This window comes from Perna viridis, chromosome 15, assembly GCF_037379345.1.
Source record: "Perna viridis isolate PV_CMFRI_1.1 ecotype Kerala chromosome 15, ASM3737934v1, whole genome shotgun sequence".
NCBI lineage: Eukaryota > Metazoa > Mollusca > Bivalvia > Mytilida > Mytilidae > Perna > Perna viridis.
The window spans coordinates 22,084,567-22,156,655 of record NC_142459.1 but is presented as its reverse complement, the minus strand read 5'-3'; the positions used below and the strand labels follow the sequence as shown (position 1 = coordinate 22,156,655).

Below are 72,089 nucleotides of genomic sequence, written 5' to 3'. Positions count from 1 at the left end.
ATCTTTTTTCTGTCCGCTACATTTATGAATGAAACAAATAAAAGTCAATTAAAGAAGAAGAAACAGAACTTTTCCGTCGTGGCAAAAGAAAAACAAAGGTGTGTAGATCCATTAGGATATTTATTTGTTAATGCTCAACAACAAAGCATTAATAAGGTCTCTGAGGTCTATCGGGAATTGCTTACTGTATTTTGACCTTGGAATATTGTCAAAGGTCACAACAAATATTTTACCTACAATTGTCTTGTAAATACGAAAATAAAATTGAGAAAATGGCGTTTAAAACAATAGGAATTACACCAATATCATTTTCTTTAACACAATACATGCACGTACACAGAAATGACATCTACCGTACCGTGCAGCGATCAGCTCGTACATGTACATGTATATTATTTAACGACGTGAGAACATTGACCTCTTGGGACCAATTATATTTAATTCCGAATCATAATTTTCTTCAACACTCCGCATACTTCATCGAGAAGAGTGAGTGCCGACTACATTTTCAAACTTTTATAGTAATGCCTTTTGTTTTTATGAAATTTTACTATACCCATTATACGATTTGCCCAAGAGTTGTCTTTATACGTTGATATACTTGAAAAGGTCATAATATGAAACAGTTATTTCTATGTACATGCAGATGTAAAGCGATAATCGTAGAATTTAGGATTTTAAAGACCCCTTACCCTCCCGGTACACCTGGTCCATGCTTCCGGTTTTTAGTGAAGTCCAAGATGCTCACTTCTGTTGATTTGTACGTATTATTTTGGTTATTTTATGTTCTTTGTTGTATACCATATATACTTCTCAATACATTTCCTCTTTTCTCCCACAATATATGAAAATTAAGTTTTTTTTGGGGTACATTCTTTTATGTGATGTGGGATTTAACAAAATAAAAGTGTATTAAAAGGCATAATTTAAGTAAATATTACCAGTGGCATTGTGTTGAGTTCCTCCCAATGGTGGATTGAATAAAAGATATTGCATTGATAAAACACGTTTTTTTTCTTTATGTTGAGTATGTACACTCCTCGTACAAAGAATAAGTTATTTCATAACGAATGAACCCTCCACAAGTTGTTGAAGAAATACATTTAAAAAAAAAAATAAAAAATTAATAAAAAATAAATAAAAATTCGCCGAGCGCAGTATGATACAACCGTAGTTGTCGAACTCTGAACCGTTTGGGCAAGTGTGCACACAATATTAGTTTTTTTGACACACTAAAGTATAGACTTTATAAAATTATGTATACATCAAATGGTTTTGATACTATATTGCTCAAAATTATTCTAAATTAAATTAAACATTTTCAAAATCAGACCACTAAAAAAAAAGTACATTTTTTTTCAGGTGTGGTCCCTTCGACCCCCTATATATAGAAAACCGTAAGAGATAACTGAACTCTGATTGAAAATCAATAGCAAGGATTTTACGAGGAATCCAAAGGAAAAAATTCGTAATAGGACCAAAAATGAAAAAAAGTTAAAGAATGCGGCAGTAGAAAATGTATTGAAATAGTATATGCAAAGTCTCGTGTGTCTACACGTGGGTCCGACATCTTGACTTGTAAAAACTCTAAAGATAATGTCATCAGACAAATGAACATTATAACTAGCCAAGGTTGTTGACAATACCTTGAAAAAACAGACAGACGACATAACGACCCCTTAATATAACAATGCTTTTTTAAAGACAGTATTCCAATATCTACAAAGATTTCATACAGAATCAGTTCAATAATTAATTTTATTTTCTTAAGTTTCAAAGATGTGAAATGTTTGTAGCATTGATTTAACTTCTGAAATTAGAGCATGTTGATTGAATATAATTATTTGTGTTAAAATGTTTCGGTTATATGATATACCTGTAATAGGTGGTTTTGTTTTATCTGGCCTTGGGGTTTGTTTTAGTACAGGCTGTATATTTGAGTATTGACACGAGACTGAAAGAAATGGCCATCAAATGTGAAATATGAATATTACACAACAATGAAATTGTGAAGGTCGCTTTTAAAATGACTTGCAAAAAAGAATAATTTCACAGCGGTACGAGTTCGAGTCCCGCGGAGGGAACGACAAAAATTTGGTTCGCAAATTTGACAGTTCTAACATCGTTGGGAATTTTTCAGACCCTTCTATAAGTTTACGTTATCTTCCCTGTATCGATTTGATCCGATGGAGCAGTGTAGAGAATAGAGTCGTCATATTCTGAGACGTTGTATAATATTGATTTGTTGTGACATGCATCATTAATTTGATCCTCTATCCTACATAATAACACCTAGATGAACTGTTCCGTACTACCATACATCGTGTACTAAGTTACAGACCTAGATTAATCCTACGAGGAGGAATCACCCGGCCAGCGAAAGCTATATTTTATAGCCTAGCTGGCCGAGTGGCCTAGGGCGCTGGACTTCGAGTCCCGCGGAGGGAACGACAAAAAATTGCTTCGCAAATTTGACAGTTCTAACATCGTTGGGAATTTTTCAGACCCTTATATATATATATTTTAGGTACGTTATGTAATGAATTGAATTTAAATATCAGTCCATATAACATTCACATACTGCCATAGTAGAGGTGATTCAAATTAAAAAAATATCCATCAACAAACGATGTTTTTGCATTACATAAGTTACACGTTTACGTAACTATATTCCTTTCTGCATATAGATCGGTATACTGAATCAATCGTACTGTCAGTCCCCTCTTGAATCTTAACTCAAAAACAAAGACGCTTACAAAGTGTCAAATTTTTTTTTTTTACTTTTATTCTAAAACTGAATTAATCTTATGACAAAAAAAGACTGGTTATGTGGCCTTCAACTGCTTCAAAAGAAGAAATAAATGTGTATTTGTTGGAGTTTTTAAACGTGCGATTAACTCCTGCCTGTAATTTATGGAGACTGCTTCTTAAATTACCCAGGTATCACATGTACCGATACTTCGCATATTATATAACGTATTTGGATGTTACAAACTTTTACTTTCATATTTATAATTAACAGAGCAAAACCAAAAACATCACAAAAAAACAAACAAACAAAAAACAAACAAACAAAAACAAAAACAAAAAACAAAAAAAAAATAATGATAATACATGTATAACATATCTCACTATGAAATAAAGAAAATACTTCAAACGAGCGACTAGAGAAAAATACTAATCTGGGAAACAGCTACCATGCCCAGGCCTCGATCACGCACCGACGACAAACGCTTTGTTACCTCCAGATATCACTATCCGGCAACCAACTAAGGAGCTCTCTACAACTAAGCCAAAGACTTGATCACCTACCGCAGTGACAGACGCCTTGTTATCTCCAGATATCACTAGCACTAACAATCAAGCAAGGAGCTGTCTACAACCAAGTGAAGGCATCGATCACGTACAGGAGACAAACGCATTGATTTCTCCAAATATTACAAGCTAACAACCAAGTAAGGAGCTCTCTACAACCATGTCAAGGCCTCGATCACCTACCGTAGACAAACGCCTTGTTTTCGTCAAATATCACTAGCTAGCAATCATGTAAAAAGCACTCAACAACCACGTCAAAGTATCGATTACGTACCGAAGACAAACGCCTTGTTTTCGTCAAATATCACTAGCTAGCAACCATGTAAAAAGCACTCTACAACCACGTCAAAGTATCGATTACGTACCGAAGACAAACGCCTTGTTTTCTCCAAATATCACTAGCTAACAACCAAGTAAGGAGCTCTCTACAACCAGGTCAAGGTATCGATCACGTACAGAGGACAAGCGCCTTGTTATACCCATATATCACTAGCTAACAACCAAGTAAGGAGCTCTCCACAACAATGTCAAGGCCTTGAACATGTACCGGACAAACACCTTGTTTTCTCCAGATATCACTAGATAACAACCAAGTAAGGAGATCTCTACAACCAAGTCAAGGCATCAATCACCTATCGTAGACAAACGCCTTGTTTTCCCCAAATATCACTAGCTAACAACCAATATGGAGCTGTCTACAACCATGTCAAGGCCTTGATCACCTACCGTAGACAAACACCTTGTTTTCCCCAAATATCACTAGCTAACAACCAATACGGAGCTGTCTACAACCATGTCAAGGCCTTGATCACCTACCGTAGACAAACACCTTGTTTTCTCCAAATATCACTAGCTAACAACCAAGTAATGAGTTCTCTACAACCAGGCACATCCATCGATCACGTACAGAAGACAAACGCATTGTTGTTACATCCAGATATCACTAGCTAACAACCAAGTAAGAAGCTCTCTACAACCATGCAAGGCCTCAATCATGTACCGGACAAACACTTTGTTTTTTTTCAAATATCACTAGCTAGGAAACAACAACCAATCAAGGATCTCAATACAACCGAGGCACATGCCTTGTTCAATTATTTTTGATAAATGTATGACTGATAATAAACCCAAGTACTCCCACAGCTTAGACACACGCCCTGTTAAATACTGACACCTACGATTGGGTCACAGTAACAAGAAGCATAAAGCTATCGTAACCACATCAGATGTGCTTTGTTTGATATAATTAGCCAGCTACATTTTTATATGACTGGGCTAAAAAAATTGCAGTATATTATCCTAAACGAGATCTGCTCATTATACAAAACAAACATTTAACGACATACTACCCGAAATTACAGGTTAGTGGTGTGGGAAATATTTAAAATCAATGAAAATGTAATGATATAATTTATGTATTTATAATATTATTCTCACCAACTGCGATGATCTCAAAGAAGGTGCACTGATGTGTTGACTCCCAAGTCGATAATAAATAAGAATTTTAAAGTGCAGTTATTAATTCATGTGAATATTGCTACATAGAAAAAACATTGGGTGTTGATGGTCGTTCCAGGTAGTGAATTTCACATAGTAAATAATTTGCCCTAAATACTTTTTAACAAACAGTGCCCTACAAACAGGAATTTGAAACTACCAACTGGAAAATCATACATATTGCACTTGCATGTTTATTGAAGTACATGTATAGGGTCATCCATTAATTTTTAAAGAGTTTATAGGAAACCCAAGTGTTAGTTTTATCATATGATTGGAAAGGAGATTTCTGAAGTTTTAATCATTGCCTTACCCACAACGAAGAAAGTGACTATATTAAATATGCGTTCAAGGCCAAAGTACAATTCAGACAGTTCCTCAAAATTTTCCATCAAAACAAAAGACAAATAATTTAACAGCTTGGTCGTGACAGTCGTCCCATACGGAAGCAACTATGGAAAACAACAGAGCAAGACAAGTGAGACAAGAAGAAGTTGGACACATTTTAGAACATATGCCCGACTCAGGTCGTACGAATCAGATGACCAGAAAGTTATTAAATTGAGACTTACACCACCGAATAAGAACATAAAAAAATAAATGATATAATATCACAGAGGAAATGGATTGGATAGAAAGAACAACACCAGGATGTGCACAACTGCATTGACATGCAAGAAAACGAAAAGTTGGTCAACTTTAAACAACATGAAGGAGGAAAACTGAGCATGAAAGATCACAACTGAATTGGAGTTGGGCGCCAGCAAGCATGGTAGCCAAGGATAGACACAAGTGAAGGTAGTGTATCAGGACCTTATGTGACAGCGGGTATACGAGGCGGATAGGTGAAGAGAAGTGTGACGTATTCATTCAGCCTTAAAATGAGATACACCAAACTAAAAACAGACTAAGAATTAAAAAAACACGTTCATTACTACTTTACACAATATAACGTCTAGTTGTTTTCGAAGATGCACAACTTATCAATTGTCCTTAAGAAATCGTAATAAAAGTTGAATTGAATTTGTGATATTTGTTACATTTGCAAACAAAGAAACTTTTTTTTTTAAAATCTTTCCAAATATCAAGGCTTTAACTAAGTGACAAAAAGACTAATCCATTTCTACAGGATGCAATTGTAGTTATATAACTGCCCGAAAGTATAAAAGTTTCGGATTTTGAACTACTGGTATACCGTGTAGTATTCGCAATCAATTAGTCTATACTGTAGATAAGTAGATATGTATTCGGAACTGTCTACGTAGAATTGATTGATCGTCAATCATGCGATCAGTCTGCATTGACCATTCTAAGAATGTATTGTTGAATTGATTGATTGATTGATTGATTGATTGATCATTGATTTGTTTTAACGCCCGCCCAAGCAGCAATATTTCTGCTATATCCAGGCGATGAACATGAAAAGGATGATAAAATGAGCATGAAATGATAATGAAATGAAAAATGGGATGGGACACAAGGGTTATAGGATCGAATAATTTTGATGCCCCTGGCAATAAGGAGAGGTAGGTAGGGTCGGGTAATTTAGCTTCTCCCAGCGAAGCGCCAAGGCTCATCCAAACGAATGTCACAGCAAGGTTCTTTAACGTGTAAGGAACGTATCATCCTTTCCAACACGTTGAGCCACTATGGTTTGCCGCCAGGTTTTTCGTATCATTGCCTGGCGACACCAGCATGTAGCATGCCAGGGTTACCCAATTCATCCAACTGGGCACACAACCCAGTTGCTCATTTGGCACAGCACCGTAGATCCCCAAAAAGGGTTCTAAGCACTATTAAGTTGTATTCTACGACCAGCTTAGTGTCGCTGTGGGCCTATTCATGTGACACCAGGACCCGCACGGGCGTATTGTTGAAAATACATTTCAATGTACAAAAGAGCAATCAAAACGATTTTACAAGTTTTATCAACATCAAACTGATATATGGGGTAATATAAAAAAATGTAATTCAATGACTTTTGATTCGGGGCAAAAAATCATCTTATTGATTAGCACAATTTGTACGCTTATTTTGGTCTAAAAATTGCATAAACGTACTTATTTCATATTCCATCTTGACTCCTTTCATCGGAAAATAAACTAAAAAGTGGACTAGATAGATATCGTTATAATGGGCTCTTCCTAGGAAAATGAAGGAATAAAGTCCCGCAATTTACTCACAATAAGGGATTATGATTTTTTTCATAAGATTAGGATATTTGTGTAACATGTGAAACAGCACCATCAATAACCGCTAGACTGTGAAACGCTCTACTTAAGGTTAGTATTTAAACAATAAATTTGCAAAGATTTTTAAATACTTGCGCATATTTCCTGCTCTTACTGTAAAAGTCGGTTTCGGCGATTTTACTGTCCTATTCAACAGACTGTAAATGTGAACGCTATATAATGTACATCCGATGGTTTTTTATGGTTTGAATCAATAATGATATGCGTTGCTTTATATGATTTGTAACCGATGGATTTGCAATTCTTGCATTGGTTTATAGTTCGTTACGTGCACTTTAAGCTTTCAATGTAATTCTACTATTTCGTCGTTACCTATTCCGATTAAACAGTGAAACTTATCCGGTTATCCGGAAACCTGATTAAACCGAACCCCGAATAATCCGGAAACTTGACTAAACCAGACAAATATTAAATCCAGTTTTATCAATTCAATATCGAACACATATTTAAACCGTACCAATTTTTAAGTGTAAAAGGGGTCCAGTTGAGAAAAGTTTTATTGTTGTAAATATATGGATTTCACTTTATCTTCATGTTTTAATTGATTTTGTTGCACTTTACAATTCATCGAATTAAATGCTCTCACACTGTAAACAATAGATACGAATTAAAACCAAATGCATCATATTTTTAAATTGAACTTATTTTGAAGTAGAGGAATCATGCATCAAGTAAAAATAATTGGAATATTGTTCAAAAACAACCAGCGTTCTTTAGTCTTAGCGACCGATGACGAAAGAACGACCCGGATGTGAGTTATATGAAAATCACTACATCACGACAAATGTCCCATACGGAGAATTAATACTTTATTAAACATATTTTACAATAATGGTTTAATGGATGATAAATCATAAAAAAACTATACCGAAGCTCTAAATACGGAAGAATATAAAACTTACACTTTTTGAAAGTTCGAAAGTTCGGTTTATCGATGAATTTACGTATCATTCCGTGTAAGAATCGTGCAATGGTTCTCAGGCATTTTTTCTCAATTTGGCTTTTTTTGCTTCAAATATGTTTGTGGCATGCAGGAATCAACCAAAATCTATTTGTTTAGATTTTTTTAGGGAAAGTGCAGGAAAATTATCCAGCCATTTTTCAATAGTGCATACAACTAAATTGACCTAACAATATTTTATAAAGGCAAAACATACACACATTTTAAAGGTTGTTTTTATGGGTTCAATATATAATACTTTGGATAATAAAATCTCTGCGTTTTTAACCTTCATGTGTCACAACTTATACACAGTTTGCCTGATTCTTTGACCGAGAAATACTTAAAGTGTACTTCATATCCTCTTTATTTCTTTTTAATCTATCGGCATGGTAATGAGATTTTGAATTTAAATTTCTAACATAAATTAGTACATATTTATGATACATGTTATACACAAAGAATATTATTGTCATTTGAGCATATACTGTTAGAGTACATTTTGTAATGTCTTTTTATCTACAAATCAAAGATATTTACCTTGACAGTTATGCCTGTATTTCATATTTTATTTTCAATAAGATGTTTGATATATGTTCATTTGAAAAGAAAATTATTTAATCTGTCTTCATTTTAAACAGATTTAGAACGATTTTCAACAATACACAATGTTACATAAGACGAAAGCAGCAAACAGTATATGGCTACGAAAAAAAACCTAGAACAGAGCTGACTGAACACCCTAATACTTGTGGCGAAGAAAGACCTAGCAAGGTGCACCAGAATTAAGGTGTCTTCTTTCATAAACAAAAACAGGCATTTACTGATGTACAAATTCCATATCATTTAGCGTATAGAAATTTCATGTAATTTGTTAACTAAGACTGTTTAGCTTTATAAAAAAGTATGGAGAGGAACACACACCAAACATAACAAAATACCATTCGAGTCGGATATAGAAGAGATAATCAAAACATCACTCTAATAGTAGTATTAATTAAAATTTATGTTTCCACGAAACCAGTAGAAGTCGCCTCTCGTTTCCTGATCTGTTTTTTGAGAAACATTTTGTCAATTGAACTGCTTATTATTAATCGAGGCAGCGTAAAGAACGTGGATATCAAATTTCAACGAAACCGAAAAAGTTTGAATTTTCGACTACGGTGGCGGCCATTTTGAAAATGGCAGCCAATACGTAGCTCAAATTGCCGATTGAGTCGCAGATTATTAACCGGCATGTCTTAAAGAACCTAGATATCAAAATCGGACAACTTTGAATTTTTGCGCGCAGTGGCGGCCATTTAAAAAATGGCGTCCGATACGTAGCTCCAACTGCCAATTGAGCCGCAGTTTATTAATCGGGACGACCCAAAGAACCTAGATATCAGTTTTCATCAAATTCTGATAAATTTGAATTTTCGACCGTGTTGACGGCCATTTTGAAAATTGCGAACGAGACACACGCGATTTTGTTTTCGTGATTTAGTTTTGACCATTGAGCTTATTGTATATACCAAGTTTCGTCAAATTCTGATCAGCGGTTTTCGAGATATATGATGTTCCAATTTCCGGTGTAAAAAATGGGTACCTTCAGTCCGACGGCCATTTTGAAAAAAATGGTGGCAGCTGGAAATATTTTTTGAGGTTCTGCATCCTTCGAAGAGTAGTTCTAACATCTTGAAAAGTTTCATCTCAATCGAACCGGCCACTTTTGAGAAAAAGGGCGGACACTTTCAACTATTTTTATGACAGGAGAATTAAAATAATAATAATAATAATAATAATAAGAAGAAGAAGAAGAAGAAGAAGAAAATAATAATAATGATAATAATAATAATAATAATAAGAAGAAGAAGAAGAAGAAGAACAGTAAAACAATAAGTCACCGCCACTTCGAGACGACTTAATATTCATTTACACTCGTTAGTCCGAATAACTGTAATCTGTTGATTTTAACCGGACCATTTTTCAAAATCATCTCACTGGTCCTGACTTGGAGTTTGTCAAGTATTTGTGTTTTAGTACCTACAATGTTTATGTTTGCCATTACACTTTTTATGATATTAGGTACATGTAGCATTCCATCTAAGAATCAAAATGTAATTTATGGTTGGAAAACCTACATATTTTTATTTTTGATATTTTGTTTTACTATAATATGTTATAGTAAATAGAAATTAACATGTTCTTTTTTTCAAATAACACTTGTTTTTAGGAAATAAAAATTACATAAAATGCAGTGTAGAACTCAAAACTAAGGGAGATAATTCTGTACATGACACTAAAATATAATAGAAACTGTTTGATTTTCAATATGGATTATCTTCTATGAGCAGACAGGTTGGAATAATTATACATTTCATCATATAGACCTACAATGTATAGAGCAACCTAATAACAAAAATAAGAATGTGTAGCCTTTTTGGGGTGCAATACATTTTACAAAATTTGTATTATTCTTACAAAGACTGCTACTTGAATATACATCTCTGGTATTTCAATGTGGCCGTTTAGGTACCTAATTACATATATGAAAGCGATGAAATGAAAATAACTACATCTATTGGTACGGCACTTGTGTTGGAGAAAACCTCACATTCTATGGTAAATGGGAGAATGTCCATTGGCACGGCACTAATGTTGGAGAAAACGTCACATTCTATGGTATATGGGAGAATGTCTACGGGGAACGACACTTGGTGGTGGAGAAAACATCATATTCCTTGGTATATGGAAGAATGGTGCGGCAATTGTGTTGGAGAAAACATCACGTTATATGATGTATGGGAAAATGTCTACCAGGTACGGCACTTACATTGGAGAAAACATCACGTTCTATGGTATATGGGAGGAATAGGGGTAGTGATTAGGAGGTGGGAGAATTAGTTTACATATAAAACAAGCACACAGTCCATATTCAGCTTAAAACTAAAGTGGTAGACCTAGGGTTAGGGATATAACTCTTGAAATCAGTGATATGGTTGTATTATATTCTATTTACCAGATCCTATCAAGCTTTCATATGAAACAGAATGAAATCAGTTCAAGTTACTTTACTGCTTATATGAGATTGATGTAAAATGCTGAATACAAACGTTCCAACGATTTGAAAGAGTTGTGTCCAATACCCAAGGTCTACCTCCGTACGCAAGTTGTAATACGTAAATATTCATGACGGTGACAAAAGAAAGAAAAATAGAAATGTATACCTAAAAAATTTCAAATACTGGCACTAGAAATGTAAGGGTTGTAGGAAATAAAACAAAATAAAACCTTTGGTTGGTCTCTGAGATCAGTATATTTTAGGTCTTGTATGTTGAGAGCATCGGATACTCGCGAATACCATACTCAATAAAATTATATAATGTATCAAAGAAGATACAATGCTGGTGGTTACATGACGCTTTCCATAAAATAGGCCTTTTACAATGAAATCGTAGGAGTAGACCTAATGAAGTGAAATTATTTTGTTAGATAGAAAAAAAACTGTAGTTAGGAAATAATCACGCGTGGGATGTTCTAATGCAAAATGAATAAGCCTTGTTGATGGCTTAATTAATTATTAAGCCTGAGTTACACCATTTATTGTAGCTAATCCGGCCAAAGGCTTAACATGCACTTTCGATAGACCTTGTGTTTTTGAATCGAAATACAGTTTTTGTTAGTTACCAGGCCGGATGCCAATTACAAAATTATTCATGAACATTACCTTAAAGTCACTTTAATGTTTCATTTCATTTATATGTGCATTTAAAGTAATGATTTTTTTTTCAAAAGTGGAAAGTAGGTAATTGACCTTTCACTAAATGTCATACAAATTGAACGGTTACTCAGTATATCGACAAACTGTAAACATTAAAGCGGTAATAGTCTTTAACATTCGAAAAAAGTACTTGTATTTTCGACAGTAGTACGTTTAACTGTAGTTACTTTGATATTTGGACAATATTACGGTTTCTCGATTATAAAATGTACACCAATGATGTCGTTCATCTACAAACATAATTATACTATCAATACTGTGAATGGAAGAAAATCGTATCATTTGGCAGTTTATTTCTACTATGGAGTTCTAGTAGCCGCTCATCTCCGTGCGTCCGTCAGGGCACCTGTCCTTCATGCTAAGGACATACTTTCTGTAATCCGTAACTCATATATATATATATATATATTTTCATATTATAGAATTCCATATATCAAACTTTGAAAATGCACAATATAACCATGTTGAAAATAACAACAAAATAAGGAGAAAATCCACATAAAATGAATGAAAATCAATTAGTGAATCATTAATAACCAAAACGTTATTACTTGTGCTGAGAATGCCATTAAAATTTAACTTGTGCTCAGAACAAATTCTGCACACTCGTTATATCTTGCTTTCTTCGGCATATTCCTTATGTATTTTGTATTGTATTGGCAGTCTTGATCATATTTAGGCCAATATTCGAACGTTAGTCGATAATAGTAAATATTAGTAAATAACTCTTGCCTAAACATCATGGATCATAGATGTACGTTATTGTATAAAGCAGTACACAAAGCTGTCTTAAAAATCACTTACTTACCCACCAATCATCTTTGTCAATGTAATATCTTTATATCAGTGACAATCTTGCCGGGAATGTAGATACAGCTGTAAGTAAATGTTACATTGACAATCCTATTAAGGTCGACAGTATGATGGATATGGTCAGATGTTTTATTTAGAGCAAAAGTGGGAATGGAGGTTTAAATGAGGGATCTAATCATTATTCCGCGGTTCTACAGATTAATGAAATGACCGTATAATATCCATTGAAATGTTTTGGTTCTATTAAGAAATGCATAAAAAGCAATGAGCCATATACTTGTAATGTAGTATGTTCCTGTAATGTTATTGTCATTAAATAATGTTTATAAATACATGCAAAATAAAGTGTTAAAATGAGAGAGTCAATGATAAGGTTAAATTTTTTTTTAAATTATGTTTTACATAATAGAATATTCTTTGATTTGGTTTGAGTCTGAATTTTAAAAAGTTTGCAAGAAATCTAAACTAAGTACATAAAAATACCTCGCTAGAGTACATGCACACAAGGTAATATAACATAAGGTTCTCAGTACCAAACTACGAGGAAATACATCACAGGGGTGCCGTATCTGTGTACACGGGCATAACTAACAAGGGTCACCATGCATGCGTAAAAGAAATACCTAACAAGGGGTGCCGTACATGTGTACAAGGGAATACATAACGAGGGTCTAAGTACAAGTGTACATAGTAATACATAAGAAGGGTCTCAGTACATTTGTACAATGGAATACTTAAAATTAGTCTAAAAAAATGTGAACAGAAAATACATCACGAGCTTAAGGGTCTACGTACATGTGTACCAGGGAATACATTACAAAGTTCTCATTACAAAGGTACAAGGGGATTTATAATAATGATCTCAGTGCCTGTGTGCACGGTAATACCTAACAATCGGTCTCAGTACATATGTACAAGAGAATGCATAACGAGGATCTCAGGACAAGTGTACATGGGAATAATAAAGAAGGGTCTCAGTACATGTGTACAAGGGAATACGTAACAAGGGTCTCAGTATATGTATACATGGGCATACTTAACACGAATCTCAGTACATGTGTACAAAGGAATACAAAACAAGGGTCATAGTACAAAAGTACAAAGAAATACAAAACAAGGGTCATAGTACAAAAGTACAAAGAAATACCTAACAAGGGTCTTAGAACATGTGTATAGAGGAATACCTGATAAGGGTTTTTTTACATGTGCACAGAGGAATACACAAGGAAGATTATAGCACTTGTGTTAAAAGGAATACGTGAAAAAGGTCATTGTACATGCGTACAAAGGAATTCTTTACAAGGGTAGCAGTACCTGTGTTCAAGGGAATACTTCAAAGGGATCTCTATACATGTGTAGTTAGGAATACCCTACAAGAGTAATGGTAAATAATTATCGAAGCCACTTTGTTATCCAGTAATTTTGCTTTTGTACATCTGTTCTCTGAAGCAAACTGACTACTTTTAACCATTAGCCATTTATCCAATCCCAACCCTATCGTCCCATTCTCTATACCTCATTCACTTTCAACATTACCCCATCTACATGTATAAACAAATAGTTTTTGTTCATTTGCAATTTTATTCTATATATTTATTTATAATTTTATTAACATTTTAATACAGAGGAAATTATTTTTATCAACAGTGTGTGCCTATTGTATTCCGGGTCCCGGTTTACCGTGCCATGCACAATTCATTTCCTAATTCCTGCCATTTCGCACCCCATTTTCCCATATCCCATCAAATTGGAAGTTTTAAGGAAATACACATAAATAATATTATTGAATGATTGCTTTTGTTTGCTATGTAACTTTGTATCTAATTATCGTCTGAATATAACAGAAATATTGCTTCTCTGGCGTTAAACCCCAACAAACAAACAAACTTTGCTAATGTTTGTATAAACGTTGACATCATCGTTGGTCAGAAGCCCTTTAAATTTTGTGTAAAATTATAAAATGAATTTAAATGAAACGTAACATACATTCGATTACAAACGCATCATTAAACATTTATAATGCTAAATTTATCAGTTGATAGTGTTTATATATAAAACGCGTGTGGTTTATTTTCTTTTAAATCATCTTTTGCCATATCGAGCCTTTGAAAACTACTCTCTTAACTGCGATGCGATTGTTATAATGACGAAATAGTGATCGAACAAACTAGCGGAGTTAAAATAAAATTCGAATTAAATAGACATTATTACGAAAGGTGCAATAAATACATTACACTCAATCATAAGTTCCATCTAGTATTAGTCTTTGTAAGAATCATGTAAAATGTGATGTACATTCAATGAATGCTTATTTTTTGTTATTGTGTTGCTTTACGTGTCTATACGATGAAATGTATAATCTCTCTAGTCTTGAAAAATAATTCATATAAAAAATCTGATAGTTTATATTGTATTTCAGTGTCATTTACATTATTTGTCGTTTATTTTGGATTCTACAATACATTCTATATCATTTACTTCTTCTAAGTCCAGTGGATTTTATGAAAAGCACATATTACTTTCTATTTACTATAATATTTTAAACAAATTATCCAAAATAAAAACATGTAGAATTATATTTTACATGACTCTAAGATCGAATGCGGTTTAAAAGTCCTACAAGTGACATTCCCATTTAAAACATTAACTGCTATTCGCTGTGTCATTGGGAAGATAACATTGATGGCTCAATTAGTTGTAGGTGGTGTTCTGAAAACCTGTTCCCACTTTGGTAAAACCGGCATTTAACATACAACACTTTTGAAAGATTTTGAGATAGGTTACTTCTACGTATAACTACCAGGCGTTGGATTCACAAAAAGCCGTAAGTGTGAAATTGATCGTAAATTATGTAATTATGTAATTATGTAAATTATGATGTCACAATGCCATTTTAGATTGTGACGTCACTACTTACAATTAACTTTACTCTTAAGACATTTTGTGAATTTGACGCCAGAATGCCAGTAATAGTATAAGGAGCATATTTAAATTATTTGCCAAGATGAATTTTAGAATAATCAACCCTTTCTTTAAAAATCAAGTCTTTCGGTAAATTGGAAGTAGAAACTCGACAAGAGAGAAACTTTACAAATTATAATGGAAAAGTAATATACCAAATATCGGAGCATTCCCTCCAATCGAAGCTGAGAAATCTGTTACAGAAAAATATTTTTTTTCAATTTAGATATAGATACATTTTGTACATAAGCAGTCTTAGTTTATCGTTTGGTTGTTTTTATTTTGTTCGTACAAAATTTTATACATGCTTAGATTGTATACAAAATTAGCAATTTTAAAGAGTTTCCATTCTTGAAGCATCATTAATAAGGTGAGTGTTTTCTTCATCTAGTATCCCCTCTACCATTGGTGTGCTAGTTTTTGAACTATTGCTCGGTACTTGAAGAGAGACGAGATCAGACAACTTAATTGAACAACAGGAACGATAGACATACAGAGGACAGATACAGCGATAGGAATAAAACCAAAAAAATCTATATTTTGTCGTTTAATTTGTAAAAGCTGTAATGAAACTGATGATAAAATGAACATGAAATGATGATGAAATGAAAAAGGGATGGGACACAAGGACAATGGGGTCGACAAATTTTGATTGCCACTGGAAATAGAGAGAGGTGGGTAGGGTCGGGCAATTTAGCCTCCTGTGGCGGAGCCCTTTGGTTCCTACTCCGAGAGAATACCACAGTAGGGTTCTTTAACGCGCGAGGAACGTGGCATCTTTCCCAACACTGTGCACCACTTTGGTTTGCGGTCAGGTTTTCCGTATTATAGCCTGACAACCCCAGCATGTAACACGTCATGGGTACCCCATTCCATCACCTGGGGCACACATTCCAGTTGCTCTGTGGGCAGAGCACCCAAGCCCCCGGCTAGGGTTCTGAGCTCTATTTAGTCGCTTTTTACGACAAGCTTAGCGCTGCCTATTCTTTTAACACCCGGAACTGCATGGAGCGTTTTTCCTTGTGTAACTTAATTGTTAGACACAAGAAAAGAAGATAAATGCAAAGTTTAGCCAACCAATACAACATGAACAAACAAAACCCGACAGTGAAAACCAATATTAACGTAGAATTGAAAGACGATGTAATAATTGAAGAATTCATTAGAAAGAGTCAATAACCAAAATATCATCACACAGATCACCAAGATTTAACCAGTGCGTGGAACCTGCTCCATGCATGAGTTAAAGAACGAAAAAGATATTCATGTTGTGACATTTTGGCGGCTGAGATTCAAAGATTTATATTACAGAATTTGTTTCACATGTGAATTATCAAACAATCTACACAGGGAGCATTTGATGAATCATTGTTATCTATACATTAAATATTACCATTGTTAATGCATAATGGGCATTAAATCGTACCTGCAGTAATAATAGATATGTATAAACTTGTCTTGAAACTATTTGTTTTATGAAATTAAAACACCTTTAACATTTGCATTCATTCCACGAACGGTAAAATCATATGAAGTGTATAGAAAACAATCATGCATTTGATTGTCAACCCCGCATATCAAAGTTTCTCAATTGCAACAGCAGGGCATTGGATTTCTAAAGGTAAATATATGTTTAAATCTTAAATATCATGGCATCCGTACATGTATTGTTGCATGTTGTAACAGCCTTCCTAAATCTGTTACTGAAAATTCACATGAAATTATTAATCTTGCAGGGAGTTTATGTTAATTGTTTTTTTTTATTATTTTGTTGTTGTTTATTTATTTATTTATTTTTTTTATTTTTTTTTTTTATGCTGGAGCACATCCTGAGTATGTTTCAGATTTACAACGGAGTTTTTGGGATTAAAATAGGTTTTTGTATTAATGTTGACGCTTTGGTCAAAACGTTTAGAAAAGAATTTTTATTTAACAGATATTGTATCCGTTGTATTTTAAAGAAGTTGCAATTGGTTACAGATGCCCTTCAAATGTAAAAATAAGAGCAATACACCTCCCTTTATCTGAAGCATCACATGTACCAGCCACAGACATAATAAAAAAACGGAAATGAATTTGGTTAGATAAAAAGTGTGAATCTGATTCCTATTAACCAACTTCACTTGAAGTATTTCTTTATTTACTGCTTGTAAAAACTCTTATTTCGTACATTATTTGCCTGAAAAAGAAATAGCTTTTTTTTTACATTTTATGATATTACATTACATTTTTGGAGGTCTAGAACAATTTCTCTTAAACTAGATTGAATTTCCTAGGCCGTTTTTTTCTCAAAGACTTTTTTAATCGTGGGCGACCTTTACGTAATGATATAGGAATGTAACATTAGCTTACAATTCCATACAGTGCTTAAGCTTTAGAAACCAATGACTTTTGACCTTCTTGTTGTAGGTGTTCTTTGCACTTCTCCACAAGTTCATTCTTTTGTTTGTATAAATCCCTTGTTAATTTCGTTGTTTGGAATATTACAAAGTACAAGAAAAATGTGTTAAGAGAATTGTTCAGTGTCAGTCCCTGTAAGAATCAAGCAGTGGATAAAACATGGCCTAAAAAACATCATTTTGATAATGTAATTTGACTATTTGCACCATCAGAATCAAGGAAAATAGACAAGATTTTTCAAATTATGCTGGACCTTTGAGATACAATTTCATTGAAACGGACTGAAAATGAACATTTCAAGAGCAGATAGGTGTGTCAAAAACTTTATTTTTCTAACATTCTATTAAAAAATTTTTAATCATACCATTGATGCAGAGATAAAAAAAAGGGTTATTTTCAAATAGAGAAAGTATCCTTGAGTGATATTACATTGTAGGATCGGTTGGTTTTTGACATGCATTTTTCTGATTTTTCCAATTTTGCCTGATTATTACAAACACGTACACTTGATTAATTATTGTAGATCCTGAAATATCCTTTTATTTCTACGTACGACATAAATGGTATGCAAAGTTGAGGCACGATCTTTTCTCAATTTATCAATTACCCACCCCTCAAAAAAAGAGTAATTTCCAATTCAGAATAACTTTTTGTGTTAACTTGAATGTCAATAATTAACATTTATTATTCATGCATGGCTTTCCTAGCTGTGTTCTATATATGGAAACTTTATTGGATATAGAATTGTCTTGCACTGTTAAAGGAAATATATACCCATATGGCATGATGGACTGAATTTCAAGGCATTGAGAATATCTTAATGCGAACGTTTGCGTAGTAAAAAAAATAATAAGACAGTGTTTAACTGTACCTTTAAACAGTATTATTCAGTACCATGCTGTTTCAGAATCAGGCAATTGGTGACAAATTATTTTCTCAATATGGACTTGTTTGCCTCATATTTAATCAATACCTTGAGAAAACATTAAGCTATTTAAATTCATCCTGAAGATCTGTGACGTAGACACTTTTTTTATTTGGGGAAAGTGTGGGAAATTTGAGCTATAAATATCATAAAAAGGCAATCTTTACAAAAAAACATTTAATGGTTATTTTCCTGAGGTTATGAGGTATAAATTCTCGGATAATTCAATAAAATCTCTGCGGTACCACATCTTATACATATTTTGCCTGATTCCTTGACATAGAGGTAATTAATTATATTGTTTTTGGTTGAAACTTTATCAAGATTTTTTTTTATTAAATATCCCACTCCGGACGACTAAAAATAGCTCTGCTTATTAACCAAAACAATAAAAGCGTATTACATTATTCTGGCTTACGTAAATACAATGTCTAAAAACTATTGCTTTGTCATCAGTTGATAAAAAATTCATGATATATAGATGTCATAGGTATAACTTATCACAACAATTAGCACTTAAAAAGACGTAAATAAAATATCATTAGAAATATATTTAAAACTTAAATGACAGAAAGAGTAATCAAGGGAATCAAGGTTATAGCGGTAATCAAAAGAATGTAATCCAGGGAACCAAGGTTATAGCGGTAATCAAAGGGTAATCAAGGTAACCAAGGTTATAGCGGTAATCTTAGAGTAATCAAGGGAACCAAGGTCATAGCGGTAATCAAAGAGTAATCAAGGGAACCAAGGTTATAGCGGTAATCAAAGAGTAATCAAGGGACAAAGACCAGACATTGAAAACAGACATACACATCAAAGAACATAAATTAACTAAAATCATACATACAAAGTAACAAAAGCAAATGAGCAACTCGGACTCCACTAAAAACTGGGAGCATGGACCATGTGCACCGGTTGGGTAAGCGTCTTCTGCTTTTCGAGTTGCTCATAAAAAACTGTTCGTGCTAATCGGTATACCTCAAAATAGCGAAAATAAGTATACCCTGCAAAAATTAATAATATTATTTTTTGCAGGATACTCTTATTTTCGGTATTTTTTAGGTGCACCGATTAGCACGAACAATTGTACATCGGATATTGAATTGTGTATTAGGCGCTGAAGTTTTTAAAGTCATGAAAATTGAAACTAATGAATATGATTATCCTGAGTCAACCAGGCGTCACTGTATTTTCCAAATGCCGCATGCTTTGCGAAGAAGCAGTGAAATCCATCAAAAAAGCATGTGGAAGTCATATGATATTCACTAACAAATTCATTTGAAATCATATGAAATTCATGTGAAATCATGTGAAATACATTTTTCCTGTGAAGTTCACATTTGTAACCTGAACAAAAAGGAACTACACGTTCGTCAGAGAAACGGTTTTCTTTAGATTGTGACGTATTCACCACAACGTAAATATGCATATTGTTGTCTCAATGGCGCCCTCGTGAGTACGTCTATGAGCGCCCTTGACAATTTTGGTACAAGTGTACAGTTTACAGTACATTTATGTATGTATGTATTATTTCCTTGCACTTGGTTTATGCACCTGAAAATGTAAATTAACACTTCGAACATTGGTGTAGCCCAACATGACAACCAGTTGGTATAGGTAATTGAATAGATACTGGTTTTCATGTTATAAAACGTCTGTAAAATAAGGAAGTGTGTCTTTATAATACTCCTACTATAAGTAAGCTTTATAGACTGATAGAATTACATAGGATTCATTGTCATGCATAGCACTTCGAATGGATAATTTATGGATAAAATCAACCTAATACATGTAAAAGCATGTAATGCGCATTTTTTTCCCTTTATTTCACATCGTTAAGTTACCTTGGATTGCATTACTTTGTTGTCCAGCATTACATTCCATCTCTTACTCAAAGGTGTGTTAACACTTATTTAAAGACGGTTTGGTGATCCTTTAAGAAAATATTTGCTATTTTGCATTTAGCTTATACACAGGTGCATTTAGCTTATTCACAGGTGCATTTAGCTTATGCACAGATGCATTTATTTTTACGTTTTACTTTATCTGTTCTTTTTCTATTTATTATTTTATTGCGTTTTGTTGTAAATATTTATTGCTTTAAAAAAAAAAAAAACATAACGTCTTTCAGTTATGTCTACAATTGTTATATATTTTATCAAAGGCATCATACAAGTGTAGCTTCATCAGTTGTTCATGTTTTAAGGCAAAATATCAATTGCTAATCCCAGGTTGACATTTATAAACATTTGTTTTGAGTATGAATCAACTAATTTCATGTTTCTAATGAAATACAAAATACTAACCATACATTTTTTTATAAAGATCTTGAGAATGATTCGTCAGTTTATATATTTTGATCCTAGAAGAACTTAACACCTGACAAAACAAAAAAGATTGTTTACGTCCACGATCGGTTTGACAGAACTTACTGTTGAATGCAACATGAATGTCACTTTCCGAAAGTACGAAGGGCTGTATGTTTCATCGTAAAAACAATTATCGTTTTACTTTTGTGATGTGTTTTTACAATATTAGCTGTCAAAAATTGCATATTACTAAAAACTAAGAATTTTGTATAAAATTCATCGTAGTCATTAAATCAATTTTAGTTTTTTGTATCTGTATCATGTATTTCCAACAATAAAAGATACATCATAATATCAAGCTTTACAAGATACAATATTACAGAAAATAAAGCGCATGTGAAAATTGCTCCCGATTCACAGCATTGTACATACAACGAAACTTATATCATGAATCGCTAATGGACGTCAAAAACCACTCTGATTTGTTTAGGTGCAAAATATATTTAAGCACTCATCCACATAAAATTCAGACACTGTTAATGGTACAGTGATTTATGGTGATTAAAAGACCACCAAACCAACGATGATGTTCAGTCTACATATGCTATATTTTCACATAACAACAACCATTTCTGTATTCAGATCTGCACTTTAGAAAATCATACATTCATCCCCCATTAAAACCAAACAAATCAAACTAAATCAAGAACGATAACTCTAACAAAATGCCAATTTCATGTACAATCTATATAATTTTTATCTCAAAAAACGTAACAACCTAATCAAAAACTAAGACAGGTTATATGATCAGTAACTGTTTCTGAACAAGAAATAAAACTGAATTCGATGGGTTTTTGACATGCATGAATCACCTTCTGTATGGTATATGGTAAGACTGCTACTTAATCTATATGTGTCGACTTTATATAGTTTCAGGTTTAACTATAAGTCACAGAGAATTATACTTATGTTTTCAGACACCATAAACACATGATGATTGAGCTGTCATTTTCGAAACTAAACAAACAGGATGCATCAGTTACGAAACTAAAAATGTCAACCTTTAAGTTACGAAACTAAAAATCCTACCGTGTCGTTGCATTTATAGGAAGTCATGACTATGCATTGTAATGTTTTGGAGATTGGTTTGGACAATGCCAACTTGAATGTAATCCAGGGACAAGGACCAGACGTGGAAAACAACAACAAAGAACATAAATGACCTAAAATCATACATACAAAGTAACAAAAGCAAATTAGCAAATCGGACTCCACTAAAATCTGGGTGCATGGACCAGGTGCCCCGGTAGGGTAAGCGTCCTCTGCTTTTCTAGAAACACCCGCAGAGTTTCTCATAAAAAGTCAAGGCCGGGGTAGACAAACGAGGAAAGGAAAACTATGACTCGTTGAATAAATTGGTTTTCATGGTTCAAAATCTGAATTGAAAACTATCCCGGAGTAAATAAAATACTTCTACGGTTCAATTGATCTGAATTTTAAAATGAATCTCATGCATGTGAAAGATTGGTTTCATAAGGAAGACACTCGAATAATAACAGCCCTGCCAATATTAACCAAACCGGAGTGTATAAATCGTATGACATCCTACAATGAACTGTAAATGGACACATTCCGTGCATTAGGTATTTCTGTATGGGAACTACAGCCGACATATTTTGAGAAAATAATATGCCCCAATAATGATTGATATTTAATAATTCTTAATTATTATTCTCAAGTCTTAATTATAGCTAGTTTTGAGTCAATAACTTTTTTAACAATAATTAAAACATCACAATAATTCTGCATAATCATGTATAAGCCTTGCAATCGCACAAGAACAGTTTTCTTCTTGCTTGAGCATTTAAGATACACTTAACATGATGTTATCAAAATGGTCACCAACATGATTGGAAAAGGCTAGAAATCATTTTTTTTGTGATTTCAAAAAGATAAATAACAATATTTCAAATGCATATTCAAAATTTGTTGCGTAACATCGTAATTATTTTATTGTCCATTTCTCGTAATAAATAATTTTGACGCTTAAAAGCATTCGTCACCGTCAATTCCACGGTTGACGCCTTCCATTTACAAATACGTTGTAGGTTTTCCTTACATATAAACAAGATGGTTTATCGCTTTTGTATAAATGGTTATTGAAAAATTTGGCCTTCGATGCTATATTTATTACAATCACTTTGACGCTTACCCTATCGGTGTACATGGTCCATGCTCCCAGTTTTTAGTGGAGTCCGAGTTGATTTTTTACTTCTGAAATACATTGAAATATTTTAATTGGAATATACATGTATACACAAGTCAAAAGATAAAGTCCGTTTACTTTTCGAGCTATGAATTCCAGAAAAATATTTAATATTTAATTGCACAAATTATATGATGTTGTTAAAATGGGTCTTTAAGGAGAAAACATTTCATTCTAATCTTAAACTCTCGACCAATTTGTCGTTCTGTTACACTCCTTGAGACGTTCACCTTTCCCATTTTAGCGTTCGCTCATCGTTTATCGTGCATTTACAAATCGTTTTTTCGTTCGTTTAAACGCACGATAAACGCACGATAGAAGTGCTCGTTTAAACGCACGCTAGAAGTGTTCGTTTAAATGCACGCTGGGAGCGTTCGTATAAACGCATGATACGAGCGTTCGTTTAAACGCATGATACGGGCGTTCGTTTAAACGCACAATACGAGCGTTCGTTTAAACGCACGATAGGAGCGTTTGTTTAAATGCACAACAGAAGCGTTTGTTTATCGTGCGTTTGTTGAGCGTGTAGTTTGCGTTTGGTTATCGTGCGTGCGGGAAACCATAACGTCTCAAGGAGTGTAGTACAAATATGAAAGTTTACGCATTTAACCTTTACAGATAACGGTTCAAATCTTCAACGATTTAAACTGCTCAGTGAGACTCAATTATGGAATGAATATGACATATATTTTGGGTTCACTTACAGCCTGACCTGTGATGTGAGGGATTCCTCGTGGGAGTCCCATGGGTGGCTCTGAGCGGACATTTTTCATCCCGGCGCCCTTGTTGTCGCTTTGACATATCTTGTTATATATGTGTTTGGATCTCAATCACCTACTGTATATGGTTCTGATACTGCTCATTGCAAAGCGTTAACAGCATACAAAAAAATATTTTTATAGAGGTGTGGTGGCTTTGTTTTAACTGAAAATTGTATTACAAAATTCAAGAACTTAAAAATATGCTGCTTCATTTTTGGGGACAAGAATATCTGTAATCAGGTTATTTTTCGGCCGCGATCTTCCTATTTATCTGCATCTTTTGTTTCTGATGAAAGGTTACTCTTTACAACATTTCATATATACTTTCGTATATACATCGATTCGAACTGTTAATTTCTTTCCGACTTGAAGATTGTATTACAAAACTGATTTCGGAATACTTCTGTCCTTACCTACAAAAAGTTTTCGTTGCTTCTATTGAGGACATTGTTTCAATATTAAACTAAATGTTGAACTACATTTTTTTCTGTGTTAATCTTTATACAGCTCTGTAATAGTAAAAACTTCCTACCAACAACATATTTTATCCTACCGGACCCCATTGTCCGCATTTCTATTCCACATAGAAAAATCTCCATCCCCCAATATAATATCCATTGGATTTTTATTGTATAATATTTACATTATAACATGATATTTTAAATTTAAATTATTTGATATTTCATCCTTCCCATTCCAATTCCCAATCCATCTGTACAACATCTCAATTCCAATCTTTCTTAAACCATGGAATTGGAAGGTTACACTATACATGTACTGTATAAAAAAACAAGAATTAAAAAATGAATATTTCAATGATAAAATGAGACTGAAACTTTTTTAAAAAGAGAAAATGGATGAATGCAGGAATTGACCAAGGTACAATAGTTGCACACGAAAATGGCGCTTTGTAATACAATTATTATAATTGAATAAACTTGCATTGTACTTTCATCTTCAAAAACCTAAAACGTGCTGGCATATTGTATCTTATTCTCATCTATTAACACTGTTGATTCTGTGATACATTTTACAGAACAATTTTGAAACAATGAGGTCCGATTCTCATGGTTTTTGAAATGATCAAATATTTCCACTTTAAAGAGGCCATTCACGAGAAGTGTCAAAAAGTTCAAGTCACATTTACAAGTACAAATGTCACCCTAGCTTGTAACATTATTGTACTTAACTTTATAGCCACAAACGTTTTCATATAAGGCACATTTACTGGATGGAATAATCTAGTAAACAGATACTTTTTTCGTACACGTGTACTTTAATTGAAGATTAGCCTGTACAAATTCCACAATACAGCATTCTAGAAAGGGTAACCAAGGACGCCAAGGTTGTAGAAAATATACATAATGTTAGTGTCCATCGAAAATGATTTATCTTTACGTTTATGTTCGAGAGTTATGTACAATATATAGATATGATTTTGAGTGCGATGTTACGCTATCATAGTAATAAAATCGTACTTAGAATCTTGTTAATTCTGAAGTATGTGATACACCTCAAAAATGTTACACATTTTTATTTTTTGTTATTAAGTTGCTTTAAAATATTAAAAATAAAAAACATATGGGCTTTCCCACCATGTATCATACTTTGCATGATTATTGTCTGGAGTGCTACTTAAACATATAAACCTTTCAATTGAAGGTTTTCTTGGTCTTGGGGAAGATATAACATATATATTACAAGGTTATTTATCTTTTTGCCGTGAAAGCTACATGCAAATTACTCTACTCCAACTCTCTTATTTGTAAATAAACTTTGATAAATAGCCATTGTATTTGCATTGTCTTTCTGAAACTAATAATTTCTAGCCAGAAAAGAAAAGCAAATGTTTATGAATTTCGTCCTGAAGGACGATGAATCAAAGGACTGTAAATGTAAAGTAATACATTGATGCACTATATGTACAGTGAATCCTAGTTGAACCGAACTTGAATAATCCACAACTCTGTCAAATCCACAGCCACAAAATGTTTACAGTTATATTTTTGCGTTGTCTAATGTAATTTGAACCTTTGAAAACTGAACATCTTCCTAAACAGAACCAAAAGATTATTCCGAAAGAGGTTGAGTTTAGAATGATTTGAATGTTTTGATGTCTACATTTTTCTATACCATGTCATGCTTATTTGAGTTCGTTGTACTTTTATCATACACTCCTGATTAACTCTTTCATTAACAGGTAAAAAGTCAAAACAATTTGTACTTCTAAAGTGTACAGCGTATCGGTATTGTATACTTTTACGGTCATAAGCCGCAAATATAACAAGCTGTACTGACTGTTAAATCAATAAAGTTACTATTTATAGATATCTATTTAGTTTCTACTACTGTGATGTAATGAATGAAATGCAAGAGTTAGTATTTGTTTATTGATCAAAGTCATTGATAAGTATGCAACTTAGCACCTCCTAGGGCGGAGCTTAGCGTACTACTGAGACCACGCCCCTTTCTATTTATTAACTGGAGTTTACATATAAGTCTACAAAAAGCAATTTACTGTTTAAAGATATTTTGACTTCGTTTGTTGTTAAAAGGTAAGAAGCTGTTTTATATTTTTCATTGTATTATTTATTATTTATTGTTGAAAACGTACTCAGTGTTTTTACACCTTGTGCATATATGAAAAAATTATTGTAGATATTTGTTTTAACTTTATTAAAAATTAGAGAGTAAGGACCATATTAGCAGATATTTGGCCATTCCTAAATTTTGTAGAATCTTTACATTTTCTTTAATGGGTTTTCTAGTCAATAATGGTGAATATAATATGAATAATCACTATTTGCTCGTCATTCCCTTTTAACCGTTCTGATTTCAATTATTTATTTTTTTATTCATCAAACTAATTAAAGAAGATATTGATGCCAATGATTGTTTGAAAAAAAATATACAAAAAAGCATTTATAATCAAAATATGTAACTAATCAATTATTATTATTACTATGGACAAAACATCTGATCTTTGTATGCTGCTTTTCAATTAACTGAAGCAACATTATAAAAACTAAATGACAATACATGTACCTCCGATGCTTCATTTAAAACTAAATGATAATACCTCTGAAGCTTCGCAAATTTTGCATATATCACTAGCTAATGTATCCTTAGGCTGTTTTCAAAGTTAAAGCAGAAGTAAATAATGTTTTACGCAACACTTTTATACAACTTATGTTAACCCAAAAGAGAAAGTAACAGATAATGTGAAACGCAACAAATGCACCATCGTAAAGCCTTTATAAAAATAGTAAATACTTACAGAAAGTCTTCAATGATTGTAAACACACTATTATGTAGGTCCAAGGACTTTTAATATAAAAACGAACTATAAAACCAACATCTACGATTATTCACATATGAAAATGGGGCCTTTCTATCTTCATGTTACATTTTAGTATCGTAGAAATTGATCACGGCTTATTATTTCTTTAATTAGGTCAACTTGTTCTGCAAGATATGGATATGAAATCGTAAATTCTTATAACGGCCTAATAATAAGAATTTTATAGATAAGGTAATTGTAACAGTTATCCTTAAACTGCCTGTATCATTGATCGCTCAATTCAAACATATGTTAAATATATAAAGTGAATCTATACAAAATAATGAATATGTTAATTCTTCGAAGTTTTAGGAAGAGTACGATTAAGGTATATATTCTTACTATGCAGTCAATTTCCTTGTATAGCATGTATATAGGAATGCAGAATTAGGATAACGCATAAGGGAAACGGGATTTTTAATTGGGAGATTAGGGACTTCTGCTAAAAATATTCAATAGTGATTTTTTTTCAAAATTATAACTTGAGTATAATAAAATTTATACTGAACATTGCAATGGCGGCACATTGGTGCTGCTTATTAGTGTTGAAATATAACGGAGATAATGAACCTTAATAGAAGCGAGAGGTTTAGCACTATAAAACCTGGTTTAACCCATCTTTTATTTTGAAATGCCTGTATCAAATCAGGACCATATACGGTGGTTTTCAATCTTTCCGGTTTTTGCCATGATATTGCTATTTTGTTATATTGACTTTTCTTTTAGACTATTCCTATTGACTACTCCCCTTGTTTTGTCAGTACGGTAATTATGTAATTACCTTCATGATGATGTTTTGTTGGATTGACTAATCTATGGGGATGTTACAAAGGGGAATATAATAGTGTGTAGATATGAAGTCTATACTATAAATGTCTGTGAGGATTTATCTATACAAACCTCTCATCGGAGACCAAATCCTGACCATAATGCTTAACTCTTTTGATTACTTTTACATTTATCGAATGACTTCGATCGGATTTTTCATGGATTTTTTTTTAACCGTTTTTCCATTTTTATCTTTTTTTATTGGTGTATTTGTATTTGTTATTAAAGGTTGATACTTATCTAACTTTAACGATACTAATGCTTTATTTCTCAAGCAATGGAACAGACAGATGTATTTGAGACATCATTTTGTTATCGTTTTTGTAGATGTCTAGTCCTTTTATTGTCACAAAAAAAAGGAAGGTGACACATTTTTTTAGTTAATTGTGTTAATTTTTTATTCAATTATTTTCAGTTTGCATATATTTTTTGTTTTTGGGTAGGGGGAGTCGATAAATTAAATGTCTTCTTTTTTCCTGTTTTCACCTTAGGTTATGTGCTTGGAATTTGAATCGTTCAATTGTTGATATAATTTATCGTTATTTCGTGGAAAAATCATTTAGAACATTATTGTCTTTTTAGATTTTACAATGCTTGGTGACAAAGGCATGTTCGTTATGATTGAGGGACACTTAGACTATTTCCTAAATAAAAACAAATGTTGGTAACTTTAACATTCGTTTTAAATTATTCAGTCTCTCTTAATGGGCCTAAAACAATGGGTCTCCTAACATAACATTTGCCGCGCTAGTACAATTCTTCAAAAAATTGTGTTTTTTTTTATAAGTCAGATAAGATGAAATAAAATCAGTCTCTTCATTTAAGTAAAATGTTGTATTTTCAATTTGCTCTTAATTTGAACAGTATCGTTAATATTAAATAGCAGTTGTTTTTTACATGAATTGTGTTTATCGTAGAGAACCATATACAGTGAAAATTATCTTATCCAAACCCGTTATTTACTTTAAAATTAGTTATGTTGAAACATATTTTCAGTTTATCAATGTTAATACATTTGATCCATATCACGGGATTTTAAGGAGGTAGACCTAGGGTAAGGGGCACAACTCTTACAAATCATAAGAATGATTTATTCAGCATTTACATCAATCTCATCTAAGCATTGAAGTAACTTGGACTGATTTCATTCTGAATCAAATGAAAGCTTGATAGGCTTTGATGAAATTAAATATGAAACAAACATATCACAGATTTCAAGAGTTATGTCAATTTCCCTAGGCCTACCATCTTAAAAAGTGTATGGTTTAGACAGATATATAGATTAGTATGACCATATTCATAAGATTGGCAAATATTGTTCATGTTAATCAAGTTTAATGTGAAAATATGGAAGTCGTATGACTGTTGTTTACAAATAATATGATTTTCCCCTAAAACTTACCACAATTTTCAAGTTGAACGCGCGACTGTTCTTTCCATGTTACACTTTAACCAGAGATTCGTGTTCCATCATTGGTTGGTACACCGTAGCTCGTCTCAGTCGACGACCCGAATTTACTAGAAGTAGAATAAGAGAAAATTGGTTTGTACTGGTTAGTCGAAAACAGTCGAGTAAATGCTAGATAAGCATTATTTTAGCATAAACCCTAGTTCGACATTGATTCTTTGTGTGTGTTCGTAAAACTACAACATGTTGATGTTCGTAATAACCTAAAAAGACAAGCCAATGAAACATGGTTGACGAATGCAATCAAATGTCAATATATATCGTAAGATTAAGTGTATCGACAGTGTCAACAAAGTCAGTTATCTAAGTTGAACAATATTGTGTGCATATGGGTAAAACAAGATAGGGTAGGTCAAGAGTTGTAAACATTCATTCAACATTCTAAATTTAGCATTTTTTATGCTACAAATAGTTCTGTAAACCTGTGTTCGGTTTATCAAGGTAAACATACAATTGAATCGATACAAAAATAATTTTACAGGTGTCTGGTTTATAGTGTTTGCTTTAAACAGATGTTTGATTTAGACAAGTGCTTGATTTAGACAGGTGTTTTGTTGAAACAGATGTTTGGTTTAACCAGGTATTTGGATTATACAGGTGTTTGGTTTAAACAGGTCTTTGGATTATACAGGTGTTTGGTTTTGACAATGTTTGGTTTAAACAGGTGTTTTGATTATACAGGTGAATGGCTTTGACAATGTTTGGTTATATTTATGTTTTGTTTATATATGTGTTTGGATTATACAGGTGTTTGGTTTATATGTGTTTGGTTTAATCAGGTGTATGTATTATACAGGTGTTTGGTTTATATATGTGTTTTGTTTAAACAGGTGTTTGGATTATACAGGTGTTGGGTTTTGACAGGTATTTGGTTAATATATGTGTTTGGTTTAGACGTGTGTTTGCTTTAAACAGGTGTTTGGTTTAGACATGCGTTTGCTTTAAACAGGTGTTTGGTTTAGACAGTTTTTACCATTTTTTCTTCATGTAATCACTAATCCTAATAATGGAAAATGCTACAGAAAATAAGTTTTAATACAAGTTAAAATCGGAGTCAATAATTCAATAAAAGGATTGCATTGCACTTATTTCTTCATACTGAAGGTAGTTTCAGTTTCTGTTTCCTTGTTTTCTGCGTCATCAATTTCCTTTGTTTTTTTTTTTTGCTTTTGTTTTCTTTTCGTTTTCTTTTTTTCGTAAAACCAAATACGATATATCTGTTGTCCATGATTTCTTCTTTGATTTCTTTGATGCTCTTTGCTAAGTTTTTTTTTCGTTGAATTCCTTTAAATTACTTATCAGTACTTCGGTATTTTTATCCATGCCATTTTAATAAAAAATGAGGAATGAAAAACGAGGTTCACCGAATTTTTCATAATTAGATTGATCGAGACTGTTACTGGCACAATGACCTACTAATGAGCGGCTCAATGTTAGATTTCACCAGGATATTGACTCCGATATCGATTTAAGAAGATGACACAAAAAGTTATTTACTATTTTAATTCCTTTAAGGTTCATAAATTTCATACTCGTAGGAAAAAAAAATCGCATTCAACTTGTTTGGAAAAAAGATCGAGATGATTGTCTTAAAGACTGCAGCCAACAGGCTTCTTATTATTGTTGCATTGAATGCTGAAACCATGAAACTTCAGAATTTTTCCAGCTGATTGACATGAAAATGAGTCACGTCATATTTTACCATCTTGTAATCATTCTCCAACTCACGACAGAGTCAGTTCTTTCTTAAGTAGGTAGACCTAGGGTAAGGGACATAACTCATGAAATCAGTGATATGTTTATATATATGTATATATGTTATGCGTTCCAATGATTTGTAAGAGTTGTGTCCTTTACCCTAGGTCTACCTCCTTAAATCTACAGTCATTCTCCAACATAATCCTTTCTCACTTATTTTTTATTAATTTTTATCCACTTTTATCCTCTTTAATGTACTGTGGAACCTGCTGTCTAAAGTGGGCCCTTCTTGACTATAGAATATGCTCGGTTAAGACAAGTGTCCGGTTTATTCAGGTTAAAAAATGACAAAAGGGGATAGAAAATGTCTGTGTAGACAAGTTAACGGATTATTAGGGATTCGGTTTATACAGGTTTCATTGTATTTGAACCTTCGTAAACCGAACATTTCAATGTAAGGGACATAACTCTTGAAATCAGTGATATGTTTGTATCATATTTAATTTCACCAAAGCCTATTAAGCATCCATTTGAAACAGAATGAAATCAGTCTAAGTTACTTTAATGCTTGCATTAGAACACAAACGTTCCAATGATTTATAAGAGTTGTTTCTCTTACCCTAAGTCTACCTCCTTCAACAGGTATAATCGACTTTTAAAATTGTCTGATTTTATCATATGTATAACTCTGTATATGTGAATGAGGTTTTTTTTTATTTCTACAAGAATTCCTTAGAATACTAGGCGATATTGACACAGTACTATATGTAAAACAATTTAAATATTGCTTAAGAAAGTGCCTGAATTATACAGTGTTTTGAATTGTACAAATCTCACCGTATTCAATTTTATGAATCATTTGTAAAGGTGGATTAAATGGGATGGGGCTGTCCCCTTATTAATTGGTAAAATGAAAATGTGTTATGAAGTAATTTCAAAGCCCCCATGACGTGCCTCTCATTTAGGTGATTCCCTGGATCCGCCACTGATTTTTCAACCCGTGTTTTACCATAACATAGCAAAACGAAGTTTATATTTAACAAGAAAAAAATCTTTTCAAATTTTCATTTGACCGCTTGTGGTATAGTCATTGATCAGTATATCAACGTAAATGCACTTGATAAAGCGAAAATGTTTTTATCAATGAACCTTTACACCAAATGAATGATTGATGCTTCTTTTCCTATGCATAAATCTGTAATAACGCTCCTGTTTTTGGCTCAGTGGTAAACCAATGAGGCTAAAGTCTTATATGAAATTATTTAAACACACTCAAATGTACTATAGCTGAAATAATTTATCTAAAAGGATTGTATCATCTACTTTATAAACATGTCATTTATATACAACCAGAACAAGAGTTCATCTGCACTAAGAAATTAAATGAACTACTGCATCGTTTTAGAGTCAGGCAAAAAACAAAATAAAAATACTGTTTAATGACATTTTTTCCAGAATGTATTTTATCGTGTAAATTGTACGGTTATTTCGTCCATTTAATGATCCTTGTTATGTCTTGTCCTCGGATTTCTCAAAATGAATCTGACTGATGAAAACCACTTCATACGCTGCAAAGATCCAAAACAGAAATGCAGACTGCCAAAACCAAATATCTTCTTCAGACAATGCAGACATGCAAAACAGAAATTTCTGATTCATATTCTGCAAATGGCAAAAACACACATTCTTACTTCATACGCTGCAAACACCTTAATTGTGAGCAATTCGTTTTACAATGATTCTAAGTTTGTTTATTTGTCGTAAGTTAATAAAACAACTCTGACATCTAAGAACTCCTGGATAAATTTATTGTTAGGTGCATTTTAATAACGACATTTCCAAACTGATAGGGCTTTAAAATTTCACCAAAAAAATCCAGTTCGACAACTTAAATATTGTAGGACAGTTACATTCCCATACTTATTATACAGCGAAATTTACTTAAGCATCTTGTGTAAAATATCATAGTGTTGATACCATCATCGTTCATGTAATGTAAACAAATTTCTTTTCAAGTGTAAGTGTTTCTTTCATTATTCTGGCTATTATTGAAGCTTAGGTAGGTATTTGCCGTTATTTTGTTATGGTTTGTTTGGTTTTTGTTTTTTGTTTTTTTTTTTATTTTTGTTATAGGCGCGACTTCCCTTAAAACTAATCATTTTCATTGTGAAACGCCATTTTTTAAAGTAAAATGTCTACTCACAGTACGTCTATTTAAGGTGGTAGACCTTGGCTAAGAGGCATGACTTTTAACAAACCATTGGAATGTTTGTGTAAAGTATTTTACAATAATCTCGTGTAAGTATCATAGTAACTTAGATAGATTTTATTCTGTTTCAAATGAAAGCTTGAAAGGCATTAGTGAAATTGAATATTATACAAACATATCACTGATTTGAAGAGTTATTTCCCTTACCCTCGACATGTTTTAACTAAGCCCTGCTGTGGTATTCGATAGGAGTAGGAACCTTTGCGCTCCGCCACAGGAGGCTAAATTGCCCGACCCTACCCATCCCTCCCGTTTATCTTGGCTATCAAAATTTGTCGACCCTATTATCCTTGTGTCCCATCCCTTTTTTTCATTTCATCATCATCAGTTGATGTTCGTTTGGATTATTCAGGTTTGAATTAGACAGATTTTAGGATTATTCAGGGTCTATTTAGACAGGTTTTTGGATTATTCAGGGTCTTTTTAGACAGGTTTTGGGTTATTCAGGGTTGATTTAAACACGTTTTGGATTATTCATGGGTTGATTTAGACAGGTTTATTCAGTGGATGAAGACAGGTTTTCGGATTATTCAGGAGTCGTTTTAGACAGTATACACTGTACTATTTTTTCATGTAATATTGAAAAATATCAGTTTCAGTTAATCATTTCTGTAGGTAACTCAAATAAAAAAAAAACAGAACTCGCAGGTAACGCTATGGACCTCAAAAATTAATTCAGTGAGAACATAACGTACATTTAGATATCAAACAGCAAATTATTTGATGTACAAAAATATTATTATACATATTTGTTGTACATGATTTTTGTGCAGTGATGCGTTTTGAACCTTTTAGACATACAACAAGATGATACATTTGTTATCTAAACACAGTTGTCAAAATTGAAGCATGTAGGAATTGGGTCATATGTGTCAATGAACTTATAAACTGACTGTGAACCTCTTTTCACGTACAGGAATACATAAAAGTTCACATAAGTGCACAAAGGGTAGAATCTTACAAACTCTGTCTATTTATAACTGTAACTTCAACTTATACAAAAGTACAATGAAATCGGTGACTAGACCATTCCACTATAGTTCAAAGCTAGAAAACTGGACTACAATAGAACAGAGAAGAGTCATTTGAACAAATGTGTATAAATTGTCCATTCCATCAATAAAATAGTTTCAACTAACATTCATAGAATATATAGTGAAAACTGTTTACTGGTAATCAAATCTGTTCTGAATTTCGAAATAGATTCGGTTTAAACATGTGTTTGGTATACATAGGTGTTCGGTTTAGACAGATGCTCGATTTGGTTCTGTTTAGACAGATGTTTTGTTTAGACAGGTTTCTGTTTAGACAGGTCTCCGTTTACGACAGGTGTTCAGTTTCTAAAAATTCACAATACATTTGAATTCATGAAATGAGACTTAAAAAAGAGTGTGGTTTAGACTGGTGTTTTTTAGGTACTAATGTTCGTGGGGTACGAATTTTCACGGTTCTCTTGGATTAGACCAAACAACCGAAATATGGAACGGAACGGAACGGAAATATCCATTGATTGATCCAAGACTGAATCCACGAACATGTGCTCCTTCCCTAATCCACGAAAATTGGCATTCACGAATTAAAGTACTTCCACAGTAGGTTATAATTATTTATTGTTCAGTCTTGACAGGTTTCACTGTATTGGAATCTTTTACTTCATTTATTATAAACAACTATATTCTACATCAACATTCAGGGTCTTCCATGCACAGGACATTTTAATACAGGGACGTTATAGAGGTTCAGATGAAAGCAACATGTATAGGAGTTAGTTAATCTAACAATTTCTATAGCTTTTCTCTCCGGTTTAGACAGGTGTTCAGTTTACACAGGTGTTCAGTTTCTAAAGGCTCACAATACATGTGTATAGGAAGTAGTTAATCTAATCATTTCTATAGCTTTGTTTTACATGTTTTAAACACTTACTAGCTTAAGTCCGAATGTACATGTACTTTTGCAAGTAGAGTGTAGACAAAATACAAACAGGTATAATTTTAATCTACTGTACCGTAAACCTTACATTTTTTTATCTTTTATTTGTGTTTATGAATGACCCACTATATGAAATACACTGACATTTTAAGTACCAGTCCATATAAAGTTCAGACGCTGTCCATAGTAGAGATGATTCATGATATCTGAACCATCAAAACATACACTACCATTAATTTAACTACAGATCTTTATACTTATACTAAATACTGATTGTGATAGGTAATTTCTTCCCGTATAAACCTTATAACTCGATCCTTTATTTACATGTATAGGGCAAGATTTATTTATTTTTCTTGTCTAATACGGGTGTTTCTTGCTATACTCATCCGATCCTTGCATCATAATCGAAAAAGATAGATTTGAAGACATCCTTATTTTCTGTAAACTATTGATTTTAGTGAAATAATTAAACACTGTTAATAAGCTAGTTTTCCAAGATTAAGAGTGCACTTAAAGGCCTTATAAGGAATTTAAATTCAAGTGATAAATGATTCCTTGTCTTATCCCATCAAAAGCCTTAACAAGAGAGCGAAATGTACATAATTGTTTTATGACGTACGTAAAATCTGTTTTAAGTGTCATACTCCGTAAAAAGAGTTGGCAGAAAATGAAACGTGCTTTAAAAATATCTCGCACTGTTGTCGGCGAAATGTTATTATTGATGCCTTAGAACTAATTCTAAGTTTCATAACAAGGCACTTTCAATTTGCGATGAAGTGGCAAATAAACCTGTCAAGCATTCATCAACATTTCATCATCTGGCGTTATAGGGTTAAAATATAGGGGATTTTTAGATAGAGAAGCCCGTTTAAATTATGCATTAAATCTCGAGTCGTTTAACCCGTTTTTTTTTACTACAAAGTTGGTTCGGTTATAGCAAGTGTTCGGTTCATACAGGTTCAAATTGATATGAAGGGACTTCAAAAAGTGATTAATTATTACATGTTTTTTTTATTTTTCAAGGTTCAGTTTAGACAGGTTTTAGAATTATTCTTGGTTCGGGTTAGATGGGTTTTGAGATCATTCAAGATTCGGTTTGTAAAGGTTTTGGAGTATTCATGTTCGATTTGAACAGGTTCTCGGAGAATTCATGTTTGGCTTAATCAAGTTTTTTGAGTATTCAGGTTCTATTTGTACAGGTTTTCAGAGTATTAATGTTCGGTATAGACGGATTTTTGGAGTATTCAAATTCGGTTTGTTCAGGTTTTCGGAGTATTCAGATTCGATTTCATCGGGTTTTCGGAGTATGCAGGTTCGATTTGTACAGGTTTTTGGAGTATTCATGTTTGGTTTGTAAAAGTTTTTGAAGTATTCATATTCTCTTTGTACAGGTTTTCGGAGTATTCAGATTCGGTTTACACAGGTTTTCGGACTATAAAGGTTCAGTTTGTATTGGTTTTTGGACTATTCAGATTCAGTTTGTACAGGTTTTTTTTGAAGTATTCAGATTCGGTTTAGATGGGTTTTCGGAGTATTTATGGTTTGGTTTAAACATTTTCAGTGTCAGCAGATCCTAGTATTCTTAACTTAACATTCTCAACCTAGTGTATGGAAAATAAAACGGAACTGACATTATCCAACGAAATGTTCACAGTTCACAACATTTGCCTGTTTTGTACAAAGAATAACACATGAATAGCAAAAGTATTTTACAACTTCAGCTAATCAATGATATCTTAGGGCATACTATGATAATTGTATTAAAATAAATCAATTGAAGAACTGTAATTCAACACAACTATGCACCACATAATTGTAGACCTAAAACTTTTCTTTCACCAAGTCAATACGTTGTTAGATTATTATTTGAAAAAAATACTTCGCACTGAATAAAACGACTAAAAGGATTATACTCCAACGCATGGAGCACCTTATATCTCGGTCAAATCTCGTTCGTAACAAGCAACGAGAGAACCTGCATTTATTGTTGTCTAAACTGGACCTTGGAAGAATTTATAACGTCCACAAAAACTTAACTTTATATTTATTGATCCTTGAGCACTTTATATTCAAACAGAGGTGTGATATTGTTTGTTATCAAACATTAATATCTTAAAAAAACAGCGATAAAGTTTAAATTTTTAATAAAACGATTACATCGTTGATACTTATAATAAAACATCGCGGTTTAATTATTTACTGTCATTTCTTTGTTGGGAATTGATCAATTGATATGATTTGCTAATTTTGTTAGATTATTTACGTAAGTTCAATAGATATCTTATGATCGGTAATATAACTTTTTTTCTACTGATCTGAGTACCACACCCTGGACTAGTTTCTTGGTATGCAACGTCATTGTCAAACAGTCTATTGAAAAATGGTATTGTCATCAGCATTTTTCATTTGATATGTCGTTTCTTAATAATGCTTCTAAACATTAAAGAAACATTTTAATGAGCTGCGATTTGATACCACTTTCAGTGTTGATATTTTAGTATAGAATTAGTCTACGTTTTCATTGCACATTCAGATTACTGGAATTAAAGATATCATAGGATGAGTCAACAAAAGCAGATGTCTGACAAGAAACGGGATCTGATAACCTTTCCGGTGCACTTGAGTTCACCCCAGTGTTTTTGTTTGTTTGTTTTTGTTTTGTTTTGTTTTGTTCAGGCGATCGTCTCGGTATTTTTCTTACTTGTATATCTTGCTGTTTGTCCTTAAAAGTAAATATGTTTTTATACACTTATATTTTGAAAAGTGTTAAAACATCTTACAAATTGTATGTCCACACAAACATTATTGTAGAAGAGCCGTCCGTTTTTATTGTAAATATAATTCGTGTTCTATTTCCGAGATTTCAATCTAATTAACCAAGTCAAACTTCCTATTTGTCAATTATCCAACGTTTCATCTAAAGTACATTTTCTTCATTATTTATACTCTACCTACTGTATTGTTATAAGTTCTACCACCTTCGTTTGAAAGCAGTTGTTCATTTCCCACACTAGATAAATTATACAGGTTGCATTGTTTCATAATTCACAACGTTGTTTTTGAAACAGATGTAATATTCCAATTAATACAAACTGACCCGCCTTGTTCTGAATGTGGAAATCGTATTTTAAAACTGCTTTTGATGATTGTTACTGTCGATTTAATGTGAAAAATATGTAAACTAAACATATTTTTTGCAAAATGCTTAATTAATTTGGCGAATATTTTATACTAACTATACGGTAGTATGTCCTGCATTTTTTGACGTTGCATGAATATATCAAATTTGCATTTTCTTCGAATATAGTTTTTATTACACGCTGTTATACAACCTTTTAAAAATACTTCATCAATAAAAAATGAATGTCGACGCCGACATCGTTCGCACTTACGAAGCATATTTGCATTTTTGTATCACAAAAGGCATGTTCAAGTATATTGCTATCGTCAGTTAATGTTTTAATTAGTCGATAAAACGGTAGAATAATTTTCATCACATTTCCGTTTTCTTTGACCGAAAATAGTTTTAATTATACGCTGATGTTGAGGCATTTTAAACATTTATGTTTTAATTTTTTCAATGAAAAGTAGCTTTTGACCCAAACACGTTTTCATAATCATTTTTGGATGTGCTCAAATTATTCTAATTTTTTAACAAGTTTTGCGGAATAACCTGATAGCAGAAGTTATAATCCGCTTTCCAAACTTTAAAACATCCTTTTTAGTTGAATATCTCATGGTATCAATTCAAAATAGTTAGAATAGCTTCATAATCAAACGTTTTTGTTTTTTTTTTTTTGTTTGTTGTTGTTGTTTTTTTTTTTTTTTTTTTTTGGTAATGGTATTTTTAACCACAGAGTGCGGACCGGTAGACGTTCACGACGTCACGGCACTAAAGTGGGTTAAACAATATAACTTGATTTGCTCGAACCAACCAATAAAAAAGCTTTCTACAAATCTTTTTTTCAATTGTCTGTTCTTTATAGATTGACGACACCATACGGTGGAACAAATCACAAAGTTAACACATCTGACGACAAAAAATGGCTGCATTTCCGGTATCCTTGACCCTTACTGTCAACCCTTTTGTGGTTTTGCTTCTTGCCATATTATTAATAGCATGGATGATGTAAGTATTCGTTAGATAACCGTATATGTTCATCAATAGAGAATTTATGACATGCGCAGTAGTATCTTCGAATATACAGTGTAGCTCGCACCAATACACTATAATACTTCGTATATTGTTATCAATAAGATAATAAACCTCGAAAGAACACCACCAATTACTCTTTGATATATACAATACATTACATTACATTATTTGAATCATTTTGCCTTGTTTTCTATTTTGAATGATAGTGTCCTGTTTTTATCGTAATGCTCATTATTGATCATTTGAACAAAGCGTTGCTATGTGGTTATATATACATGTAATATATCGTATCGAACGGAAAATGTATTAATTTTCAATTATACTGTAATTTGAAAGTTTGGACAAAGGTGATTGTATGGAATTAAGAACAAGGCGATGGAGAATTTGAAAAATCTGTCGTTTGAACAACAAAACTCCACTTTTCATCTTATTATGATATTTTAGTAAATAAGTTCCATTTCGGTGAATTTTGTACAAAAGCAGGGATGCTACCAAGCATTTTACAATTGAGACCATCTCTACAACATAACCGATACTTATAGCAGTTGATTTTTAAACGGTTTGACTAATGGCAAAACGTTAATTATGTATAGTTTCGAATTTAATATTCACTATTAATAATTCCTTGAAATACATGTATCTGGATTTTTCGTGACATACTAGCATGCACGTATGAATATATCTTTGGTAAGCATTACTCGGATAATAAAACTGATAAATAGATAATACCTTAAAACAAAGAGTGCATGTCTTACCCTTATAAAACAAAGTGTTAAAAACTGCTGAAATCATTGAAAGACAAAATATGTTATTTTCATTACTCTCCAACTAAACGAATGCTTCAAGGGCAGAGAACTATGTTAAACATCACAGCGAATATAGTAACATACGGTCTATACTTTTTTAAAATTTTATCAGTACATGTTAGTTTCGTTGTTTTTGAGATAAAGCATCTTGTTTTACAGTAAGATAAAGAACGAGTACAACCTCTTTGATAAACTTGGAATTCCAGGACCGAAACCCGTATTGGTGTTTGGTAGCATCGGAGAGTTCAAGGACAAGGTCAGCATACAAGAAAGAAAAATAATTTGCTGTGATTTGTGTTGGACAATTACATTGTGATATCCTTAAAATCATCTTTGACGTTGGTCATATTTTTATCACCGTTTTACCACGGCTGAGGTCTAAAGACAATGCTATAATACAAATGTAAGCCCTAAAATAAAATGAAAAAGACCTCAAACTTCCAATGTGTACCCGGAAAACAATGACGTATGTGATGACAGCCAAGAATTCCATGTCAAGTCTCTATACTTTGGATGTATTTGATGTTATTAGTTGTTTGTGTCTGTTGTCCATGTCAAGTCTCTATCCTGTTGATATATTTGATGTTTTAGTTGTCTGTTTTTCATGTCAAGTCTCTATCCTTCGGATATATTTGATGTTGTTAGTTATGTGTGTCTGTTTTCCATGTCAAGTCTCTATCCTTTCTATCTTTAGATGTTTTAGTTGTCTGTTTTCCATGTCAAGTCTCTATCCTTTGGATATATTTGATGTTGTTAGTTATGTGTGTCTGTTTTCCATGTCAAGTCTCTATCCTTTCTATCTTTAGATGTTTTAGTTGTCTGTTTTCCATGTCAAGTCTATATCCTTTGGATATATTTCATGCTCTTAGTTGTTTGTGTCTGTTTTCCATGTCAAGTCTCCATCCTGTGGATATATTTGATGTTCTTAGTTGTTTGTGTCTGTATTCCATGTAAAGTCTCCATCCTTTGTATATTTTTGATGTGTTTAGTTGTGTGTGTCTGTTTTCCATGTCAAATCTCTATCCTTTGGATCTTTTTATGTTTTAGGTGTCTGTTTTTCATGTCAAGTCTCCATCCTTTGGATATATTTGACGTTCTTAGTTGTTTGTGTCTGTTTTCCATGTCAAGTCTCTATCTTTTGGATATATTTGATGCTGTTAGTTGTGTGTCTGTTTTCCATGTCAAGTCTCTATCCTTTGGATATATTTGATGTTTTTAGTTGTCTGTTTTTCATGTCAAGTCTCTATCCTTTGGATATATTTGATGTTTTTAGTTGACTGTTTTCCATGTCAAGTCTGTTTCCTTTGTATATTTTTGATGTGTTTAGTTGTGTGTGTCTGTTTTCCATGTCAAGTCTCTATCCTTTGGATATATTTCATACTCTTAGTTGTTTGTGTCTGTTGTTCATGTCAAGTCTCCATCCTTTGGATATATTTGATGTTCTTAGTTGTTTCTGTCTGTTTTCCATGTCAAGTCTCTATCTTTTGGATATATTTGATGCTGTTAGTTGTGTGTCTGTTTTCCATGTCAAGTCTCTATCCTTTGGATATATTTGATGTTTTTAGTTGTCTGTTTTTCATGTCAAGTCTCTATCCTTTGGATATATTTGATGTTTTTAGTTGACTGTTTTCCATGTCAAGTCTGTATCCTTTGGATATATTTGATGTTGTTAGTTATGTGTGTCTGTTTTCCATGTCAAGTCTCTATCCTTTCTATCTTTAGATGTTTTAGTTGTCTGTTTTCCATGTCAAGTCTCTATCCTTTGGATATATTTGATGTTGTTAGTTATGTGTGTCTGTTTTCCATGTCAAGTCTCTATCCTTTCTATCTTTAGATGTTTTAGTTGTCTGTTTTCCATGTCAAGTCTATATCCTTTGGATATATTTCATGCTCTTAGTTGTTTGTGTCTGTTTTCCATGTCAAGTCTCCATCCTGTGGATATATTTGATGTTCTTAGTTGTTTGTGTCTGTATTCCATGTAAAGTCTCCATCCTTTGTATATTTTTGATGTGTTTAGTTGTGTGTGTCTGTTTTCCATGTCAAATCTCTATCCTTTGGATCTTTTTATGTTTTAGGTGTCTGTTTTTCATGTCAAGTCTCCATCCTTTGGATATATTTGACGTTCTTAGTTGTTTGTGTCTGTTTTCCATGTCAAGTCTCTATCTTTTGGATATATTTGATGCTGTTAGTTGTGTGTCTGTTTTCCATGTCAAGTCTCTATCCTTTGGATATATTTGATGTTTTTAGTTGTCTGTTTTTCATGTCAAGTCTCTATCCTTTGGATATATTTGATGTTTTTAGTTGACTGTTTTCCATGTCAAGTCTGTATCCTTTGTATATTTTTGATGTGTTTAGTTGTGTGTGTCTGTTTTCCATGTCAAGTCTCTATCCTTTGGATATATTTCATACTCTTAGTTGTTTGTGTCTGTTGTTCATGTCAAGTCTCCATCCTTTGGATATATTTGATGTTCTTAGTTGTTTCTGTCTGTTTTCCATGTCAAGTCTCTATCTTTTGGATATATTTGATGCTGTTAGTTGTGTGTCTGTTTTCCATGTCAAGTCTCTATCCTTTGGATATATTTGATGTTTTTAGTTGTCTGTTTTTCATGTCAAGTCTCTATCCTTTGGATATATTTGATGTTTTTAGTTGACTGTTTTCCATGTCAAGTCTGTATCCTTTGGATATATTTGATGTTGTTAGTTATGTGTGTCTGTTTTCCATGTCAAGTCTCTATCCTTTCTATCTTTAGATGTTTTAGTTGTCTGTTTTCCATGTCAAGTCTCTATCCTTTGGATATATTTCATGCTCTTAGTTGTTTGTGTCTGTTGTTCATGTCAAGTCTCCATCCTGTGGATATATTTGATGTTCTTAGTTGTTTGTGTCTGTTTTCCATGTCAAGTCTCTATCCTTTGTATAATTTTGATGTGTTTAGTTGTGTGCGTCTGTTTTCCATGTCAAGTCCTTTGGATATATTCTTTCTATTTTCTCTCGGATCTTAGTTCCCTTCCAAATAAGTTTGTTCAGATTTCTCGTGCAATATGCTATTCTAGGATACTTGCCTATATTTTTCGTCCAAATTTGATATCGCTTGTTTTTTAAATTTTCTAAGGGACGAAATATTGTCTTCCATGTATTTTTCGTATTACTACCTATATATAGAGTTGTCAAAAGTGGCTTAAAATTGCAAACTTAATCTCATTAAGGATTGGTGTTGAGTAACAATTCCAAATTACCTATGAAAATAATAATTGTAAGTTTTAGCTGGTAGATAGAAGGCTTAAATACGCATAAAAAATATCGGAAAAATTTCAATCCTTTCTGTGATTTGCTTTGTTTTGCAGCTTGAAAGTACTTGTTTCATTTTGTTTTTAGTCTACAATTGATATTACCCAAAACATATAACTATGCACTAGCCATCATTTTATCATTCAATATTTTAAATTTAATTTCAAACATTTATCATTTATAAATTTTATTATATCTTTTCAGTTTCCATTGGACGTATTTAAAGAATGGCGAAAAACATATGGTGATATATTTGGGTAAGTGTTGTATAAATATCACTTTACACACATTTCCTGACAGCAAACTCATTCAAGACCTAAAGATAAGTAGGTGATGCCCCATTCGTTGCATTCGTCATAATTATATAGTTACATGCAGTAAAACGCGCCTGATATATAGACTATTTATTTGATGTATGTAAATATGTAAAAATCATGTATTTAACATGAATTAAAGGTAAATAATATACAATAAGATTAACGCATGTATATTGACGATACTGGTCAGAATGGAAAGTGTAACTTGCAAGAGGACGAAGTTGCATAAGTTGATATTAAAAAAAAACAACCATGCCCGTTACATTTTAACGTCAACTAGGATTTTATATTTATGTGTAAACATTTGGTTTTGTCAAATATATGAAACAGGTAGAGATCCTTACTCGGCTTTATTGACTAAAAAGTATAAGCCTAATATGATTAAAATTGCCAATACAATGCAAAATACAAAAGTGCGCCAATACGGGATTCCGCCGGTCTTTTCCAATCTAATACGTCATACTTGCCTGGTTAAAATCCATATCGGCCTAGGGCAATATGACGTATTGGACTAGTAAGTGAAAAGGGTATATTTGCGTATGGCTTCCCATATTGGCTGATTTATTGGTCCGAGGCTGGAAATAATGGACGTCATATGTTAAATTCGTATTGATTACCATTATGAGGATATCGTCCTCTATAAAACTATAATTTTGTTTGCGAGGAATCAAAACATTCAAAACAAATTCATTGTGATCCATTTATTTTCTCTTGCGATACGTGTATTTTTTCAATACAAAAAATATGTATCTTTTTTATAGATTTTTCGAAGGGTTTACGCCATGTTTGGTTGTGAATTGTCCTGAAATGGCTAAACAGATTCTTGTAAAGCAGTTTGACAAATTCCACGTTCGCCCGGTAGGTACAAATGGCAACTTTTGGTCGATCAAATCTTACTTTACTCAACTTAAGGAGGTAGACCTAGGGTAAGGGACACAACTCTTACAAATCATTAGAACGTTTCTATTCAGCATTTTTCATCAGTCTCATATAAGCATCAAAGTAACTTGGACTGATTTCATTCTGTTTCAAATAAAGGTTTGAAAGACTTTAGTGAAATTGAATGTTATACAAACATATCACTGATTTCATAAGTTATGTCCCTTACCCTAGGTATACCTCCTTAAATACGATTGTTTTATTAACGTTAGGTTTGTAACTGAAATAATGTTGATCTTAGCATTCTAGATGGCTGAGATAAAAGTAGAACACATTTGAAACCATACGACTTTAGATATGTTAATCAAATGGGTATATCTGCACTACACTTGTGCTAAAGTGCGTAACGAGGACATCCATATCGTTATAAATAAGGCATAACAGTCTAGTTTTCAAAAGCAGTAAATGTGCATATTAAAACAGCTATATTCTTAAGGTAAACATTTTATTTTGAATTAATAGGAGTGAAAGTATGTACATATGTACTTTAACACATGTACGTCTCAAAATGCGATATTTCTATTAGCTACATTGCTCCATCGGATCATTTTTGAACATATTGACGTCATATCTGATATGAGTACTAGTATACTGTCTTATTACGGTCAAAGTCGACGAGGAATAAAACTGATAGTTCATGATATTGCACGATCATGTTTCACGTGGAGTACTCAGAACAAACATATACGAATGATTAAAGAGAATATGACATGTAACAACTGACGTTTTTCTCGAATTTCTATTCAGGTATATTTCAAGATTTTTCGGTTGGAAATTTAATGGCCTTGACATTCTCATTATCAAATTTTAACAAATAATTGAAAAAAAATCTTGTTCTGTAATTAAGTGTTATACTCTATGAGAATCTCGCAGTGGGTGGATCATGATGGAAAAGACACACAAGTATTTCAATGACTTCCTATTCAAATTGTATTTTGAAATGTAGTGCATCACAAAGTAACAATCACAATAAGAAACACAATATTCTAATATGTATTTTACCCTTAAAATTGTCAAATTTTACACCCGCTATACTGTTTTTGAAATGCATTGCAATTTCTCCATCATAGCAAGAAAATCAATTTTATTGTAGTTTTGAAGTCGATTCACTGCATCCTCTGACACTTCTAAGACAAACGAACTATCAATTCAGTAGCCCATTGACGACATACCCACATTGTCAAATTCGTGTTTTTTAATTAATTTTTTTCTGTTTGAGCATGATTTATTATTTTTTCAATTACGCCTGGTCCTTACAGATTCCAAAACTTAACAACTAACTATATTACTATATTTGCTCGTCAATATAATTGGTGATCATTTTCACATTTCAGTGTCCGTCAATATGTGACGTAATATTTCAGTGATTTCCGTTAACTTATAACAAAACTCGTTTTAGCATGCTTAATACTTTATATTAAAGCTTTGTAACCCGTTTGTGTATAGTCCTGACGAAAACAGTCTTCTGAACACATGTGGTGCTGAATGGAAGAGACAGCGATCGATTGTAGCGACAGCGTTAAACTCCGTGTCGATGAAACACGTAAGACTAAAAATCTACGTTTAATTGACGCCTGTGCTAAATTAAGGATACGTCAGATACAGTCATTATTACCATTTCTAAAATGTCTATAGCTAGAAAAGCAGAGGACACTTACGCTACCGGTTCAACAGGTTCATGTTCCCATTCTTAGTGGATTCCGATTTCCTCATTTACTTCTGTTACTTTGTATGTATCATGTTGGTTATTTTTTGTCCTTTATTGTGTTTATCTGTTTTCCATGTCTGGTCTTTGTCCCTGGATTACATTCTTATGATTTCTGCTAGAATCCCGGTTCCTTTTATTACTCTTTAAACAGACTGTGTATTCAAATACCCGACTTATCAAGTATCTAACAGGATCTATGACTAAAAAAGTTACTACTTCCTTAAAACAAGTTAAAGAATACAACAACAAAATAAATACGAGAACCCACCTGGACATTTCAAATCGACAAACATATCTTGTAAAAAAAGCATGGGCTTTTATTGTGACCTCAAAATGATCATTTTAACTGATCACATTTTGACCGCTTCATTTATCCTTTTAGATGTCTGAACGAGTAAACATTGTCGGAGACAAGTTTTGTTCTAAGATACAGGAAACCTGTAGGTGTCAACCTGAAGGCTTTGACGTCTCTAGGTGAGTCTGTAAAACGATCTCAAATTATAATCCATTCATCCATAGCAAAATCTTGTGGTGGTCATCATGAACTCGTGCACCGTGGCGGTGTATCAATCTGCACTATGAGAACCGATTTGTTCAACGTGTCATAGTTTTCCTTTTCTCTTTCGTCTACCCCGGACTTGACTTTTTAATGAGCAACTCTATTGATGTTTCTAGAAAAGTAGAGGACACCTATCCTACCGGTGCACCTTGTTCGTGCTGCCAGTTTTTAGTGGAGTCCTAATTGCTCATTTGCTTTTTGCTGCTTTGTACGTATTATTTTATTTATTTTATGGTCTTTTTGTGTGTTTATTTCCGTGGTAGGTCTATGTCCCTTAATTACATTCTTTTGATTTCCGCTAAAATTTGAATCGGTTCCCTTGATCACACTATCACACGGTTAAATTTCTCGGTGCTTGATTTTGCATCTCTCGAAAACAAAATTGATTTTAGTCCTTCTTGTACAAAACTTATTCTTCCCGTGTATCAGGTTATAATACTGAGAAAATTCTCCCTGAAACGTATGTAAAGTAAATGACATTTGAAATACTAATATTATTGTATTCAATTATTCATTCAGTACATTCCATTGTCGGAAAATCCGTCACTATTTTATCTAATACAGTAAAACCTATCTGAACCGAATCTTGAGGAGGTTGACCTAAGGTAAGGAACATAACTCTTGCAATCAGTGATATGTTTGTATCATATTCATTTTCACCAAAGCCTTTCAAGCTTTCCTTTGAAACAGAATGATATCAGTCCAAGTTACTTTGATGCTGCTTACATGAGATTGGTGTAAAATGCTGAATATAAACGTTCTAATGATTTGTAAGAGTTGTGTCCCTTAACCTAGGTCTACCTCCTTAAATAATCCGAAGTTTTGTCAGAACCATACCCAATTTAAGGTCCCTTTATTTCATTTGAAACGTATCTTGAACATTGGTAAACCAAAAACCTATCTGTACCTATGGTCTAACAGGGTTCGGTTCAGACAGTTTTAAGTGTATTTCATTAATGAAGATCAGATGAAAAACATATTCAAGTTTTGGTCCATTTACAGTGGCAATACATGCAAGAAGACCTTTAAGAAAAAAATTGAGAGGCAAAAGTAATAGCATTGCCCAAGCTAATATTGAATTTAATTTTCAAAAGTTGTTGAGATTACACAAATTCAAATTTTAACTTACATAGAAATTTATTGGCTTTATTATAGCCTTGTTGATCGATACTCTCTGGACGCCTTTGCTGAATCTGGTTTTGATTATCATCCGAACAGCCTGGACGACGACAACGCCCTCTTGTTCCGATTTATGAACCATTTCAATCAATCTGCTGCGGCTGATAATCCTATTGCTGGTCTAGCCAGTAAGTAGAATAATCGAATCTTATATTTGGTGTCACTGCTCTTTATTTTTGCCCTAATCTGTTTCTTATGGCACATTTTTCTATATAATATACAATTCTTACAGTTTTTCCTAATACATGTATAAAAGTTGAATATATTATTTTGTATCAGGAATTTTTGTTCGATTTACGCAGAATAATATACAAAATAATATATTCAGATATTAGATACAATCCTTTTAATTCAATATTGTGGCAAAAACTATGATAATTTCATAACAATTCATTCCAATACAACACGCCTTGTTTCAGACTTGATTACAATGCATTTCATTGGTAAAAGGAGTCCGGTTAAAAGAAACAAGGTTTAAAAGATCACGGCCTTGTTTTATTGATCAGGTGCTAGGAAAATTGTGTATCCAAGATAAAGTCAAAACAATGGCATCTTTTCTAATAGTACAAATGTTCATATCAAGGATGCAGATCTAGGGTGAAGGACATAACTCTTGAAATCAGTGATATGTTTGTATCATATTCAATTTCAGCAAAGCCTTTCAAGCTTTCATTCGAAACAGAATGATGAAATCAGTCCAATTTAGTTAGATGCTTACATGAGATTGATGTAAAATGCTGAATACAAACGTACCAATGATTTTTTAAGAGTTGGGTCCCTTACCCTAGGTTTACCTCCTTAAATTATATTGATTTAAATAACGTCATTTGTGTGAATATCAACATCATTTAATAAAATAAACTTGAATTTTTATTCTTTGTTGATTATCTGTTAACCTTAATAGTTATATACAATATTTTCGGGTTCTAATTTGCCATATAACGATATTTGAACTTAAACTATTTATAAAATATAAAATATATGCATCTAATTTGCTATGTAAGATTTTTATATGCAATATGGGTTAAGCATTAATGTTTACATTTGTTATATTATAAATAATTATTTGTAGGAGTGTATAATGGTCTGATACCCTTCCTACAATTGTTTGACTACAAACATAAACAAATACACGAGGAAAATATGAAACAGATTAAAGAACACGTGGAAACCAAACGTAAAGAGGTTTGTTTATAACCGTTTACTGGTGCACTTGGTCCATGTTCCTAGTTTTTAGTGGAGTCCGAGTTGCTCATTTACGTCTGTTACTTTGTATGTATTATTTTGTTTACTTTATGTATTTTGTTGTGTTTGTCTGTTTCCCATGCCTGGTCTTTGTCCCTGGATTACATAGTTTGATTTCCGACAGAATCTTGGTTCCCTTGATTACTCTTTGAATCCTAAAATCTGACACAAGCAGTAAAACGTCTTTAAGGTGTATACCTTTTCTTCAATTGTCGGTTTACAAACGTAATGTTAAAATTAATTCGTCGTTTATATAACCTTTAAATGAAGATAATATGGAATTGTCTTCTTCTTCAAAAATAGTAGTATAGACGGCATTTATTGTACATCCAGTCGTCAAAACCGTAACATACGTCATTCCAGTTTGACATCCAACAAAATGTTTTAGTTTTTACACCAATTATTATTTATTTCAGTACAAGAATTATTCAACATGCAAAAACTTCTTAGCACATATGATCAATGGAACATTTCTGGACCATGACGAACATGGCATTTACCGTAGACGCAGTCTTAAAGACGATGAAATTATTGGACACATAAGTTCATTGATTGGAGGAGGTATTGGTACACAGAACGCATGTCTGTCTTTTGTTATACATATGCTTGCCATGAATCCTGCTGTACAACAAAAAGCCTTTCAGGAGATTGTAAAAGTTTGTGGATATGATGTAAGTCAACTATATTATACCTGTTACCTTGGCAACAATAACCTGTATGATGCCCTTAATGTCATGGGGAAGTTTGTTTTACCCATCAATTGCATACACACCTATTGACTTTGTATAATGTTGAAAAAAATTATACTGAAAGCATCAATGTTCACTGAGTGATATACATTTTGTTCATGTTACAATGTATTTTTCCGACGCAGTCGATATAGTTTCGCTTTTTACCCTTTGACATGAAAAATTGTTTGGGTTTAAAGTCCGAGCAGCAATATTTCAGCTTTATTCAGACAATGAACATGAAATGGATGATAAAATGAACATGGAATGAAAAAAAAAAAGGATGGGTCACAAGGATAATAGGGTCGACAAATTTTGATTGCCACTGGAAAAAGGGGGGATGGGTAAGGTCGGTCAATTTAGCCTCCTGTGGCGGAGCGCAAAGGTTCCTACTCCTATCGAATACCACAGCAGGGTTCTTTAACGTGCGAGGAACGTGGCATCTTTCCCAACACGGTGCATCACTATGGTTTGCGGTCAGGTTTTCCGCATTATAGCCTGACAACCCCAGCATGTAACACGCCAGGGGTACCCCATTCCACCACCTGAGGCACACATCCCAGTTGCTCTGTGGGCAGAGCGCCTAGCCCCCGGCTAGGTTTCTGAGCACTATTTAGTCGCCTTATACGACAAGCTTAGCGCTGCCGCAGGCCTATTCTTTTAACACCCGGACCTGCACGGGGCTTGACATGAAAAGGGACACGCAAGTCACCTGATCGGAACTATGTTTCCCGATTGGTCAAATACTGATAACTTAGTGGCGTTCGAAAAAAAAACTGTATCGAAAATTGAATTTGCGTGCCTTGTGTTATTTTCTGAATGAAATGTACAAAAATAATAGGTAAAATGAACTTTCACTGGGACGGCTATCTATTTTTTTTTTAAATAATACTTGTTTTTTTATATTTTGGTTAGATCTTAGTGACGAATACTAGTAAATGATAATAAATATATAGTGAATCCTGAAATATTCTGTCATCAAACGATACTATAGATGGACCAATATTTAACGTTATACCTTAAGTTACAAATTTAACATGTAAAAATGACACGTATGTCTATCTATAATAAATTAGTATAATGATGTTGACTGTCTATTGAACAGAAATCTCCAAGCTACGAAGAAATACAGAAGTTGGAATATCTACAAATGGTCATTTTCGAAACTCTCAGACTTTTACCTTGTGCACCTGGGTAAGAATTAATATTAATATACCAATCAAGTTTATATAAATACAACAAACTATATTTAATCCTGTTTATTGAAATTTAAGAGAAGCATTTTCTACGGCTTTGAAATAATCGCACATTTATATGACATCATCTTATGTTTTGTTATTGTCCTCATGTGTGCTATTTTACGTCACAGTATCAAACCAGGTCACACAAATAACCTAGTTTGCAGACAGAAAACCAACCAATCAGAAGGCCTGTTACAAACAAATTGAAGTATTTTACATCAAATGTCATTAGCTGTTATAAAACAAGTTGTATTCTTACAGGGTGACACGAACATGTACTGATGACTGTACAGTGAATGGAATACATATCAGGAAAGGGGTTGTTGTTAGAATTATGACATGTACACTTTATACAGATGAAAATATATATCCACAACCAGAACAATTCATTCCAGAAAGGTAACTATTGTTTAAGGAGTCAGACCTAGGGCAAGGGACATAACTCATGAAATCAGTGAAATGTTTGTTTCATATTCAATTTTGCCAAAGCCTCTCAAGCTTTCGTTTGAAGCAGAATAAAATGAATCCAAGTTAATGAGATGCTTATATAAGATTGATGTAAAATGCTGAATACAAACGCTCCAATGATTTAAAGAGTTGTGTTCCTTACCCTAGGTCTACATCCTTAAAACCAAACTTTATTTTATTTCTACTGCGGATTGTAAACATATGACCATAAGCATGTTCATGTAATTAACAGGTCAACTTATAAAAATACTATGATAGATATTATTGAAACTTTTATTTTCCATATTTGCAAGTTGTAGGAAAATTAATTACCAGATACTTAGGATTTACCTTCAGACATAAATGGCTAAGCTTGGTTTCGTACATTGGTGATACTTGTGGTTTTTTCCTAGCTCTTCAATTTCGTACCCTTTTAGTACTGGGCTGCACAGTTACGCACAGAATACTATACGTCGTACTTGATTGGGATCGCTAACAAAAACATAGTCAAAGAGGGATCCAAGCCCATCCCTCCATATAGATTTGCAAATATTATTATAGTGTATTTGGTGTGTTAATGCATGCATTTAAATGTGCTTATTTAAGTTTTTTGGGGTCCCCCCTCTTTAGGTGAATCTCAGGACCACTGAAAGTACAATCCTATATAAACTGCAGACACTGCCAATGGTAGAGTTGATAACCCACCGTACAGAAATAAGATTTTACAGTCTGCGCATGCTCCCATTAATATATCTGGAGCGTCAGGGACGTCCGGTTAACATATTCACGTAGAATGTAAGACCAGAACTATGAATTGCTAAAAATATTCTGACTGAAGCAAACGATTGCGCAAGTGATGAGGCGCTCAATGACTGTCTAAAATACAACTTTGAGCTCCGTCCATCATAGACATAGCCTAAAATCATATTATCAACCAAATCAAACGAAATGCAGAGTAAGACTTCTTGCAAAGGGCCAAATTTTATACCAATCTATGATTGTTGGTGTAGTCTGTAACCCCTTTCCGAATACACAAAAAAGTTAATTCAGTGAGTTTTTGACATGAATAAATCAAGTACTGTCTGATTTTTGTTTATACAAAAATGTTTTTTAAAAAAGAATATCTGAATTTGTTTTGTTAGATTCTTATTTATCAAAGGTTAGTGGTTTACATGTACACTTGACACTGGTAATCAAATTATCAAAATCTCGAAGGCATGTGTCATATGAGAGATGTATAGGCAACAAATCTATGATCTATACTTATTTATTAGAGAATCGAATGGCAATCTCTAGTTTTGAATTTGTTTCATATTATTTTTTTATCAGGGATTATCAAGTTCAGGTTAAGTCTTCTCTTCTCGAATTATATTTATCAGCGTCAATCCTAATTTACAATAGTATTTATGTGTCAGTCTCTTTAAAAATTAGGCAGTGGATGAAACATGGTATGAAAAAACCCACCACTTTGAAAGTGTAATTTGACTATTTGCACTAACTGAATCAAGAAATTAGGATGAAATTTCCCTTATTATCATGTTGGTAAATTGAGATATAATCACATTGAAATGCACTGAAAATTAACATTTCAAATGCAGATAACTCAGTCAATAACCTCATTCTTATCAAACAATCTATGAAAAAGTTCTGAGCAAATTCATTGGTGTCATAATCACATGACTTGAATGTTTCAGATTGTTCCCGTTTTACCTGATTCTTACAAAAACTTAAAACTTGATAATAGTTAACTATTTAAGAAACGGAGGTGAAAGTCTTTAAAAGAACAGGCCACCCTTACTCAAAATAGACCATAGGAGTCAAATTGTAGAATTTTGCAAATAACTCAAGAGACAGTTTGGTTTTAATAAGCTTAAACCTAGCAGGAAAAAAAATAGTTTGATTAGATGGTCCTATGCCGAAATTTTCAGAAAGAGCCGAGTTATGGGTCCTGAAATTGATTTTGTTTCGAATTTTTCATTTCCAAATTCGAAAGCCTTCTCCTTTTAAACTACCCTTGTAAGCAAACATGCCATGAATGTTCCTATGGTGTACTAAACAAACTATATGTTGGAACTTTTGATCTGGCGAAAACGGCCACTGTTTCTAAAAATAGTCTAGAAGGGTAGAATAAATGTTTGGAAATTACACGAAAGCCAATTGCATGGTTTAGCTAAATTCTGTTAGCTTAAGTGATCAGTAAGTTGAGACGGACTCATGCCGAGATTTTCATAAAGATCTGTTGACCGATGTATGAATTCTTGCTCTTGAAGAGTCAAAAAATGATAAATTTTATAATATGCAGGTGGAAAAGTAGGGTGTTTTCTATTGATTAAATGATTCTTACAAGGTATGACAATTGTACAGTAGGGTCAAGGATCTGGTGGTTCAAATAGTCAAATATAACGTGTCAAGATGACCGGGATGGGTTTGGATTACAATGTTACATTTCATTTTATTACTTTTGTAAAACACTACGGACCACATCCTGAGTTTATTTTTACATACAAGGGCGTAGCGATACCTGTTTTAGTTGTACGCACAATTACGACGAGGGGTCTTTTTTTTTTGGGGGGGGGGGTCGCGGAAAAGTACAAAATTTCCGGAATTGATGGTTTTGATATCGCGAATTACTCTATGGTGTATATATTGGAGTATCATTATGTATTAAAAAGGATTTGTCTTTGCATAAAACCTTTATTTCATCTTTAAAATGTGTTTTTTTTTATTTTTGTTACTTTTTCCGAAAGTACGCAACTGCGTATTTGCGTATAGGCAGGTACGCCCCTGACATACATTGCTACAGAGCGTGCAGGTTGTTTTCTATCAAACCAAGAAGGTTGTATTTTTGACTTTCATTTTAATTACCACATTGTTTCTCCGTTTTAATACACGATGTTTACGTATATTGTGTGTGCACTTTTTTGATGTTGTTTGTCTTACCAGATTTTCACCGGAAGAAGTGCGAAAGAGACATGCGTACAACTATTTACCGTATGGAGGCGGACCTAGAATGTGCCCAGGATTGAAATTCGCTGAACTGCAATGTAAAGTGGCGCTAGTTAAGCTTCTACAACGATTTGTCATTAAACCAAGCTCTAAAACAATGGTTAGTATTTGAAACACTTCAGTGCATGTACATGTTCCTGCATTTCAATCATAGTTCTTCTTTTCGTTCAGCATATCTAAAAAGAGATAATCGTCAATGTATTAACTATAATAGTATACGTAAATAGGTAAGGTATAGTACTTAATATGTTGTGCCTTTAAAACAGCGAAAATAAAAGAAAGTGCACTGTAACTGTGCGAGCTGTCGCCAAAGTTGCAGAGAAACATGAGGTTACAAGAAAATATATGATAATTATCACTATTAGAAGAACTAAGCTTTTTCCATTTTTGTTTCATATAAAATGCTGAACGTACATCACTTCATTAAATAAAAAAAAACATGTCAAAGCTGTCGTTGATGTATGGATATGTATGATAATTATTTAAACTTTACATAAAAGTTCAGGAATAAAGGCAATCATCAAAATACTTTGCCTCACTATACACTTATATATACATGTATATTTGGTTACGTGAAAACAAGACGGCCATAGATTGATCTGCGGGAACATGCGAGACTTCATGGAATACACACTCTGCGTCTGCTTTTAAAGTTTATGTTTTTTGAGCCATTCATATTTTAGACTCCCTACGTCGCTTAATACATCATTATAAAATATATATTTTAGGACCCACTACCAACTGCCCTGAGACCAATGCTTTCACCAAAAGATGGTGTTTATGTCTGTTTTGAAGATCGAAATAAACAATTATCGAGGTCAAAAACCTGTTCAGCATAAAGCCGTAAACTTTTTGGAGTCTTCTTCTCCATGGCCTATGCGAAGCAGCTTCCGGTTCCGGTGTGAGAATATGTGATCATTGACCGAGAGGGTGTCTAGTCTAGCTGATGGGTACAACGACTTGGCTTCGAAGGTTAAGTCGAATGTAAACCTATGGCACAAAGAAATACATAAAACACGGAACAAAGGCGGAACTACAAGGATATTACTGTAATATTACCTAGACTTTATTTGAAGTCTTTGCACAACTTTTTCAACTATTATTCATTATAAAGCCAACACACGTGTTCAAATCACTTATAACAATGTGAAGGTCAAATCTACCTGCAATTTAGCTTTTGTTTGTTTTGTACTTGTGTTTTTGATTTTTTGTTTATCATTTTTTTCAGTGACAGTTGTTGTTATCAACAAAAAGCGAAAATGCTCATACAAGTTCTCTTAGTGCTTACCCAAGCTACATTGTATGGTATAAAGTCATTGAACAGACATATATGTTTATTGTACTTTATACATGTACATATACTTTCGAAGGATTGGTACGTGTACAATGAATGTCATGTGGCCAAGTCATGTGACCATGTGATTCAGGAAAATATGTCACTTACACCCATTCGAAAGTTAAGGATGTGTTGTGTATAGAGTACAGACTACAATAACCCCTTCAGCGTAAATATGATGACAAAACTTAATACACTTTACTATTTCGACAATATAATAAATTTTGAAATAAAAAAAATTCAAAAAAATCTGATAAGACTGATGTACCCTGTAATTGCATACAAAAAGTATATTGGTCTACGGTTTCAATTGCTTTCAAAAGCAGAAATTCCGGATACAAATTAAAATAAAAATATGTATCTAACAAGGCTGGCATGCTCCTATTGTAGGCATCGGAGCACCTGACCGGAATTTCCCATCAGTTGTTCCATAACTTATTCAGTTCATGGAAAGTACATGTATAGTACTTCTGGTAAATGAAAATCATTTTACATCAGTTTACATATTATACAGTTACATTGTCTAAATTGAACACTATTGTTGATGGCATATTTGCAAAGATAAAAATTCTACATGTTTATCAAGTTGTATGACGCTCAAAAGCCCCTCACAAAGTTCAGGATTTTATTTAATTTAGAACGTAACTGCAGTCATGAGTCTGAGTTACAAAATGTATCCATAGGTCTTACTGAAAATGAGAAATATATATAGATATCATATACCATATTTATACAAGTATTCACGAACTCAATGATGTTAATTAACTATCTGAAACCATATTCGTGATGGATATAATCATGCATCTGTATTCGGCATGTCATTTTAAGTGAAACTCTGGCAGTGCGTCACCTTGACAAGATGAACAATACTATGGGTACAAATGCATATACACAATTAAAATTGTCTAAGTGGCGGTTCCAGGGCGCTTCTCCTGAGTCCGACTCTCTGCATACAATGGAGAGTATCTGGCACAGAGTTACGTTATCGTATCTACAGGGATTGGTATCCCCTTTTGGAGCGTTTTATTAATTTCATGCACTTTTGGGAAAAACAAGAGAGCCTTGGATCCACCTAACCACCACCCCTTCTCAAAATTTCTGAATCTGAATCAGCCCCGTGCCATGCTGAACAATGTCTTAATTTCATTTAATTGTGAAAATGAACGCTTTAAAGATGATATTCTTTGTTTTTATTGAACCGACTCGTATCTCGGTTCAATGTCATCGAAAGTAAGCACAATGCCTGTAACAATTATTATATGCATCCGTTCTGTAACAAATGTGCCTGAAAAATATGTATTATGAATCTGTACTGTAAAAAGCCATTTAAATTTGCGTAATACTTCTTTGTCATGAGATAAATGTGTCCTACATACAAATGTACTATGATTCTGTGTGTATGATAGTTGATTCATCATAAGGGCAAAAAGTCTTTGATGTCTACGGGTAGGGAATCAATTATGTTTTTTAATACATGCAATGTAGTTTCGATGCTTTTTTTATTCATTTCATTTAAGCATGCTTTACATGTATTCCTAGACAGATTTCACTGTTACAATATCATTACCACTGAAATCGACGATAACGTTAGTGTGTATCAAACAACCCCTTCTTTACTATGTGATATTATTTTCAGATGTTCATTCGTGGACCATTAAAAATGGCATTTATTATGATACAAATAAAAGTTGTTATATACGTGCGTTTTATTTACTGACAAAAAAATGGAAACAGCATATATATAATTCAAAAAAAAATACTGACCGAGCCTTTTAAGTGTCAGTTTTTGTAAGAATCAGGCAAAATGGGAAAATGAGAAACATGCATGTCAAAACTCCACTGATCAGACAATGTTTTTACACAAGGATGCTTTCTTTGTTTGAAAAGAACATTGTTTGTTCTCTGCATCACTGGATTTGCTCAGAATATTTTAAATAGAATGTTAAAAAAAAATGCTCTTTGACAGAGTTATTTGCCCTTTTTGTTTTTGTTTTGTTTTTGTTTAATATGATAGTGCTAATACATGTAATCAAATTACAACTTCAAGATGGTGGTTTTTTATACCATGTTTCACCCACATTTTTACATGTGTCTGACACTTAAAATCAATTTCAATTTGATTTTTTAAAACTTTTTTTATTGTTAAAAAGGCCTACATGTACACATTTTTATTCTTGATGTTTTTATTAATGTTATAATAAACAGAAATATGCATGTGGCTTTCCATATAACCCTAGTTCTTAGGAGAAAAAAATATATATGGAATAAACCGTAGAATTCAAAATGAAGGAAGATAACTCCGTAAAGGCACTAAAATACAATGGAAACTGTTTGATTTTCAATGTGGATTATTTCAATCTAAGAACAGACAGCTTGGAATGAAAAATTACACATTTCACCATATATACCTATGAACCAACTTAATAACAAAATAAAAATGACTTGTGTAGTTTTTTTTAGGTGTATCACGTATAACAGAATTTGCATAATTCTTAGATAGACTACTACTTGACCATCCCCGAGATCGAATAATATTATGACCCTGACCTGTTTGGGCGAAACATGTACATGCAATCTGTTCAGTTACTGGTATAACAGGTAGAATATAATTTATATATTCACAAATATAAAATATATCAGTCAAATATCAAATTTAATAAAATACATGTACGTACTCTGGCCATTAATAATAGAATGTACCTTCGAAATTCTCTGATGTCAAAATTTTGATAACGTGTTTGCAAATGAGCAATTAATAGGCCGAAACCCTTTTCACCTCAACTAGACCAAAGGACCAAGTGAGCTTATGCCATCACGTCGTGACCGTCGACCGTTCATTTTTCACATAATGCTCAACTTCACGAAAACTTCTTGATCAGTTTTAGTCAGAAATAGCAGAAATGATGCATCTACGAACATCTATAAAATCTGTACTTTTGGTTTCATTTCATTTAACACGATGGCCGCCAGAGCCTATTTATGCTTCGGGCAGGCAAATTTTCTATGATCAACTCATATGAAACCACAAGAGCTAATGTTAAGAAAGTATGGTTAATGACCTTATGCCCTCTATGAACAATTCCCTTTTCATGTGACTCAGATAGACCAGCGGTTGGCTGCAGCCACCAGAGGCAATCTAAGCTTCTGATTGTCTAATTTTCACATATCATTTCCTTTGCAACTGTAGATGCCAATGTAGTGAAACTAAGTTAATAGGGTTTTTATCACAATACCCTATACAAAAGGCCATTGAACCCAACGAAAAACACATTTTGGTCTATATATCTGTCTTCGTGGCACTTGAGGTTCAGTGGTTTGCAAGAATGATGTGAGTATAGGCAACTCTATTAAGTTTTTGTTTAAATGTTCAATTGGCATGACCCCATAGTTTTAAATCTTCCAGATGAGTAATTCCAACAATTAAGAGCCTCTAGTTAAAATGAATTATTGATCGAAACAACTCCACATCTTTTATTAAATTTTCGGATCCGGCCCTGCTTGAAATATATCTGATAACAGCTCTTTCGGTTGGTTCTCTCTTCTCATTTTTCCTTTCTAGGACTTCATGGTGGCTATTTGTAATCTTATCAATTTTCTTCCCTGTCCAACTTATCATCCTTTCATTTATTAAGTGTATACGCATTTACAAATGTAACAGTATCCGGGACAAGCTTGCAAAAGAGTGCAAAAAACGGTCTTCGCCACTTTAAGTCGCAGCGAAAAGAAATTGTCAATGATAATGCACTAACATCCTAGTAAAAAATTGACATAAGTTTATTCTTACCAAGCGTAGCATCTAAGCACAGTAAGCATTTAAAACCGGATTTCCTCTGAGGAAATTTCGTTTCCTTAAGGAAAAACTACAAGTCAAATTTCCTCGAAAGAGATTGCAAAACAAGCATTTCCTCTAAGGAAAAACGTTTTCCTCGCATTTGTACTAAACAGGATATGCTAATGCAACTTCTTCACGCGGCAGTGTAAGAGATAATTTCAAAGTTAACAGTTTTGTTTTATCCAGACTCTTGTAAATCTGGTTTAATGATACGAAAACGAAAATTTCTATTTTACTTATCATTGTTGTTGTTATTTGTGTGTATGTTTGTTTTTATTATATGTTCTGCATGTTTATAATGTACATGTATTTCCCCCTTATTTTAGGCACACCCTCTCAGTTGTGAGCATGCAGCCAATGTAGAAGATTTATGTACAGGTCGCCTAGAAAGGAAGTCTATGTGACTTATAGCTAGCGTCATCACCAAAAGTACCTGTCGTTTTGCGTCGTTATTTGTATTTCAAAAATCTTCTCTGAAATCCCTGGCCATATTAACTTTAAATTTGGCAAACACTAACTCAATTTATCTTGTTTTGATTTTTTTTTACCGATTGGGCAACAAATATAATTGCTAAGTTTATGTACAGTGTATATAAACTAACTTTTGTGAAAGATGACATACATGTATACTAATGACTCCCTTTAGATGTATTGCTCTCAAAGAGCCAAAATTGCAATTTTCTTTGTAGTTTTGGCTAGTACATGTAGCTTGAAAAGAAAATGACAATTGTTGAATTGTTTCTAATGAGTCTCCCTTACAAACCATGATACATGATATCCTTTTAACGTTAGGTACCTAAATAAAGATGCTATTATCCATCTGGTAAGACTTAGTTAACCAAGTCTCTTGTACTGTACCTCTATAAATAAAGAAAAATGTTAAATTATTGCCCTGATTGCAATTTGGTTTACAGTATGTCCGTATCTTATATATATAAACGTCTAACGTCTAAATATGTTTAACATCACCAGAAGATGGTAAAATTTAAATAGAATATTTCGGATAACTGATATCCTTCCTCAGCATAAAACTTATAAAACTATATGAGCATAAAACTCACAAAGTTCAAGATCAAAACGGAAGCTGAATCGCGTACGCTGTGGGTGATTGTACCTTTATCAAAGGCTCACATAAGCAACTTATATATATATTATGTAAGGGTCTGTAAAATTCCCAACGATGTTAGAACTGTCAAATTTGCTATTCAAATTTTTTGGTCGTTCCCTCCGCGGGACTCGAACTCGTACCGCTGTGACATCTATAGCAACAACGCCTGCAAACCTTAAAATACATATCATGGTAAAGTTCGGTGCACCTAGAATTTTATCTCCTTTAATTAAATACGAGATTTAATAATAAAATTGGAATACCTCATCGCCAAAAGGTGAAATTTCAAACTGTTGTTTATTTACGATACTGTAAAAAATGTTAGATAAGATACCAGGTCAAAAGATATTGTAGCCTGCAATAAATACACATGCCATTACATACGAAAAAAATCATGAAATTGAAATTAACCAAAAATAATTGAGATACGAAATTTACGTTATACATGTATTTGATTTTAGTAATCTGCACTATTGACAAGATCAAATAACGGTGAACACGTCGATAACCATTATTCTTTCGTTCGCCTTCTGCTTTTACTTTGAATATTGTGGTCTTCTGTTGGATTCCATTGCTCCATATATAGTTCAGGGGCACATCCAGGATTTCTGTTTAGGGGACGTTAACAGAAATAAGTGACAAGTGAAGCAAGGCAAGGAAATATTGAATGGTAGAATTTGTGAAAAAACAAGATTTCTTGCAAATTGATGAGATTGTTTTACTTTCATCACTGTCTTCAGATGTTGGTTAAATAAACAATACCAGTACTTGTGTTACACATTTGTATACGCATGCTCATGGGCTTAGTTGGTTTTATAATACTACTTAAAGCATACTGTTGTACAAAATGTAGCTGTAATTATGGGGACAATTTGGCATCCAGTTGTAAGGAATAAGGAGTTCTGTTGGCCTCGTGCAATTGAACACTTGATCATTCTCAGTACCAAAGGACAAATGTTCTGGTCTATTGCATACAACCCATTTAATAACTGTTTTATTGCCTAATTTGTCTATGAGATATAATAAAGAATGGAAATGGGGAATATGCCAAAGAGACAACCATTCGACCAGGAATAGGAAATTGACCGCTCCACGTTCACGAATTGGCAGACGAGAGTAACATCTACGTTTTTACACACGAGTTTTTTGTGTGTAAATTCCAACTCAATGAAGCGCTTAAAAAAAGTTCAACCAATTAAAAGGCTTAGATAAAGGTCATTATGGGGTCAGTGCAATAGACTCCTCAAGGAGACTATTGCATCGTGCAATAGTACATCGACAGTGCAATAGATCGCTCTGTCCTGAATATGTGTATATTTAATAAACAAGATAAAACCTTATAATTAGGTAATAACATGTATTATTTAATTTTGTTTTCTCTATAACTCTATAGCAATAATTTATGCGAATAATTGATAAATTGATTGTTGTTTAACGCCCAAGCAACAAGATTTCAGTCATATCTGGCGATTAGGCGAGTTTAGTCATAGCAGTTCTGTCACGAAATATTTTGTTTCGAGCGAAAATCTCCTGAAATAGATTTGGGTCATGTGAAAATATTTTGGAATGAAGCTTTCACTTGAATTTGTCACAAGTTGAAAAGAGGGTGACTTAAAGATGTTTTTCATTTGGGATTTTTTATGATTATTGAATTGGCTCCTTCTATGTAGAGGCATTACGAAATGTATGACTGACTTTCTGTATGTTAAATGTGATCCGGAATATTTTATTATCCTGAATTTACTTAACTAACATTTGTACCATTAATAATTTCGTCAATACACAGTGGCGGATCCAAGGTTGTGGTATAGATCGAGGTTTGGTCCCCCCTTTTTATTGAAAAAAAAGATGTCATTTTCATGTGTAAAATTGACAAAAAAATGGTAAGTAATATCTTAGCACCCCCTATTTTCTGAAAAACCCCGGTTTGCAGCCCTCTTTTTTCAAAGTTTCTGGATCCGCCCATTGTACATATTGTATTTTCTGTATTATATGCTATAGAACTCTGTTTTATCTTTGCATTCTTGCATTACAAAAAGCCCCTTTAAATTTTCAAGTTATTAAATAGAAATCAATTGTTGACAAGATAAACTATCAGATTTCAAAAGCACAATAAAACGTAAATTATCCCCTCCTATCACACGTGTGGCCTGTTAAAAGTCTTAACAGTTCGTTTACACGGTCGAGTAGTTAGTCGTTTACAAAAACGTAAACATGACAAAGATAGAGTACTTCAAAACGTTACATTTTGTAGGATCAATCCAATGGCTACGTTATGAAACCAATACTCCTTTATCTATGTATTTTGTTAGTGTATAACAATTGTAGTTCTTCCGCATGTCAAACAGGATACGAGGCGGGGTTCTGATGTATTAATATTGTTAATTAATTTGTAATTTGACCCTGTGTTGGTTTTCCCTAGATCTAAATTTTTACCGTTGTATATAAAAGAAATTATCGGTTCATCGGTTGGGTATGCAAAATACACAGAGTACACAATGAATAGCATACATAGTGCAAACAAATTTATAATGCAATTCCTCTTTGAACTTTAAAAAGAAATTAGAAAAGTGCTATGGGCAGGATTTTATATTTAATTAGAGCTTTTTTAAGTCGTATTGCAACAATTAGCATTATTTACATGACTTTGTTTAATGCCCAATTGTATCGGTACCTTAAGCGTTTCTCCATTTTTTCTTGAAACGACCAGCGTACAAAAAAATCGCTCAAGGTGGATATTTACATACCAACTGTCGAAGGGACGGGAAAAGGGGATTCTGGCTAATATTTGCCCAAGCTCCACACGCGGCTTACGTTCGTTTTGTCTCTCTCTCTTACCACTGCAGAAAGCCTTTTTAACATTCTCGGACATTATTCAATTTAAACGTCGTTTGTTAGAGTTCTAGCGCGATACAAAAACTCTGCGTAGTTTCGGCAAGCTCTGGCATAACGTATGAGTTGTGATGAGGTGCTGAAGGGATGTTGCCACAGATGAAAGTAAAGTTGACAATTCTGAATGAAACGTCATCACGTTTGTCGTAAAGTTTGGTCAATAGTTTTCCTTTACGATCGATTTCTAAGTGTAGGTCAAGATATGAGGCTGACTTCACAGTGTCTGCAGTATCCTTTATCTCAAGTTCTTTGGGTAGATGCAATGTATCAAATCCCCTAAATTAGGATTATTTAAAGATAGTACGTCATCTATATAGAAATAAGTAAATAAGTATTTTGTTTTGAATATTGTTCAGCTGCCATACATGTTCTTAATATGTACTACATCAGGTGATCAATTGCTGCATGAAATCTTGATTTTTACAAATTTTTATCCAAAATGTAATTAGATTCGCTCTGTCAACGTAATTCTATTTACGACCAGTAATCGTGTATCATCACACTGTATCGTTCAAAATACAGTGTTTACATGTATGTACGACTGGATTTATTTACATAGTAGCGCCTTTAATAATGAACAATAATCTTTTGTACAAAAGTTAAATGGTCGCAAACGCCTTCAACAAAACACCAAGATCAGTATTCGTGACACCAAGAGAGTGGTTACTGTAAAATATTACCATATTAGATTTAATCAAAAATTTTGATGAAATCAACACATGGTTATAAAGCGTAATGCACCTAAAACCCGAGCGTTTATCCGCGTTCGGTCAATTTCTATGACGGCTTTGGATTATCTGCTTATGCTAGTTTTTGACAGGGGAATAATACAGTATTGAAAAAAATTGGGCGGTGCCTTTCTTGGCTCATGGGAACAGGGTGAAGAAAATTGTTCTGCACCAGCATCTGGGTCATTCTTTTAAAAAGGAGTTTTATTATTTTTATGTACTTATAAACCACATTGACGTACATCTGATCGGTGAATGCATGTCCGATGGGCCGGGCCCTGAATTTAAAATAAAATAACCTAAATGTAGACAAACTCAATGAACTCATTAAGAATCTGTATGACATTTTTGATTGCCAGACATATTTTAATAGTACGCTGCAATGGCTCAGTTCTTCAGTTTACGATGACGGAAGTTGAATTTCTGAATTGGTGCATCAAATAGCGAATATACATTTAAATGTAATAAATAATAACATCGGCTCTGTCTATGAAGGATGGAGCTATTTGACGTACTCAATGATATCTCGGATCGTGGATCGACCAATAGGGACCTGCGATACCTCCTATAACATGACAGACGATGTGAGTCTGCGTTAAAAGTTCAAACAATCAAATCCTATCTGCTGCTAGCACTTCTTTTAAACGTCACTTCCGGAGAAATATTTTCATGCTTTTTTTTGTGAACATAAACTTGTGATGATGTATAGGATGGTGAATGGTGATACCCCCGAGTATTTGAGTATCCTGGTGCCAAATGCGCAGGCTAACATCCATGACCACTTTACCCGCCAATCACATAACGTAACCGAGTTACGTACTAGGACGTCATTATACTCCATTTATTTTCTGCCGTCCACTGTCAAAATGTGGAACGACCTTCCAGTCACCACTCGTAATTCTAGGTCCTTGAATATATTCAAAACGCGTATTAATATTTCGAACGATCGTAAAAAACCTATGTATATTATAATATTGGTAGTAGATCCGGTCAGGTCTGGCACGCCACATTGTGCATTGACAGCAGCTCTTTCAATGAGCATCTGTATAGGCGAGGTCTGGTGGCAGTCCGAACTAAATCTGTGGACAAAGACAAACAAACAGCCACTTCGTACTTGAATGTAACAATTTTTCTGAGATTCGACGTAACACTATACATACTTTGAATTTCCATATCGGGTTTGATACTCTAACTTTAGAACAAAATACAGATTTATTCTTAAAGGTGCAAACTTACATTTTAAAAAGTAAACGACTTGTCAATGCTTAATTGTGTATATATGTTTGTATTGTGCGTTATCTTCTGTGCATTTCAATTCCTCAATACCCTTTTTGTATACTTTCCTATCTATCCCTCTTCAATTTAGATACATATTCTTTATGCAACTTTTACTTCTCCAATAGATACTTGCTTCAAAGATACATAATTATATAAGAGCATGCTATTATTGTCTTAAGATAGTTCGTTATTTATTAGGAGACAGATCAGCATAAGCTTCAGCTTGTTTCCGAATCCTTGTGTTGTATTATAATATCGTCATTTGATTTATTGATGTATTCTTTGAAATAAAAAATATGTTTAAACTAAATATTTTTAGGCATTCGTGAGAGAATCTACATATGTAGGACTCTATATCAAACGGAACATCCTCGGCCAATCCCGGCTATGCTCGGAATCAACGCTCGGATGTATCCCGAGATTGGCCGAGAAGTTGCGATTGGACCATATCAAAACCATAAGAGGCCTACCACTCAAAATTTCAACGTTAAAGTCACAGGTTTTTTCTTATCTATATATTTTTCACTTGTTTGATACTATATGCATTTGATCATTCTCATCTGCCTGTGGTCAAAATTTAATAAAGTTTTCAGTCAGTACCGGATTATCCAGTTACATCAATTTTTTTTAATCGAATTTACTCCTTACCACAAAATAAACATTACACTTTTCAACCTGTTTTCAGCTTTAAACGTAGGATTTATCAATAACGGCTGAGCTTCATTAAACATAAGAACCTATAAATTTAGCATGAAATAAAAGATAATGATCACCATCCGAAAATACGACATGAACGACAAAAACAAAAGAGAAACAACTACTAAGTAGGGAGCAACCATTTAAATAGGGATGGTTTATTTTAATCATGTTTCTTTATTATAGCTTCGACGTTGATATTTTATTTACATTGAACGATTTTGTCCTACCACATATATTTCATTGCAAATTTGGTAGTATCCCCAGTAGACAACTAAGTCGTTTCACCCTTAGTAGAGGCAAAGGTCAAAATCCAGTATTTTCACAAGCACAGTGTTCATAGGTTTCTTTTTTAAGCGATCCCACTCTCCAAAACGATAAGCGTAGTGCGCGTAGGTTTCAGTATAGCTATCGTATCCACGCAATGACAAACATAGTCTGTGTAGGTTTCATTATGGCTGTCCTACATTCCGCTACGACAGACATTATGTATCTCGGTTTCATTAGCTGTTATACATTCCACTACGACAGGCATAGTGTGTCTACATGTAGGTTTCACAGGCATAGAGTGTCTAGGATTCATTATATAGTGTAGCTGTCGTATCTTCCGCTAAGGCAGACATAGTGTGCCTTGGTCTCAATATAGCGCTCCTACCCTCCGCTACGACAAGTGTGTCTAGGTTTAATTGTGTTGTCCTATCCTCAGCTGCGATAGGCAGGGTTTGACTACATTTCATTTTAGCTTTTCTAACCTCCGCTACGACAAGCCTGAAAAAACACGTTACTTCCTGCTTCCTTTACAATGGTCTCAGGAATATAGTGGAAGGTTAACTTTATTTACAATTCATCCAGAGTTGTAGCAGCCGAATAAGAATCGATGCGGGAGGTCAAAACGGCTCATTAACAAGAACTTCGGTCAGTACATGTACATGTACGCGTAAAAAAAAACTCGTTTAACGTACATGTATATTAGTGTAAATTTTAGATACCACCACTTGTACGGAAGTTATTAGTACGATGGATGAACCGCATAGACCACTTTATTATACTATTAATAGTCAGCACTGTCTCGTGTTACTATTAATAGTCATCACTTTGTCGTATTGCTATTAATAACCATCACGTTCTTGTGTAACTATTGATAGTCAGCACTTTCAACCGACGTTTTGGTTGCGTGTGTTCAGATTGCAATGCTAAACTATGAAGCTAACGTGAAAGACGACAAAACAGTTCAACCTACTTTTATTCAAGCTATATGTATAAATCTGTTTTTTTTATCTTTCGTCGTTGTCTGGGGGGATTCAGGCGGGGGCGTAGCGGACGTGCGTCCCCCTAAAATTTGCAAAGCATGGGTTGTCAGGGGTAGATTTAGGCGGCTTTAGGTTGAAACTTTGATTTCTCGCTAATTTTATCACAAAAGATATCTCACTCACTCTAGAATATTTCAAAAATTTACTCTCAAAATTTGTTTCGCCCCGCTCCGCGCGACGAAATTTTAAATGTGCCTCCCCCCCCCCCCACCCCCAATCTAATATCCTGGATCTGCTACTGGTAGTTGTTGCTACTGTTTGTTAACAATGTAAATACAATGTAATATATTGCATGATACATGTCATTGAACGTTAAAAAATGAACTTTTAGAAGTGATGCAGTCGTAAACAAAAATACATATTGAAACATGTGCGATGGATATCATTGAGTAAACCAGGTTAATGCTATCACCGTCTATCAATCAAATCTAATTGTCAATAATATCAAAATGTCATTCAACTTTAAAATAGAATGTTGCATATAAATACTGGATCAATATACACAGCCTTCATCATTATTTATTTATCTAAAGTTATTCAATTATTATCGTTCGGTTAAAGTACACTAACACTTGCACTTTAGTAAATTCCTCTTTTTCAAAATGATTTAAAATCTTACTACTAATTTACAAGGCGTTGACATATCAGATAGCATGATAAAAAGCTTCCCTGACAGTGCACAGTTAATGAATTTTCTGCTCTGGTACCGACATTGTGCTGGTATTTAAAATGCTTTTCAATAAACTTCGCTTATATCTGTAATATGAAGATTGTTGAAGATAAGTGTTTTACTTTGTAAAAAAATAACTATTAAGTTGTCAAATTCTGACAATTAATCACATTTTTGACTTAAGTAAGTCTTTGTATTTTTGACAAGAATATCGTAGGAATTCGCACTTTAAAATACAGGACGTACTTTTGGCGAGAATGTTTGACAAAGAGCAAAATCCTTGATTATTGAAAAGATATGACTACATCGTGATGAATATTTATAATAAACACGTAAAAAAAGATTTAAAATTGTTACACAGTATAAAGAATGGCCTTGGTTAAAAAATGCCGGAAAACAAATGCAGGAGAACAAATAATTTCAATAATACAATATACATAAAAACAAATACATTTAAATCTGTCGAACCCCGAATTTCTCCAAATACTCTCAAAGCGGACATGATATTAATTCATGTTTTAGTAATGCAATGGGTCAAATTAAAACAAAACTTTGTAGAATAGACCAATTTGAGGACAATTCTCCTAAAATATTAACTGACATAAAAAAAAAACGGGTGTTGTTTATTTTCCAGATTTTTTTGTTAAATCAACATGAATATTAACTTGTTATTCAGTAAAATGCGTTCTTATATCATACCGCTAAAACCATTTTGCTATCCATGCATGCACAACACGTGCGGAAACCTAAAGCGAAATATTGCAATTAATAAGGCGCATGCGAAATCGACTAAATTGGCAGAAGTACTTAAACAGTATTTTACCATAATTATGTATGTACATGTGCCTTAATATTGTCATCAAGACACCCCGCGACAATTTTCATGTAGTGGCCATACTTCTTATGCAGATTAATATACATGTAAAGAACAATGTACATGACTTAGTACCTGTACATGTATATCGAAAATTTGGGACCTCATTTTGTTAAGTCTCCACGTCAGGGCACTTATACATCAAATTGCTTTCGACGCTACTTCTTGGTAAATATTTCACAAATGAGCTTAGGTTTAAGTTTGTTGTATGTGTCACTAATATGGACCGGTTTCGGATCTAGATATTAAAAAGGGGGTTCCAGAGGAGTCACATAGTAATGTGGGGATCCAGGCCATTATTTGCTCATTATGGCACAAATTTCGAATACAAAAAAAAAAAGAAAAAAAAAAAACTTTATTTAAAAAAGGGCTTCCGACCCTGGACCATCCCCTGGATCTGCCTCTGCGGATTATGTGTCCTTCCGTAAATAACACAAATTTCGTTCCAGTGTGCCCTATCAGCGGACTACATACATGTACACTAATGTTCATGTGTTTGTTCTATGTATGGGTGATATTTCAAACGTTCTGTTCTATATAGTGCAGGCGTCAGTGCACTTGGATCAAAGATAAATTGCTAGATGTAACAGGATTATAAGATTCAAATCAAATCGGCGTCACTGGTTGATTGAGTTTTATTGATTATTTGTATATATACATCTGAATACTTTTGCAGATAAGTGAGTGACTTTTAGACACGATTTAACAGCTAAAAGTGCATCAATTTTATTTGAGTTCTCCGTAAATACCAGTCGTTCGAAATATCATGCTGGATTGATGCGATCTTGTTTTAACTTTGTTTTTCCCTCCCTATCTGATTTGTTTTGTTCGTTCGTTTGGTTTTTTTTTTGTTTTTTTTTTGTTTGTTTTTTGTTTTTTGTTTTGTTTTTGTTTTTTGTTTGTTTTGTTTTGTTTTTTTTTTGTTGTTGTACAATTTTCAATTGAAATGATCAAAAAATTTAATTTCGATATATTCGGCATTGTTTTAAAATAGTATCCATGATATGGGCGAAAAGCGACATGGTAATTGAAAGAAGAGATTTAGCACATAGACTTACGTTATAATGGTGATTTGTTGGTTTGTTTGTTTGTTTGTTTGTTGTTTTGTTTTTGTTTGTTTTCTTTGTTTTGGATTTTTTTTCAATACAACGCTTCGGGCGTCAAATGTTTCTACGCGCGTTCGTATTGTTTATTCTTTTTAACAGCGATTCCGATTGGTGTGTGTACTGAAAACTTCAGAATCCACGAACTTGTGTTTCTTACCTAATCCACAAAAATTGGTAGCCACAAATCAAAGTACTTTCACAGTATAAGGAGATTTCAGATTTTGGAATTGTACAGGATTTGACTAAAACAGTTTTCGTTTTTAAAAAAATCAACTACTTGATTTTACAATGTATATTTGGGAAGGGATGGACAGTTATTGTTAAAAAAAAACATGACCAGAGTTTATGGTACATGTAATGATTGATTGATTGATTATTGGGATTTAACGCCCGATCAGCAATATTTCAGCTATAAGCAAGTGGTCAAAATTACAATGCAAGATTTCTATTGGAAACATTTGATATTGGGTAAATTATGTTAAGCGTAAAACATAAGCCATGCTCTGGTTGATTATAAAGTACATGTAAAAACTTGATCGGATCAGAAATTAGAATTGAAATATACAGGATAGAAAGTATTTCATCCTAGATCCAAATAGAAATCTAAGGAAATGCTTCCTTACATAATATTTCAGTAATTATTGTTCTTTGCAGTGTACATATTTTGCGTATATACATGTACATGTAGGATTTGATCTGTAACATATGTACACTATCAAAAGCTATTTAAAAAGGGAATTAACTGACCCCTGCACTTGAACTGATATGTTTCTACATTAGGAATCCTTAAATTTATTTATACATGAAGTCAATGTACTATGAATCAAAGAGCCGGTAAGATCTTCATTCTCGACCCGTTTGGTTGCCCATAGTTTTTCTTTTATCAGTTACTGTATTTCCCTATG

At 33.2% G+C, this 72,089-nt stretch overlaps 1 protein-coding gene across 2 annotated transcripts; it reads left to right on the top strand.

Moving 5' to 3' along the window:
* The first annotated feature begins 26,672 nt into the window (after positions 1-26,672).
* LOC148597477 (cytochrome P450 3A8-like) lies at positions 26,673-58,388 on the top strand. 2 transcript variants are annotated; one of them, XM_088563431.1, is made up of 15 exons: positions 26,725-26,757; positions 27,657-27,734; positions 39,724-39,866; positions 40,859-40,955; positions 44,190-44,242; positions 45,064-45,160; positions 46,665-46,784; positions 47,332-47,423; positions 48,664-48,815; positions 49,760-49,872; positions 50,349-50,603; positions 51,766-51,854; positions 52,163-52,300; positions 55,292-55,454; positions 56,083-58,388. In XM_088563431.1, exons 3-15 carry the CDS (start codon positions 39,781-39,783, stop codon positions 56,191-56,193), a joined length of 1,566 nt encoding a protein of 521 aa, XP_088419557.1. In that variant the 5' UTR covers positions 26,725-26,757; positions 27,657-27,734; positions 39,724-39,780; the 3' UTR covers positions 56,194-58,388. The 2 variants fall into 2 exon arrangements, with proteins under 2 accessions (XP_088419556.1, XP_088419557.1); XM_088563430.1 differs by lacking the exon at positions 27,657-27,734 and having other exon boundaries at positions 26,673-26,757.
* Positions 58,389-72,089: the final 13,701 nt, after the last annotated feature.

What these genes read in the sequence shown, in the direction of transcription:
- LOC148597477 (XM_088563430.1), top strand. Translation starts at nt 39,781, where the DNA reads ATGGCTGCATTTCCGGTATCCTTGACCCTTACTGTCAACCCTTTTGTG. An exon ending in TAAAAGTTTGTGGATATGAT is followed by an intron (nt 50,604 to 51,765) that starts GTAAGTCAACTA and finishes TCTATTGAACAG; the next exon opens with AAATCTCCAAGCTACGAAGA. An exon ending in GAACAATTCATTCCAGAAAG is followed by an intron (nt 52,301 to 55,291) that starts GTAACTATTGTT and finishes TTGTCTTACCAG; the next exon opens with ATTTTCACCGGAAGAAGTGC.